The sequence below is a fragment of the Cibotium barometz genome, chromosome 60 (assembly GCF_041138505.1).
Source record: "Cibotium barometz isolate CiBa-2024 chromosome 60, ASM4113850v1, whole genome shotgun sequence".
NCBI classification, from domain to species: Eukaryota; Viridiplantae; Streptophyta; class Polypodiopsida; order Cyatheales; family Cibotiaceae; genus Cibotium; species Cibotium barometz.
Window position 1 is genome coordinate 13,549,798 of NC_141105.1, and position 72,089 is coordinate 13,621,886.

The 72,089-nt window shown below is 46.4% G+C and overlaps 1 protein-coding gene across 1 annotated transcript; it reads right to left on the reverse strand.

Annotated features, from left to right (window-relative positions):
* Positions 1 to 13,628: 13,628 nt before the first annotated feature.
* Positions 13,629 to 59,139, reverse strand: LOC147605009 (thylakoid lumenal P17.1 protein). The gene is made up of 4 exons (XM_086794143.1): positions 58,773 to 59,139; positions 58,610 to 58,646; positions 14,447 to 14,530; positions 13,629 to 14,317 (listed from the first exon to the last, which is right to left on the reverse strand). The coding sequence occupies exons 1-4, from the start codon at positions 59,061 to 59,063 to the stop codon at positions 14,265 to 14,267; spliced, it is 465 nt and encodes a 154-aa protein (XP_086650269.1). The 5' UTR covers positions 59,064 to 59,139; the 3' UTR covers positions 13,629 to 14,264.
* Positions 59,140 to 72,089: the final 12,950 nt, after the last annotated feature.

Consider the following 72,089-nt stretch of genomic DNA (forward strand, 5'->3'; position numbering starts at 1 on the left):
GTCAAGGTACAAGATCTTGTTTCTTCTTTGCGTCATCGTTCTTCTTATTGTTGTTGTTGTGATGAGGATCACGATTGTTATTATTGTTTGAAACAACACCTTTGGTATCATTTGTGTATCCATTAGACTTATGAAAAGGAACAAACTTTTTAACTTGTTAGCATGAGATCTGGAGGTGGTTTTTTTTCCCTTGGTATTCCATTCTTTCACTCATAATTGTAAGCCACTCGTTTCAAAGAGAATGTGGTTGGGTTTGCTTAAAGATTAGGCTTTAATCTGGAAATGAATTTTTATTTTTGATCCTTTGTTCTCACTCGTTCAATGGTTTGGAATTGGATGAGAACTTGCCAAAATTTATCCACACATAACCGTACAACCTCTTTGTTAAGTTGGCAAAGTGTATCCCATTGTTGACGTGCTCTTGCTTTATATTGAGGTGGCAAGAAATTCTTTTTAATGAGCGTTTGAAATTCCTTTCAAGTTTTTGTCTTTCATTTTCTTGCTTGATTGCATTCCATCATAATGATGCAGTTTTGACCAAGTGATTTGCAACACATCTTTCCTTGAAAATTCTTCCCATAAAAATAATCATCAAGTTGACTAATCCATGACAACACCCATTTTGCATCCTTTTACCATCAAAATTTTGAAATGTGAAGGCCTTACGAGACTGATTTTCTTTCCTTTTTGTTGCTCTTGCTCACAGAAAAATTCTTTGGTAGTACGTCTAATGTTAAAGTTAGATTCAACACTTTGAGATCGTTTCCTATTAGAAATTAGTTCTTCCAATTCTATCCTCTTAGCTTGTTCTTCATTTAATTGAGCTTGTAGAGATAGAAGTTTCTTGGAAATAGAAGGGCCTTGGTTACGGGTTTGACATGATGAGGAATTGAGAGAGAAAAATAAAATTGTAAAAATTTGATAGTAATTAAGTTAAGCAAATAAATAATATGTGAGGAGTAGTACTTACAGTCCTTGCTTCCAATTTGCTGAAGTCATATGTTGTAATTAAGTTAAGCAAATAAATAATATGTGAGGAGTAGTACTTACAGTCCTTGCTTCCAATTTGCTGAAGTCATATGTTGTCCTCCCAACTTCAAGTGTCACAAAGTCCTTACGTGGGGTAAGACTTTGAGGAGTAGTCACTAAAGAAGCTCGATGTATGGGAATGCTTAATGCCCAAAATTGCCTTTGATTCCCTTTGACAAAACCTTTGCAAAAGAAAACACCCTTTGAAATTCTCCTTTGCTTGATGCACTTTTGATGTATTTATTTATTTTTTCCTTTTGATATACCTTTCTTTGGGGGTTCTAGGATAGAAAGCTTTTGAAGAGGTTATGAGATAAAGGTTATAATATAAATATTTTTGTAAGCTTTTTAAAACTTTTAACGGTAAAGCTTTGAGGATTTTGAAAGGTGAAAAAGGGAAGATTTTAGCGTTTGAGGCTCTTAAGTTGTAAAAGCTTTGTAATACAAGCTTTATATTATGAGATTTATAATATAAAGTTTTAATGCAAGGATTTAAGACCTTTGAGGTAAAGGTAATTGGGTGCAAAAAGGAGAGAAAAGAAGAAAAAGCATGGGTGACAGTTTAGCGCAAATGCACAACAAAGAGAGAGAAATAGAAAGGATACTTGTCCTTTTCTCCCCACTTTATGGAGTTTGAGAGAGAGAAGAAAAAATTCAGGCGAGTGACAAAGAGAGAGAGCGGCAACTCTAGGCCGACAAGTAGCACACGAAAAAAAACAAACTTTGAAAATTTTATTGAGGAGATACTCCCCCACCACAAGATTGTATTGAGAAGCTTTTCTAGATTTTGAAATTAGGAAAATAAAGTTGAGAACCTTCTCTCCATCCATACGGTTGGAGTTTGGAGAGGGTGAAGAAATCAAAAGGTGGTTTTCTTGGAAGAAGGGTGGTTTTCTTACACAAAGGTGGTTTTTGGTATAAAAAAAAAGTGACAAAGATCTGTAGCCCTTGATCTATAGCTTCATCCAATGGTTCACAAAAATCACATAAACCATTCAATCCTTTGACCAAAGGTTTTCACACCCTTTCCTGGAGATTTTTCTGTGAGCTTCTTCCTTTCTTGCACCCTTTCACTTCTTCACAAATGAATTTCTAGATAATGTCCCAATTCTTTGGCCTTCTCGTGCAAGTATCCTTTGTTTATTTGAAGCTTTAGTATTTACCAAAAACTAAATCTTTGGCCTTCTTTGCTCCAAATAATTACGTAAACCTTGCTTTTGAATTTTTCTTAAAAAATCCTTCTCCTTGAGTGGTCCCTAAAGCTCTGATACCACTGTTAGGACCTTTATGACACTTGGAGAAGAAACTCTAATTCTCAATCACAAAAATTAGAGCATAACATATACACGCACAAATTAAAAGCATAAGCCTTAGTAAACAAAATTAAATAAACAAGAGAGCTAGAGAATAAGAAAGAGATCACTGTCGACACAAGATTGGGTTGAATCTTCCCTGGATCAGTGTCGCCCTTTTACCAGTCACCCATATTTATATGTATTAGAAAACACTTGCTTTTTAAAAATATAACTTCCAAAAAGAAAGCACGGGTACTTTTGAGTTTTTGAGCATAAAATTCTACAAAATAATAGCAAGCTACAATTAAAAAGTCTTGGGACTACTAAAAGTATAAAATACTATTTAGTGTGTACAAAGGTATGAGGCCTTAGTTTTACAAAAATATTAATGCCTAAATATGAAACCATAAAATCTATTCATGTCTTTTAAAATATCTCATAGTGGTCCAACACACGTTCCACCTGCAATCAACACATAATCTCCCCATTAATCATCGCCTACATCCAAAATAATATTAGTCAGTGCACACAGCTGATCAAACACACTAATCTTGACCATATCATACCAACGCACATAGCTAATCAAACACATTAATCTTGGTAAATGATATAAATAAAAGGCACATCTAAAATAAAATATCATGAAATAAAATAAGCGCGCCCATAGAGGTTATGAATAACACACCTACTTGAGCTTTGGGGGTGCTGTCAGAATTTTAGTTTCCACGGCATCTTAGGATTGTCATTTGATGAAGACTTTGTCTTAGAGGGTTATGAGACGGGTGTCTTAGGTTGGGGACCCGAATTTGAGAATTCCATTTGTAGTAGCCTTAGCCCACTAGAAACAGAATCCAATATTTGTGAGTATGCTTCTGGTTTTTGGACCTCTGCTTAGCGTGGGGTTCCTCGAGGGGGTTCTAGATCTTCGGTTTAGCTTTAACATGGGTTGGGTTTGATTGAAGGGGTTTTGGCTATGAGGTTTAGATTTAGCATCGTAGATACCTTAGCTAGCTACCCACTATTTCTTTGGGGTCTCCCATGGGGATTGTTGAGGTTGGGTTGGGTTTCCTTGAAGGGGTTTTGGCTATGAGGTTTAGCTTTACCATCATAGATACCTTAGATATCTACTCTCTTTCTCTCTCTCTCTCTCTCTCTCTCTCTCTCTCTCTCTCTTCTAGCCATCCATTTATATGCACCAAGTCACCATGACTTGATCTCTTCATCTCTCAACCATGTTCACCTACACTAGGTATAATTTTCCATTATATACTAAGGAGTCTCATCCCATCTTGTTAGCGTCTTACTGTGTAAAAACTCACTCTCTCTCTCTCTCTCTCTCTCTCTCTCTCTCTCCCCTATCCATTTATATGCACCAAGTCACCATGACTTAATCTCTCCATCTCTCCTTCCAATCACACTTTCTCAGGGCTAAAACAAGGTTCACCTACATTGGATATAATTTTCCATTGTATAAGTCTCATCCCATCTTGTTAGCCGCTTGGTTGTGGGACCACAATCCTACTTGAGCAAGCCATTACCTTCTTCCAATCTTATAAGGATGTCTTTGCCTAGACATATAAGGACTTGGAGGGTGTTCCACTCGACATTGGTGTTCACATCATACCACTCCAAGAAGGAACTTGACCCATACATGGGCGGGCCTACAAGCTCAACCCAAAGTATATAGAGGCAGTCAAAGTGGAGTTGGTTAATGCAGTGATTAGCTCCGTCTATATTACGCTTTGGGTTGAGATTTGTGTGATAATAAGCTGCTTCCTAATTGAGTTTTGGGCAAAGATTAGTGCAGTGAGCTACTTCAATATTGGGTTTGGAGCATTTACAATATTGGGACTATTACTCTTGCATTTACAATGCAAGAGTAATAGTCCCACAATTAGCAAATGGTGGAGTTCCACTCTATGGCAATGTTAACGTGCTCAATATCTGCATTGGAGTTGAACAATGTGGGTTTGCAAGCTCATATCACAAAAACGAGAAAAGCAGAGAGCCAAGCTCTTCATCCTCTACAACAGTGTTGTCAGCATACACAGGAGTCTAAGGAGTCCCTAGGGGGCCATAGAGACCCACTTGTCTTTACTGTTGTAGCAACATGGCTCTGGTCGCCTCTCTACTTTAAACATCTCAAAGCCCATCAACGACATGCATTTCTCTGGAGTCGATGATATCACTAGTAATCAACATAAGGTTTCCAATCCCCTTGTGGAAATCAACTCCCAAGGTTCTCTACCTGAAGGCTAGGAGAAACTCCTAGATCTCCGTGTATGCCATGCATTCTTTTTCCAATTATGTGTGTGTGTGTCTTACACACACACACACACACACACACACACACACACACACACACACACACACAACCATTTGGAAAAATGGAATTTAGATTTTATGGGTTCCATTAGCCCAAGTACTAAGGGAAGCCAAACACATTTCATCATATCCACCACATATTATTTCATGAAATGGACCAAGGCCAGAGCTATGAAGAAATTTGATGCAAGAGCTATCGCCCCACAAGTTTCTCTATAAGAATGTGATTACCCATTTTGGTCACTAGAAATAGTGAGTGATCACATCTCTAGGCTCACTTGTCGAGGTTCATGCCTCTAGACTCATGTCTGTAGGCTCACTTGTCGAGGTTCATGCCTCTAGACTCATGTCTGTAGGCTCACGTGTCCAAGTTCATATCTCTAGGATCACACCTCTAGATTCACATCTCTAGGCTCACATGTCTAGGTTCCTATCTCTAGACTCACATCTATAGGCTCACATGTCTAGGTTCATGTATCCAGCTAGGTTCACATATGTAGGTTCATCCCTTAACATATGTAGGTTCACGCTCTAGACTCAAGTGTCTAAGTTTACGTGTCCAGGTTCACGTCTGCAAGTTCACGTGTCCAAGTTCATGCCTCGAGGTTCATGTTTATAGGCTCACATCTTTTTGTATGAACTCGGCTCACGTACTTTCTTTTTATGAAATACGCCTAGATGGACACATAATCTAGAAACTAGGCCTATGACATGATTGGTGGGTAATAATTATACTTTAATTTCCCAATAATTACAAAGTAAAATCCTATTTTCCTTGGAATTTATAGTTGTTATAGATTATATGACAGGAAAACCTTCCAAGGACATGCGTAGGTATGTCCGTATATGAGTCTTTATAGCATTAATAATTGGTCCATACATTGTTGGGTATACCTGCCTCTAGACTCATGTATCTAGGCTAACGTCTATAGGCTCATGTGTCTAGACTCTCAGCTCTCATAGATTCAGGCTCACGTCTCACACGTCTAAGCTCATGGCTCACATGTCTAGGCTCATGTGTACAGGCTTGCGTGTCTAGACTTACATCTTTTTGCACGAGACTATAGGCTCACATCCCCAACCTAAGAGCTAGTTTGGCCCATTTTTATGGTTTTTAAGATTGGGATGTGATTAATAATCCTATTTAAGAATTGGTATGCAAATTAATCGAATGTTTTTTAATGATTTTGCATGCTTTTAGGTTACCAATTCAAGCAATGCATGAAAAAATATGAAAAATTGTGAATTGCTTGAACAAAATTGGTTTCCTGCTCTAATACAGCCTAATGGAGCTCAATGCTCATGTTTTTGAAAGCATTTCAATCTTAATCACAATTGCTAAGCTAATCCTTGGCTGAAAGCAATGAAATCTAAGCCTCTTGGTCTTTAATTTAATGCAATTCACCAATGCTGTAGGGTTTTGTCCTTTTAATATATGAAAATAGAATGCCCTAATGAGAAAATAACTTCAAATCAAAATTAAACACATAACTAGACATATCCAAAGGCTCCAAAATCGTTTGTTTTTCAGCACTTTATATAATCCAGAATTATCTTACAAAGGATAAGTGTTCGTTTGTGCGGGTAAGATGGAAAAGTGCCTCACGGTATGTTGACCGGGTAAAACCATGTTAACCTATGGAGTGGCTAACAAATAACTTGTGTGGCCTATCTCTTTGCTTAGAGAGGGGGCTTCACAAGTAGAGGTAGAGAAAACAATCCCTCATGTTGTAAATTCCCATGGGTGTGTGTTGAGATAGTGAGCCTTAGAATCATCCCTCATGTTCTATATTCCCATGGGTGTGTGTTGAGATAGTGAGCCTCACCTGATATGTCTTTAATTTAAAGCCTTGTAATAACCTACTTGGGAGGGATGGGGGAGGGGGGGTAACATCAAGATTAATCCTTTTGCTTTATGTTTTCATATGTATAAAACATTGATTATATTATTATACATAAATGTACTCCAAGACATCCCCTCCTAGCTTTGTCTCTCCCCTTGCCAAGCCTTAAGCTTCAAGTTACTATAAGTGTGTGTGCGTGTGTGCGTGTCAGAGAGAGAGAGAGAGAGAGAGAGAGAGAGAGAGAGAGAGAGTGTTTGTGTATGCGTGTGCATGTTCCTATGCATGTGCGTGTGCCTTTGCATGTGCATGTGCATGTGCATGTGTGTGTGTGTGTGTGTTGGGCTCCTCTGTCCCCTCGTGTCCCAATATAATCAGAGATCTCATCAATGTATAGTCCAAATAGAGTCGGAGAGAGCGGGCAGCCCTGTTTCACCCCTATAGTGGAGTGTACTGGCTGGGAGAGACCCTCTGAAGTCCGCACCTGCCCAACTACTATCTCATAAAGTGCCATAATACCCCAAATGAGCTCACATGGAACCCCCAAGTCTTGCAGCCTGCGCATCAGTCTAGCTTTGGGCACATTGTGTGTCAAAGACGTTTTTTTATATCCACAAAGCCACAGTAGATCCTCCTCCCATGTGCTCTGCCCTCCTCAATGATAGCCCTGAGGGTAAAGATATGATCCAAAGTAGAGAATCTCCTCCTGAAACCGGCCTGTCCCCCTGAGCTCGGACCCCTTGTCTCTCTGCCCATCTGCTCAACTCATGCTCAAGAGTAGAGGCATATAGCTTGGCCAGCAAGTGACCAATCATAATGGTGCGGTAGTTAGTCGGCAGGCTCGGATCTCCAGACTTGAGTACCGGCACAATCGTGGAAGTACTCCAAGTCCCAAGAAACCCCTCACACATGGCTCTATTAAACATGAGAGCTAGCAAGTGTGCAAGCATATCTCTAGCATGTATGAAATGCTCGGCTACAATGCCCTCATGATCCTGTGCCCTCCCTGTATGCAATCTGTTGATGGTCCTCCTCACCATCTCTGCTGCTGTGAAGAAGGTAGAACTGGGTGGACAAGGCTCTGGAGGGTTTGGTAGTGGTGGCTGCTGTGGTACTGTGTGTAGAGGGAGGCTACATACTCGCCCCATGTATCTGGAGAGGTAATGGTCGGAGGCGGGGGGTGCACTCTAAGCAATCTCTAGGCCTCCCCCAGAATCCTAACTCAAAAACAACTGATAGATGTTTCTCTCTAGCCGAGCTAAGAATGCTCTCTTCTTCCGCCGAATGAGGGATCGGAAGATGATGTGTGACTGTCTATATGTAGTAACACCTGTGGCCACCTCTCTCTGTAGCCGGGCTCTAAGCTCCCTACAGTCATCATGATACCAACTATTCTGGGGCATGCTCCCAGGACGTGGTCGTACTGTGGGCTACGTGTGTGGGAAGGCCGTCGCGCTGCAGCTGTATGTAAAGCCTCTGTCGTCAGGATCTATGTGAGCTCTGCTAATGGCCTCTGTGGATCCTCTGCACTCAACAAGCTGTAGATCTCTGCGGTGTATACTCCATCAGTCTCTCTACAGAAGGTATATCTCGGGTGATAGGAGGACTGCCCAACCTGGCAGGTACTGTAGTGGAAATCCACCGTAAAGGAGAGAAGTGCATGATCCACTGTAACTCCGATGGGCCTGGGGCCAATTGCAAAATCTTGGATACTCAGGATGAAGGTTGGCGAGGCTAAAACATAATCCACTGTGCTGGCCCCATGTCTGTGTGGAAAGCAAGTAAAGCCACTGGCAAGTGGATACCTCTCTAGGCCATTTAAAATGGCCAGCCCATGTGCAGTCCCCATATCCAAGAGGTATCTCCCATATTCAGTACACTCCACCTCATCCTGTGATCTCCCGGTCAAACACATCTCCTCCACATCTATCTCTCTCAACATCTCCTCCGAAGTGTCAAAGAAGGAGGTCTGGTAGTACTGAGCCGTTCGAGCATTAAAGTCCCCAAGTATGATAACATCTCCCTCCCTGGAGAACTCCCATATGTCCTCATCTAGAATCATATATGGAGATTGCCCCTTGGGCGCTGCATAATGAGATGTGTTGGGTGGAAAGTAACATATAGCAATGTATAGGGGTCTACCCTCATCTGCCCTCACTCTAACCCACATGTACCTCGCGCTCTCGTCACGGTGCATAACATGGATGGGTGGTTGAAGCTCCTCTCTAAAAAGAACTGCAACTCCTCCGGATCTGTGACCACCATGCTTTGAACGGGCCTCTTGTCTACAAGTCGTCTCCCATGTGTATCCCGCCACTCTCGGTAATGTGCTGCACCTGGGGCCTGATGTGTCTCCGAGTAGAAGATGATGTCCCTATCTCTGAAGCTGTCCTCAAAGGCCCCCACATCCTGTCTCAATGCTCCATTGTTGCAGTTCCATACTACAAGTCTCAGACTTGTCCCATAGGTCTCGCACTGTCAGGTGGTGCGTCTCTCTAGTATCACCACTCTGCTTCCTCCTTAAAATGCTAGCTTCCCTTTTTCTCTGGCTGCCCTAATCTCCGGCATGCACTCCCTCATATGTGCTAGCTGTGCCAAGGTGAGGTCATCTCCTAAAAAGATGCCCGTTTTCTTAAGGGCGGAGCGCTTGGCCAAGAATTCCTTCTTGGCCTCCAAGGTGGGAAAGCGTAAAATGAGAGATCTCTCCTTCGAGCTCTCTCCTCCATTCTTGTCTTTCTTGCCCACTCTCCAATCCCCCGTGTGTGTAGGCCTCGAAATGCCCATGCGTGTGTATAAATCTTTGGCTTCCTCCTCTACATTATTGTCACCGTCCTTAAGCCCCGTGATCCGCACATGAAGTTCCCTTGTCTTTCTTCTTTGTTCCTCCTCAATGGTTAGGTTGATAATCTTCGATGTAGATGTGCTTTCGGCCTCCTTGTTCTTACCTTTCTTGACCACTTCTATCCATTTCTCCACTTTATCTACTTGCTTTTGCGTCTTCGTGAGCACCTCCACCCACCACGAGGAGGTCTCCCGGGCTTTCTTTTCTTCTCCCTCTTGAAGTGTTCTCACTTGGGCCTTGATGGTGTTCAGCTCCTCCATCATGACGGGCTGAATTTCACCTTCCCCTCGAGCTTATGTTGAGCACGTGCTTCTTCTATCTCTATCTTGAGATTTGCGATCTCTGCATCTTGGGCTGCTATCCGCGCTTCAAGCTTCTTGACTTTGTCAAGAAGGCTCCGGTTGACCATATTAATTGCATTGTTTGTCTCTTTCTTGTGTTGTTGGATGGCTGCCTTGATCAGGTCTTCAGTGTCAATCCTCTCCATCTTGTCTTGGGCTGAAAAAGGCTGGTTTCGGGTTAAAAACTAATTAACCATTGGCCATAGGAAGAGCTCTGTGCATGTCTGCAGTGCTTCCCACAGAGAGAGAGAGGCCAGAGGGGGCTGTTACGAGAGAGAGAAAGATAGGCAGCAGGCGGGGGGGAGAGAGAGAGAGAGAGAGTTATGTTGCTGCCTTGGGGGCCTGAGCAAGGGTGGGTGGGGAAAGGGGACAGAACAGTGAGAAGATAATGAACAGGGGCGAAGGGCGGCGAACAGAGAAGATGGCGAACAGGGGAAGGCGGCGGGAAGCAGCTGGGAAGGCGAAGCGAAGGGAAGGCGGCGGGAGGCGAGAGAGAGAGAGAGAGAGAGAGAGAGAGAGCAGTGAGAAGATGGCGAACGGGGGCGAAAGCAGGCGAACAGAGAAGATGGCGAACATGGGAAGGTGGCGGGAAGCAGTCGGGAAGGAGAAGAAGCGAAGGGAAGGCAGAGAGAGAGAGAGAGAGAGAGAGAGAGAAGTAACAACTCAAAGCTAGACACATGTCACATTGTTCTTTGCGATCTAAACAAATATCTTGAGAGACAAATTCTTTTTTTCTTTAACAAAAATTTGAAGTACATGTGCAACACACACACCGACCACACTCTCACACACACCACCATATATGATGACATGATTTACAAGAATGACACTTCAAATTGGAGGTATTGGGTTCAAATCTACCTTGGCATGAAATTTTACTACAAACTCTCACAAATTTAGAAAGAAAAAGTGCCCAATTGGTTAGGGTGTTAAAAATTACACATCTCACATTGTTTGTTCAAGTGCCTCTTCTACCATTTGTCATCATCTTGAGAGATGATGACAAATGGTAGAAGAGGCACACAAGGCATGAGCGGAGAAGCCTCCACCACAAGGCAACTTCATTATGGCATCTAAGAGAATTGCCACCTTTAGACTCCTGAGCAAAGGTTAGTACTCAAGAAAAAGAGACCATGCTTTGCCAGACACTAACCCAAAGCAAACCATAAATTTGTTTAGATACAAGTGGTCCATAAAAAAGACCATGCTTTGTCAAACATAAACCCAAAGGTAAACCATAAATTTGTTCACATGAAGTGGCCCATTAACTAGACCCTAAATTGAGATTTTTAATCCATTGCACTAATAAAGAGTGGGCTTGCAACCTTAAGCTAGGCTCACACAAACATGAAACTTAAGAGGCTAGGGAAATATCCCTAACTTTCAAACCTTGATAATGCACTAGATTGTCAAGCATATGCCTTGCTAGTCAAGAATCACCAAGGAGAATTAGAAAACCAGGTTTACCAGGTCTATGAAAATAGTGATCTTGCATTTATGTAAATTAGAGTTGAGAAATCGTGTTGGAACCTTAGGTGATGGTTCAAACATAAAAAAGGGTGTGTAAAACCTTAGAGCTAAAAGTAATTGAAAAATTAGTTGGTAAAATCTAGGTGAGTGCCTGGTGGGAGTAGGAGAAGTTTTAAGTTTGTGGAATTAAAAACTTGATTGTAGGTGTAATAATTTGAGGAGAATATTTTGGACCTAGGCTATAAATATGTAAACTTTTGATTAAGAAATTATGCAAGTAAGTTTGTGGAATTAAAAACTTGATTGTAGGTGTAATAATTTGAGGAGAATATTTTGGACCTAGGCTATAAATATGTAAACTTTTGATTAAGAAATTATGCAAGTAATTTGGGTTTAGTTTGTCGTAGCTTGTCTCATTTCAATATATATATTGTGAGTTTCTTCAAATGGCTTTCAATTTGAGTCAAGGTCTCTCATAGTTTTTTATTCTCATACCTTCACTCACAATGAAATTTATTATGGTATCAAAGCTTAGGTTAGTGCTTAGGTTTTAGAAAATCATTCTCTGTATCACCTCCTAGTATAACTCACAAACATCCAGAATAAAAAATGTTATAGACTCGTATAACTCTATGAATCCACAAGTTTTGAGCTTAAAATATGGAGGATATTTTATCTCTATAAGAAGGGTGTTATTGTGCAAAAAAATCTCTAAGAAGGGTGTTATTGTGCAAAAAAATAAAAAATAAAAAAAATAACATGAAGAATCAAAAGAGCAATTCATTAAATCTGTTGGTACATTATTTAATTTCCTTGGTGGTGGTTTCAACAAGCATAATGTCTTTTGTGGTCACTTTATGAATCATTATTCTTTGTAATCTTATTATATATTAAAGTATTGAAGTTTTGAGATCTCAACACATTGGGTTCTCTGCCTTGCTTTAAGCTAAAACTGACTGTAATATTGAGAACAATGACTCCAACACTTATGATTGAAAAGTTTAATGGTATTACTAAGAACAATGATTGCAACACTTATGATTGAAAAATTTAAGTGGAGGATTTCACACTTGGCAAGTAAAAGCCAAGTATCTTCCCATGAGAGAAGTATTGTGGTAAATTATGGCCAGATGGGGGGAAAACCCAATTGAGGAAGAAGAGAGTAGTGAATGGGCAGCAAGTGATGAAAAAAACATCAAAGAATCAAAATTAACCTTAAAATCCAATCTTTGGATTAATCATATCATTTGAAGAATAACTTGCATCACACTTGAGAAAAAAATAAATTGCAACACAATTGAACAATTAACTAGCATTCGAGCTCCTTTTAATGAAGAGGATGTCTAAAGAATTTGGGCATCTAGTGACCACTTTAAAGAACCTTCCGAATTCCACTTTGGATGACTATTGAGTTTTTTCAAATGGCTTTCAATCTGACTCAAGGTCTCTCATACATTGTTTTACTCACATAACTCTCACTACTATGAAATTTATCAACATTGCAGCCTCAACCCAGCTTCAGCATGACAGTAATGACGGTAGGTAAAGAAGCAATTGTGCATTTTTAATTTATGTTTTCCTTCAAGCTTTACGAGTTCAAAACCTCCAACAGCACTAATGTATACACATGGTACTAATTCTATCTCATGGTTATCCTACAAATCTCTCTCTCTCTCTCTCTCTCTCTCTCTCTCTCTCTGCACACTTTGAGGGTTTTGCACTTTCTCTCTAGGCGCATCCCCACTGCCCACATGAGATATTAGGTTTTCAATTGTGGGGAGCTTTCCACAATCCATCCCGTTTGTGCTCCAACCCCCGCCCGGCGCATGAGAGCTTCTCACCCATACAACTTGAGATCTATTGTTCTAGCAACTTCAATTGTTCCTGGCGATAGTTCTAATCTACAACATCATCTCTCCCAACAACAACAGCCATCATTTTGGCTTTTGACAAATGCCCTCGTCTCAACACCCAACACCCAACACCAACCCCTTCCATTGACTAAATGCTCGACTGGCATGTAGCAAAGCTCTCATCCAGAGCCTGAAACCAACTACTTCTCAAGTGGTGGGCACTCTCTCCAGCATTCGATGACTCCTCCCAATCTCGTGCTATTGTAGATGTTGCATCTTCTAGTGGCACAGTGGACAAACACGGGGACATTTTTTTCGATTAGACTTAGACTTCCTTTTTTGGACCTTCGATTTGGTATGGTCTTCACACGTCTCATTTGGACCATAGATTTGGCATAAGACCTCAATGACCTTCATTTGTGTATTTGGTCTCATAGGTCATTTTGGGATTCCGAAGACATTAATAGAACTCTCTCTCTCTCTCTCTCTCTCTCTCTCTCGCGTACACGTGCATCTACAAAAACAAACACTTAACAGAACATCATGAACAAGCAAAGTTCAGAAAGGCATTGAAACCTTTAGATCTTTTTCTCATGACAAAATGACCAATACAAAACATACCCAATGTAGAATTGTAGAGAACCCCAAGCCTGTTTTGGAAACGACGTAAGTTGAAGCAGTCAGATAAATAAAAGTTACAAAAATATAGAATATAAAATGCAAACATGTTACACCCAAGTGACATGTCCTTGCAGGGGCTTTTAAGGCATGACAACTGCCCAATAAAAGGTGAGATTTCAGTGCCACTGTCCATCATGAGTGCGGATTCTCCCATGTCTGATCCCTGCCCGTCCTTTGGGCAAGGGAGATGTCTATGAAGTAATACAGCTTATGATAAACTAGAACCAAGCAGTACCAAAAACAGCTTTAAGCTGTTTCAAATAAAAAGGTGAATATAGGGCATAATACATAATTCTCCAACCCCTTGTATAGAGTTTTGAGAGAAAATAGCTCAAGCTTGCTCTCCCTTTATTCAAAGAGAAAAAAAAAACGTTACACAGATGTGTTGGCATACACACATACCACCCCCCCCCCCCCTCCTTTCTAATATACAGTCACTCTCAAAAGCAAAGACGCTCTATGTCCATCTTTCACATGAGCCCAGACTCCAGAGGGATAACATGACTTTGCATGGCTTTCCTGTCTGCCCAAATCTGGCAAACTGGTGTCCTGAACCACACACAGGACAGATAGAACTGCTGAGAACACTAAAGACGCCTGGAGTACCCCGAGCCACTGCATTTCCTACACAAAATCAAACCTGGACAAGCAAAAAAAAGAGTCAGTAATGCAACTTCTGTTGGGCATGAAGTTGGTACATGCTGACAATGACGAGCCAAGTCAACAGATCCAATATGCAATGAGAATATGAACTTGCTTGCCACCATACCTGCTCCTCTACAAACACGGCAGTCTGTCAAACCTGACTCTCCCTTCATCTTCCCGCCTGTGCAAAAAACACATTTCGTACCACCTGATTTGTACAAAGAAATCAGCATTATTAATGATATCTGGAATTAAACTAGGCGTGTATATAAATGAGTGACTGAACCTAGCAAGCCATCAACGGTTACCATGATATCTGTGGTAGATCGACTTAAGGAGAATAAAGTCACTCTATTGAATCCCTCATATAAGGCAAGGATGTGGAGAAGAGAACATTTCAAGGTCCATGCTTCCGCACCCGCATTCCCAGTAAATGCAAACTGTGGGGCATGTTAGTGAAAAGCTTAACGTGCTCTGATGATAACTAGTGTAGCCTAGGGATTCTTAAAAGCAAGTCATCCAGCATCTATTACAGCCACTCCCAATGTTCAAAAGGGTTCAGCTACAATCTAGCCAATGTCACCAGAAACTTTTCATAAAAAACTGCACAGTTCGAAATCCAAAGCTATTAAACGAAACACTTGTTAGAAACTGCATGATCGGGTCTCATGCTTAACACTAAAAATTCAGCAGCACCATCTTCCCCCTCTCAAGCCAAGTTTTCCCCTTCCATCCCAAGCACATCACCATATCCCTAGGTATCTCGGAAGACCCAAGAATCCGCCCGTTGGCTCAATCAGAAGATCTTGGTGACAAAATCTTCTGGAATTTCTGTGGAGCTAATCCTTGGATACGTGAGCCTAATTCACCAAGGTTAGGGGTCCCTGGGATTACGATGAAGCAAGCAGATACAGAGGGCTAAGGTTCACAATAGGCTACTGGCCAACTATAAATAACAGGTTAGCTATTTATAGTGGCAGTTATCACTATAAAAGTGATGCCTTGGGTTATTATTTGGGAGTCAATTGTGTGGTGCACTTCTGAATCCTGATAGGTCTAGACTGTTTCTACTCCTGCCGTGGGAATGGCAGATCACAGATAGTCTTGCCGAGGGCCCCTGGTGGTATGGGATGCTAGTGCTGAATGGCATGTATATGTGGTCTGAGGGATGTGTTTTTTAGGGTTATAACTTATGATACCCTTGACAATAAAGAAACATGTGGGCAAGGGGTGGCCTGAGTGTACAGCCAAAGGCTGTAATCAGCCTGTGCACAACAGTACAGCAAGGCTGTAGGCGCAGCTGTACAGCATGGGACTGTTTGTGCAGTAAACCAGCATGGCTGGTTGGTGCAGCAGCACAGGACCTAGTTGGCACAGCAAAACAGCCAGGCTGGTTGGTGCAGCAGAGAGAGAAGGGGACAGCAGAGTGGGTCAGTGCAAAGGCAGAGGTGGCTGTGCGTTGGCAGAGCAGACAGCCAGATGCTTCTGAGCGCTGACAGAAAGCAGGCCGCTAGGCAGCCAGAAAAGGCAGCTTGTTATTTTTGGGGGGGTTTTGCCTGAAAAAGGTTAAAACAGAAAGCATGTTGTTTTTGGTTTTAGGGAAAACGTTTTTTGGCCACTTTGAGGGGTTCTAGAAAGGGGCGCCCAGTTTTTCAATGGGAAAAAGCGTTAGGTGTTTTTTTTTAAAGCTTGGGAGGCCAGCCGCCACCTATATACTAGAGCACATAGTCCCTATAAAAATATCAAACAGCAGTACTTCCTTATGTTAAGTGTGGGACAAAACAGCCAGGAGAAAACTTCATGCCTCTCTTCTTGTACACGGAGCTCGGGAAGGCTTGGGTGAGTGGTTTTACACAATAGTCTCAGATTTTACCTACAGTTTGTACTTTCCTGAAAATTCAGAATCAACACATGTCCATCTTCATATTTTTTGCAGTGACAGAAATATGCCTCTGGCCCACACACTGTTGCTGCTGCTCTGGGTACCAAGCGCCCAGCGCGCACCAGCAAGCCTCTGTGGTGACCGCCAAAATTCAACAGCTCGCCGTCTGTGCTTTGACCGGCCTGATTTTGGGCTTCTCCAGGTAAGCCTTGCCAAGCCACACGCCCACCCAAGCTCCTCCCTCTGCCACCCAAGTTCTTGGCCCCTGGTTTAGCCACCGCCCATTCCCACCACCAAAAGTGAGCGGCACTAGTGGAGAGAGCGCCCCCACTGCCCATTCCCACCACCAAAAGTGAGCGGCACTAGTGGAGAGAGCGCCACCACTGCTCCGCCAGCGCTAGTGGGAAGAGGGCCACCACCGCCCCACGGTCGGCCGCTCAGCACATCTGCGTCCTTGCCCCGTAGGTCAGTCGCTGCTCATTCCCACCACCAAAATTGGGCGGCACTAGTGGGGAGAGGACCACCGCTGCTCCTCTCAGCAGGTGCGGCGCTAGTGGGGAGAGGACCACTGCCGCCGGCTCAGCCCATCTCCACCCACTGTTTTGACTCCAGGGACATTTGAAGCGTTCCAGCTGTGCCTGTCGCTGCCAAAACGGCTTCTGTGCTGCTGTCCAGACAGCCTCCCTACTCCAGCCTCCTTTGAAGAGTTCTCCGTGCTAGCTTCGGCACTAGAGAGGTTTCTCAGTGCTACATCAACTCCCTACACCGATTTCTGGCTCGTGCAGATACTCGCCAGTGCATTCTTTATACCCTACACTTTGTCATTTTTTCATTTACTTGTAGGTACTCGCTACAATGAGCCACTACCAGCCTCTGGGTGCATTCAGTGGGTACTATCTGCAGTGCGCGTGGCACTAGTGTGGGACAAGATTTTTTTCTGCATGATCTATGGCTCAGAATGCATCGGATGTGTTAGGGTTTTGTCCCAAGAGGACAATCTCCATGGCAGCAACTACTCCCTGTGGAGTTTCATGGTTAGAAATCTACTTGTGGATAAAGGCCTTTGGGGTTACGTAAATGGTGAAGATGTACATCCAGAAAATGTAGCTCCTTGAGCAAGGTGCCCAGGCAACTGCTCCTGCAGTTGCTGCTGCTGCTACTCAAGAGCAGAAGAGATGGGAATTGGGATGCCCGTGATGGCTAGGCTATTGCATTTATCTCCTTGTCTGTCAAGAGATTTATTACTATTATTTTATTCCGGGAAAAAGATCCTTCAATTAGTTAAAGAAAAAACAGCTACAAAGGGCTAAGTACAACCACGACGGGCTAGATACAAACTCGCCTCATATAAGGGTGGGAAACAAGTGATCAAAGGGAAGAGATGCTTCTCCTCCGTCTGGCCACTCTGTGAGGAGAAGGCTATCTCATACAGGGGGAAGGGGGGGGGGGGTGGGGGGGACAACCACACAAGTGGTCTGTAATGCCAAATGGGGTCACTGCCTCTATTTGTGAGGAAAGGGCCAGGCCTCCAAGGTCTCAAGAAGGCTTCCCGCTGCTTCCGCATGCGGTCAGAGCCTCCCTGTAGCTTCCCCCACTGACTGCGGAGGGTGTGAATGATATCAAGCCATATGCTCTTGATGGTCTCATCCGGCAGAGAGTGGGTACCCTCGATGGCCTCGCACGCCAGATGTGCCAGGCTGCTATGCTACTACAAATCTCCCATCTCTGGCATGAGCCTGGTCGCTAGTCACCTATAGGTGGGGCTGTGACTGAGACCTAAAGGGCTAGTCCTCCCCCATCCTCCTCATAAGACCTGACCACTCCAGCCTCAGTGGCCCGAGCGACAGTACCCCAAGTGATGATCCGGGTCGATGCCCTGTCCATAGCCAAGATGCGGAGAATCCACTGCCAAATCTGTTGAGCCTTCGGGCAATCCCAAAGGCAATGTCACTGAGACTCCTGGGGGTGGCCGCACCGCGGGCAAGCTGCTGACCAACCTTGAACTGCCAGCCAAGTACCGATTGCCAAACTCCTGTGTGCCATCAGCCAAAGAAAGAGAGTGATCTTCCTTGGCCGAAAGTGGTCACAAAGCCTCTTCCATAAATCTGAAAGGAAGCGTTGTGATAGACCCTGAGACTGCCAATGTGCTGCTGCTGCCAGCGTGCCATCTATCTCAGGCATCTGAATCCTGTGGCCAAGTCGCGCTGTACATGCAAAGAAGGGGGCATCCAGAGTCTCCTCCCGATCCGCGGGATCATGCCAAGTCCACTCTCCCGAGTCCCATTGCAGCCACGTGAGAGGTCGGCACTCCCAAATCCATAGCCGCCATAGTCTCTCCCTGGCCACCTTGGCCGGTGCTGGATCTATGTGCCATTCCCGTGCCCGAAAACCAATCACCCTCACCCTCTAAATGGTGCAGGCTCTGAAATCCTCCAAGGGGAGCTCTGATCTCTCTAGTCTGCCATGGGATCCAATAGAAAAAAGTGAGTAGACCACTGTCCTCATCTTCTCCATGGATTGCCATGAGGATATCGTGTCTAGTAAACACGCCTAGCCACACCGGGGGAGGGGGGGGGGTGTCCAGGTTTGAAATAGGAGTCAACCACTCTTGAGGAATAGCTGAGTCATTGTCGATGCTAAGCCTATCTCTAACCCGGATCCCTGTCACGCCTCTCTCCTGCTCCTCCTGAGGTAACTGCATGTGTGCAATCCAATCTCCGAGAGACCTAGCTGGTCCCATGCTCAAGGCACCCCCAAGATATTGTTAGAATGCACAGCGAAATGAAGACAACTGCTGTAGAGAGCAAAACACAGATGAGAGAGAGAGAGAGAGAGAGAGAGAGAGAGAGAGAGAGAGAAGCTATGTAACTCTGCTATATACACTCAATAAAATCCAGGATCTACAACTGCAGAGTGTGGGGGGGGCAAGGGGCCATTTTATATGGCCCTAGCCTGCTGGTCGGCCAGTCTAAAACAGGCTGACAGCAGCATGTGCTCGTGACCAACACCTGGGATGCTCACGACCAGCAAAAGCCCTGGTCAGCTAGGTGCTGCAGTCGGCCAGATCTGCTAAAGACCAGTCGGGTAGCAACTCTCAATCGGCCAGCAAAGGAAGACAACCGACAGCCCTCCACACCTCAAAAAAAAATGGGAAAAATACATGGAAGTGAGGAAAAATGGGGAAACACCAAAAACGGGCAAGCACACCCACAACAGAGGTCTTGGTGTAGTGTACAGACAAGAGATGACTACTAACACCCCCTCTCAGCTCCTAGATGTGGAACCAACCCCAGTGAGCTAGAGTGCCGCCGGAGCATAGCCTGAGATAGAGACTTCGTGAAGAGGTCTACCGCATTGTCCTCCGTCGAACAATAAAGAAGCAAGATGTCACCAGCCAAGATCTTCTCACGAACAAAGTGATATTGTATCTCTATGTGCTTGGTCCGGGCATGGAAGACCGGGTTCCGAGCAATAGCGATACAGCTCTGGTTATCGTACTGGATGACCGTGGGTTCCTTCTATGGAAACCCAATCTCGCCACGCAACCTCCGCAGCCACACAACCTCGCAAGCAGCACCACAAGCAGCCCGGTACTTTGCCTCTGTAGACAACAAGGCAATAGTTGGCTGCCTCTTGCTGCTCCATGAAACAACTCCTAAGCCGAGGGTAAAACTGTAGCCTGATGTAGATCTCCTCGTGTCTAGATCTCCTCCCCAATCTGAGTCACTCCAGCCTTGGAGTCGGACTCGGTCCTTCGTTTCACCTCCAGTGTCTTAGACGAGTCTGAGATCCTTCGTACCCTACAGATACCGCAAGATCCGCAATCCTGCGTCCCACCGAGACTTCAAAGGCGTCTGCATGAATGAGTTCAACAGCCCCACAGGAAAGCTCAAGTCCAATCTGGTGTTTAGCAACCAGATCAATGAACCAACCAGCTTCCGATACGGAGAGGCATCAACTCGCTCACAAGGATCATTCAATGTAAGCTTCGTGTTCGGGTCCATCGGTGACGTTGTGAGGTGAAAAAAAGAAAGAAAACCCTTGCCTCTATAGCCCTTCACCTCCCAAACTTGGAATAACAACACGAACCAACAGGGGCACCACCAGCCACCCACCCACACCAGAAGGACAGCTCAAAACCCCAATAAACTGATGATTATCCAGCAAAAAACATACAAAGCACCAACCATGTACAACTCAGCAAATACACCAAAGACCAGGACTCTGGCCAGGATTTACTGCCTAGGATTCCACCCTTGCGTCTGACAACCAAGCCTCTGTCTCCCGGTCCCTGTAATCTCCAGAGGGCGCCCCACCAGCAACCCTTCTTCACTTCCTCTGTAGCCCCACCAGCAACCCTTCTTCACAACCTCTGTAGCCCCTGTAATCTCCAGAGGGCGCCCCACCAGCAACCCTTCTTCACTTCCTCTGTAGCCCGGCTACTCTCTGTCTAGCTGCTACCTGCCAAGTGTCGTAGGCGAGCCCCACTGTCTCCAGCCCACACATCAACACCTCTACTTCAGTCAACACACACAAGACATCAAGGCTCTCTCTCTCTGGTCACCATCCACGCTCTGCCTGCAATCATCGCCCACACAAACTAGCTACTCCTCTCCAGAAGGCGCCCACTCCGGCTAACCTTCAACTTCAGTAGCTCCCACTCTCTGTGTGTCGAGACCAGCAGCTTCGCCAACCACAGAGCCTCTGCACAATCTTCAGCACCAACCCAACAGCTCAACACAGCAGCCTCCTCTTGCATCCAGCCCAAGCCACATCTTCAGTCCTTGCTAACAGCCTCACTGTCCTTGCCTGTCTCCACTTCCCTGTACACTACTCCCAGTTGCCACCACGGCTCCTTTCTCACACGGCCCACACCAGCCCGTCAGTTCACTTGCAGAACCCCCCAGTAAAACCACTAGGCGGCCATCTTTCCACGCTGTCACCTCTGGTCCCTTCACGATTCCCAGCAGCAACTCCTCAAACCAGGCGCCTTCTTCACACCTTCTCTTGTCCACAAAACCCGGGGCTTCACCTTGCGCCTGATGTCTCCGCAGCCTCCATCACCCAGCCTTGCTATACAAGGCGACTACAAGGCGACCATCTTTCCCAGCGCTTTCACCTCTGGTCCCGCCTAGTCCCACCAGCCGGCTCTGCCCATACCAGCTTCACCTCTGTTTGTAGCTGCGCCCAAGAGCCCTCAGCAGCTCTTCCACTGTCACAAGGCCGCCAACACCTTCTCCGTTGGCTCTCCACAGTTCTTACAAAGCGGCCACCTCACAACTGGTCCACGCCTTCTACTCGTTGCCCAGTCACCGTCAAGAGCAACTAGCTCGACCCCTTCTCTCTTCACCTGTCTGTAACTGCCTCTCCGCTTTGTCACCAGCCAGCGTACTCCACGCACCCCAACGTCCAGCCGTCGCCAGCCTCTGCATAATCACCATCACCCGGGCACCTTCTCTACAGCAAGGGCGTCTCAATACCACCACCTTCGACGCCAGCACGTCGGCTTCCGCCAGCTAGAACCTGCAACTCTTCGCCTCTAGCTTTGCACAGCCACGAGACCAGCCCTTCGCACCTGGACACTCAACCTTGCGCCTGCAGCTCTGCAGCGTTCCAGCCTCCGCACTCGAGAACCCTCCTCCACCTGACAGCCATAATCCTTCAAGGCGGCTATGCCTCGCTTCTTCTTCGCCACCACCTTCTCGAACATCTGCTGGCAGCTGCGTTTACAGCCATGTGGCCTTCCAATAAATTGGCCATGTTTAATATTATCATTTTTTTTTTCTAAGGCCTACATCACCCTTTCCTTCCTCAATACTTTTGTGCCATCTTTCTTCTTACAATCCACATGTAGCCACTCTCTCTCTTCCACTTCACCATATACAAGGTAACATTGGCCCTTTCAATGATTATTGCTCCCCACGCTCTCCACACACTTGAATGCAGCTTCCGAAAGCCCACTCATTTCTTGGGACGCCCACACATTCAGAGCTGCCAAACAGCTGACATCATCCCCAGCCGACCATATTTCGGACAAGCCTGTACATGCTCACAGCCAAACCATTCTCTCTGTACATCTGCCAAGGCGTTCCCGAGCGAAACTCTCACACATGCCATGCATCCTGTATGTACACAAGCCCAGAATACCTCTCAGAAAAACGCCTGACATACTTTGCCAACCACCTAGCCTGCAGGACATTTATGTCCTAGCAGTTAGTATCCATAAACTGTCAGCCTCCAGGGTCAAATGGCCACTGTTGCATGTCTCTTCCCATTATACATGCCTGCCCATCTATTTCTTCTAAGTGATATACCAATTGGGAGTTCCTTTCATTCAAAACTAATGGCATCACACCATTCTGACTATCCTGTTCATGCACACTCTTAGCATCACCAAAAACTGGGTCTGCATAACCCTCATCCACATCTTTTTTTCCTTGGGTCAATCCCAAACATACTTGGGCCTCACTTGCCCACTGCACAGCCACAGTTAAAAGCATATGCATTAACATTTTGCAACCCAAATCCTTGGATCTTTGATTACCTGGCTCATAAGCATTCACTGTTGTGGAAAAATTTCCGTCTTTTTCCAGCATAGCATTCCCAGACCTCATAACCCCAAATTCACCTGACTCTGGCTCCCACATGCCGGGTTTCTCAAGCATTAGTTCTTCTTCAACCGGTTCAATAAGAAAATTCCCAGAATCCAGCAGATAAGCATTGCTCTCACTCACCGGATCATTCGTGACCAGCATTCCACTTCCACTGTCCTCTTCGGAAGAAAGACTCATTTCCGAAGGTGCTTCAAGCATCATCTTGTCCTCCACTTCTTCATTGCCAACCACCTTTGGTTCTTCTTCAGGCTCAAGATTTTCCCTTGTCTCACCCCTCGAGTCAAATCCTGCTAGATCCTCCATTTGCAATCCATCTCCTTCAATCTCTTCGTCTACTTGCTCTTCCACTCCATCCTCTTCTTGTAGATCATCTTCTGTCTCTCCCCTCCTCCCCTTAGGTCCCTGAACAGGCTCCTTAAGCCAAGAGAAGCATCTGTTGACATCTAAATCCCTGCCTATGATTGGCAAAACCTTATTCTCTGCAAGAATTTTCTCTGCTTGAACTTTAGAAGCATAAATAACATCACTTAACACACCCTGACTAGTGGAAACATTATCAGAAATCTGGTAATTCTCATAACCATAAGCTGGCATAACATCCACCGCTATAGACTTCACAGTGCTCTCATTAAACTGCCCAAAATCCTTGGCGACTACCTCAAGATTTACGTGGTACATTCCCCTGCCAATTTGTTGGTACATAGTAGGTGTTTGTTGTACAAAATCAACCTGGACCATATTCACATCAAGACAACCATTCTTGACCACTTCGTCTTCCTTGATCATCCCATAATCCGCCATTTTCTTCAGCTTCCATTCTTTCTCTTCCGCAATCCTCACCGCCTCTTCATAAGTAGAAGGTTGCTTCAAGTCCACTTTTACCAACAAACTTTGCTTCAAACCTGCTATGAATTGCATCTTCTTCACAAACATGGGGGGAACTTCTGTTTCAAGAGCTAAACACCATCTTGTCCATAGCTTACTGAAAATTGTAACATAACTTGCCACACTCTGGCTTTCGCCTTGCTTCAGCTGCTGGAGCTCCTGCCAAACATCATTGGGATCTTCTCTTCTTTGAAACTCCTTTGTAAGGGCTTCTCTCAGGTTTTCCACCATCATCATTCCAGATGGGCTACCAATCATTCTTTTTGCTTCAAACTCTCAAAGCCATGTACCCGCTGTGCCCTTCAAAAAGATCTGGAAGAGCCTTAAAATTTGATCCGGATTATCCACATGGTTGGTAATACATGCCACCTCCATTTGCTCCAGGAAATCCTCTACATCCTCATTCTTATCACCGTGAAATTCAGGATAAGCAAACGCCATGGTTGCAACCTGTAAACTGAAGGAACCTGAAGAAAGATCCTCAGTGGGGGCACCAAAAGGATGTGAGGTGAAAAAAAGAAAGAAAACCCTTGCCTCTATAGCCCTTCACCTCCCAAACTTGGAATAACAACACGAACCAACAGGGGCACCACCAGCCACCCACCCACACCAGAAGGACAGCTCAAAACCCCAATAAACTGATGATTATCCAGCAAAAAACATACAAAGCACCAACCATGTACAACTCAGCAAATACACCAAAGACCAGGACTCTGGCCAGGATTTACTGCCTAGGATTCCACCCTTGCGTCTGACAACCAAGCCTCTGTCTCCCGGTCCCTGTAATCTCCAGAGGGCGCCCCACCAGCAACCCTTCTTCACTTCCTCTGTAGCCCCACCAGCAACCCTTCTTCACAACCTCTGTAGCCCCTGTAATCTCCAGAGGGCGCCCCACCAGCAACCCTTCTTCACTTCCTCTGTAGCCCGGCTACTCTCTGTCTAGCTGCTACCTGCCAAGTGTCGTAGGCGAGCCCCACTGTCTCCAGCCCACACATCAACACCTCTACTTCAGTCAACACACACAAGACATCAAGGCTCTCTCTCTCTGGTCACCATCCACGCTCTGCCTGCAATCATCGCCCACACAAACTAGCTACTCCTCTCCAGAAGGCGCCCACTCCGGCTAACCTTCAACTTCAGTAGCTCCCACTCTCTGTGTGTCGAGACCAGCAGCTTCGCCAACCACAGAGCCTCTGCACAATCTTCAGCACCAACCCAACAGCTCAACACAGCAGCCTCCTCTTGCATCCAGCCCAAGCCACATCTTCAGTCCTTGCTAACAGCCTCACTGTCCTTGCCTGTCTCCACTTCCCTGTACACTACTCCCAGTTGCCACCACGGCTCCTTTCTCACACGGCCCACACCAGCCCGTCAGTTCACTTGCAGAACCCCCCAGTAAAACCACTAGGCGGCCATCTTTCCACGCTGTCACCTCTGGTCCCTTCACGATTCCCAGCAGCAACTCCTCAAACCAGGCGCCTTCTTCACACCTTCTCTTGTCCACAAAACCCGGGGCTTCACCTTGCGCCTGATGTCTCCGCAGCCTCCATCACCCAGCCTTGCTATACAAGGCGACTACAAGGCGACCATCTTTCCAAGCGCTTTCACCTCTGGTCCCGCCTAGTCCCACCAGCCGGCTCTGCCCATACCAGCTTCACCTCTGTTTGTAGCTGCGCCCAAGAGCCCTCAGCAGCTCTTCCACTGTCACAAGGCCGCCAGCACCTTCTCCGTTGGCTCTCCACAGTTCTTACAAAGCGGCCACCTCACAACTGGTCCACGCCTTCTACTCGTTGCCCAGTCACCGTCAAGAGCAACTAGCTCGACCCCTTCTTTCTTCACCTGTCTGTAACTGCCTCTCCGCTTTGTCACCAGCCAGCGTACTCCACGCACCTCAATGTCCAGCCGTCGCCAGCCTCTGCATAATCACCATCACCCGGGCACCTTCTCTACAGCAAGGGCGTCTCAATACCACCACCTTTGACGCCAGCACGTCGGCTTCCGCCAGCTAGAACCTGCAACTCTTCGCCTCTAGCTTTGCACAGCCACGAGACCAGCCCTTCGCACCTGGACACTCAACCTTGCGCCTGCAGCTCTGCAGCGTTCCAGCCTCCGCACTCGAGAACCCTCCTCCACCTGACAGCCATAATCCTTCAAGGCGGCTATGCCTCGCTTCTTCTTCGCCACCACCTTCTCGAACATCTGCTGGCAGCTGCGTTTACAGCCATGTGGCCTTCCAATAAATTGGCCATGTTTAATATTATCATTTTTTTTTTTTCTAAGGCCTACATCACCCTTTCCTTCCTCAATACTTTTGTGCCATCTTTCTTCTTACAATCCACATGTAGCCACTCTCTCTCTTCCACTTCACCATATACAAGGTAACATTGGCCCTTTCAATGATTATTGCTCCCCACGCTCTCCACACACTTGAATGCAGCTTCCGAAAGCCCACTCATTTCTTGGGACGCCCACACATTCAGAGCTGCCAAACAGCTGACATCATCCCCAGCCGACCATATTTCGGACAAGCCTGTACATGCTCACAGCCAAACCATTCTCTCTGTACATCTGCCAAGGCGTTCCCGAGCGAAACTCTCACACATGCCATGCATCCTGTATGTACACAAGCCCAGAATACCTCTCAAAAAAACGCCTGACATACTTTGCCAACCACCTAGCCTGCAGGACATTTATGTCCTAGCAGTTAGTATCCATAAACTGTCAGTCTCCAGGGTCAAATGGCCACTGTTGCATGTCTCTTCCCATTATACATGCCTGCCCATCTATTTCTTCTAAGTGATATACCAATTGGGAGTTCCTTTCATTCAAAACTAATGGCATCACACCATTCTGACTATCCTGTTCATGCACACTCTTAGCATCACCAAAAACTGGGTCTGCATAACCCTCATCCACATCTTTTTTTCCTTGGGTCAATCCCAAACATACTTGGGCCTCACTTGCCCACTGCACAGCCACAGTTAAAAGCATATGCATTAACATTTTGCAACCCAAATCCTTGGATCTTTGATTACCTGGCTCATAAGCATTTACTGTTGTGGAAAAATTTCCGTCTTTTTCCAGCATAGCATTCCCAGACCTCATAACCCCAAATTCACCTGACTCTGGCTCCCACATGCCGGGTTTCTCAAGCATTAGTTCTTCTTCAACCGGTTCAATAAGAAAATTCCCAGAATCCAGCAGATAAGCATTGCTCTCACTCACCGGATCATTCGTGACCAGCATTCCACTTCCACTGTCCTCTTCGGAAGAAAGACTCATTTCCGAAGGTGCTTCAAGCATCATCTTGTCCTCCACTTCTTCATTGCCAACCACCTTTGGTTCTTCTTCAGGCTCAAGATTTTCCCTTGTCTCACCCCTCGAGTCAAATCCTGCTAGATCCTCCATTTGCAATCCATCTCCTTCAATCTCTTCGTCTACTTGCTCTTCCACTCCATCCTCTTCTTGTAGATCATCTTCTGTCTCTCCCCTCCTCCCCTTAGGTCCCTGAACAGGCTCCTTAAGCCAAGAGAAGCATCTGTTGACATCTAAATCCCTGCCTATGATTGGCAAAACCTTATTCTCTGCAAGAATTTTCTCTGCTTGAACTTTAGAAGCATAAATAACATCACTTAACACACCCTGACTAGTGGAAACATTATCAGAAATCTGGTAATTCTCATAACCATAAGCTGGCATAACATCCACCGCTATAGACTTCACAGTGCTCTCATTAAACTGCCCAAAATCCTTGGCGACTACCTCAAGATTTACGTGGTACATTCCCCTGCCAATTTGTTGGTACATAGTAGGTGTTTGTTGTACAAAATCAACCTGGACCATATTCACATCAAGACAACCATTCTTGACCACTTCGTCTTCCTTGATCATCCCATAATCCGCCATTTTCTTCAGCTTCCATTCTTTCTCTTCCGCAATCCTCACCGCCTCTTCATAAGTAGAAGGTTGCTTCAAGTCCACTTTTACCAACAAACTTTGCTTCAAACCTGCTATGAATTGCATCTTCTTCACAAACATGGGGGGAACTTCTGTTTCAAGAGCTAAACACCATCTTGTCCATAGCTTACTGAAAATTGTAACATAACTTGCCACACTCTGGCTTTCGCCTTGCTTCAGCTGCTGGAGCTCCTGCCAAACATCATTGGGATCTTCTCTTCTTTGAAACTCCTTTGTAAGGGCTTCTCTCAGGTTTTCCACCATCATCATTCCAGATGGGCTACCAATCATTCTTTTTGCTTCAAACTCTCAAAGCCATGTACCCGCTGTGCCCTTCAAAAAGATCTGGAAGAGCCTTAAAATTTGATCCGGATTATCCACATGGTTGGTAATACATGCCACCTCCATTTGCTCCAGGAAATCCTCTACATCCTCATTCTTATCACCGTGAAATTCAGGATAAGCAAACGCCATGGTTGCAACCTGTAAACTGAAGGAACCTGAAGAAAGATCCTCAGTGGGGGCACCAAAAGGATGTGAGGTGAAAAAAAGAAAGAAAACCCTTGCCTCTATAGCCCTTCACCTCCCAAACTTGGAATAACAACACGAACCAACAGGGGCACCACCAGCCACCCACCCACACCAGAAGGACAGCTCAAAACCCCAATAAACTGATGATTATCCAGCAAAAAACATACAAAGCACCAACCATGTACAACTCAGCAAATACACCAAAGACCAGGACTCTGGCCAGGATTTACTGCCTAGGATTCCACCCTTGCGTCTGACAACCAAGCCTCTGTCTCCCGGTCCCTGTAATCTCCAGAGGGCGCCCCACCAGCAACCCTTCTTCACTTCCTCTGTAGCCCCACCAGCAACCCTTCTTCACAACCTCTGTAGCCCCTGTAATCTCCAGAGGGCGCCCCACCAGCAACCCTTCTTCACTTCCTCTGTAGCCCGGCTACTCTCTGTCTAGCTGCTACCTGCCAAGTGTCGTAGGCGAGCCCCACTGTCTCCAGCCCACACATCAACACCTCTACTTCAGTCAACACACACAAGACATCAAGGCTCTCTCTCTCTGGTCACCATCCACGCTCTGCCTGCAATCATCGCCCACACAAACTAGCTACTCCTCTCCAGAAGGCGCCCACTCCGGCTAACCTTCAACTTCAGTAGCTCCCACTCTCTGTGTGTCGAGACCAGCAGCTTCGCCAACCACAGAGCCTCTGCACAATCTTCAGCACCAACCCAACAGCTCAACACAGCAGCCTCCTCTTGCATCCAGCCCAAGCCACATCTTCAGTCCTTGCTAACAGCCTCACTGTCCTTGCCTGTCTCCACTTCCCTGTACACTACTCCCAGTTGCCACCACGGCTCCTTTCTCACACGGCCCACACCAGCCCGTCAGTTCACTTGCAGAACCCCCCAGTAAAACCACTAGGCGGCCATCTTTCCACGCTGTCACCTCTGGTCCCTTCACGATTCCCAGCAGCAACTCCTCAAACCAGGCGCCTTCTTCACACCTTCTCTTGTCCACAAAACCCGGGGCTTCACCTTGCGCCTGATGTCTCCGCAGCCTCCATCACCCAGCCTTGCTATACAAGGCGACTACAAGGCGACCATCTTTCCAAGCGCTTTCACCTCTGGTCCCGCCTAGTCCCACCAGCCGGCTCTGCCCATACCAGCTTCACCTCTGTTTGTAGCTGCGCCCAAGAGCCCTCAGCAGCTCTTCCACTGTCACAAGGCCGCCAGCACCTTCTCCGTTGGCTCTCCACAGTTCTTACAAAGCGGCCACCTCACAACTGGTCCACGCCTTCTACTCGTTGCCCAGTCACCGTCAAGAGCAACTAGCTCGACCCCTTCTTTCTTCACCTGTCTGTAACTGCCTCTCCGCTTTGTCACCAGCCAGCGTACTCCACGCACCTCAATGTCCAGCCGTCGCCAGCCTCTGCATAATCACCATCACCCGGGCACCTTCTCTACAGCAAGGGCGTCTCAATACCACCACCTTTGACGCCAGCACGTCGGCTTCCGCCAGCTAGAACCTGCAACTCTTCGCCTCTAGCTTTGCACAGCCACGAGACCAGCCCTTCGCACCTGGACACTCAACCTTGCGCCTGCAGCTCTGCAGCGTTCCAGCCTCCGCACTCGAGAACCCTCCTCCACCTGACAGCCATAATCCTTCAAGGCGGCTATGCCTCGCTTCTTCTTCGCCACCACCTTCTCGAACATCTGCTGGCAGCTGCGTTTACAGCCATGTGGCCTTCCAATAAATTGGCCATGTTTAATATTATCATTTTTTTTTTTCTAAGGCCTACATCACCCTTTCCTTCCTCAATACTTTTGTGCCATCTTTCTTCTTACAATCCACATGTAGCCACTCTCTCTCTTCCACTTCACCATATACAAGGTAACATTGGCCCTTTCAATGATTATTGCTCCCCACGCTCTCCACACACTTGAATGCAGCTTCCGAAAGCCCACTCATTTCTTGGGACGCCCACACATTCAGAGCTGCCAAACAGCTGACATCATCCCCAGCCGACCATATTTCGGACAAGCCTGTACATGCTCACAGCCAAACCATTCTCTCTGTACATCTGCCAAGGCGTTCCCGAGCGAAACTCTCACACATGCCATGCATCCTGTATGTACACAAGCCCAGAATACCTCTCAAAAAAACGCCTGACATACTTTGCCAACCACCTAGCCTGCAGGACATTTATGTCCTAGCAGTTAGTATCCATAAACTGTCAGTCTCCAGGGTCAAATGGCCACTGTTGCATGTCTCTTCCCATTATACATGCCTGCCCATCTATTTCTTCTAAGTGATATACCAATTGGGAGTTCCTTTCATTCAAAACTAATGGCATCACACCATTCTGACTATCCTGTTCATGCACACTCTTAGCATCACCAAAAACTGGGTCTGCATAACCCTCATCCACATCTTTTTTTCCTTGGGTCAATCCCAAACATACTTGGGCCTCACTTGCCCACTGCACAGCCACAGTTAAAAGCATATGCATTAACATTTTGCAACCCAAATCCTTGGATCTTTGATTACCTGGCTCATAAGCATTTACTGTTGTGGAAAAATTTCCGTCTTTTTCCAGCATAGCATTCCCAGACCTCATAACCCCAAATTCACCTGACTCTGGCTCCCACATGCCGGGTTTCTCAAGCATTAGTTCTTCTTCAACCGGTTCAATAAGAAAATTCCCAGAATCCAGCAGATAAGCATTGCTCTCACTCACCGGATCATTCGTGACCAGCATTCCACTTCCACTGTCCTCTTCGGAAGAAAGACTCATTTCCGAAGGTGCTTCAAGCATCATCTTGTCCTCCACTTCTTCATTGCCAACCACCTTTGGTTCTTCTTCAGGCTCAAGATTTTCCCTTGTCTCACCCCTCGAGTCAAATCCTGCTAGATCCTCCATTTGCAATCCATCTCCTTCAATCTCTTCGTCTACTTGCTCTTCCACTCCATCCTCTTCTTGTAGATCATCTTCTGTCTCTCCCCTCCTCCCCTTAGGTCCCTGAACAGGCTCCTTAAGCCAAGAGAAGCATCTGTTGACATCTAAATCCCTGCCTATGATTGGCAAAACCTTATTCTCTGCAAGAATTTTCTCTGCTTGAACTTTAGAAGCATAAATAACATCACTTAACACACCCTGACTAGTGGAAACATTATCAGAAATCTGGTAATTCTCATAACCATAAGCTGGCATAACATCCACCGCTATAGACTTCACAGTGCTCTCATTAAACTGCCCAAAATCCTTGGCGACTACCTCAAGATTTACGTGGTACATTCCCCTGCCAATTTGTTGGTACATAGTAGGTGTTTGTTGTACAAAATCAACCTGGACCATATTCACATCAAGACAACCATTCTTGACCACTTCGTCTTCCTTGATCATCCCATAATCCGCCATTTTCTTCAGCTTCCATTCTTTCTCTTCCGCAATCCTCACCGCCTCTTCATAAGTAGAAGGTTGCTTCAAGTCCACTTTTACCAACAAACTTTGCTTCAAACCTGCTATGAATTGCATCTTCTTCACAAACATGGGGGGAACTTCTGTTTCAAGAGCTAAACACCATCTTGTCCATAGCTTACTGAAAATTGTAACATAACTTGCCACACTCTGGCTTTCGCCTTGCTTCAGCTGCTGGAGCTCCTGCCAAACATCATTGGGATCTTCTCTTCTTTGAAACTCCTTTGTAAGGGCTTCTCTCAGGTTTTCCACCATCATCATTCCAGATGGGCTACCAATCATTCTTTTTGCTTCAAACTCTCAAAGCCATGTACCCGCTGTGCCCTTCAAAAAGATCTGGAAGAGCCTTAAAATTTGATCCGGATTATCCACATGGTTGGTAATACATGCCACCTCCATTTGCTCCAGGAAATCCTCTACATCCTCATTCTTATCACCGTGAAATTCAGGATAAGCAAACGCCATGGTTGCAACCTGTAAACTGAAGGAACCTGAAGAAAGATCCTCAGTGGGGGCACCAAAAGGATGTGAGGTGAAAAAAAGAAAGAAAACCCTTGCCTCTATAGCCCTTCACCTCCCAAACTTGGAATAACAACACGAACCAACAGGGGCACCACCAGCCACCCACCCACACCAGAAGGACAGCTCAAAACCCCAATAAACTGATGATTATCCAGCAAAAAACATACAAAGCACCAACCATGTACAACTCAGCAAATACACCAAAGACCAGGACTCTGGCCAGGATTTACTGCCTAGGATTCCACCCTTGCGTCTGACAACCAAGCCTCTGTCTCCCGGTCCCTGTAATCTCCAGAGGGCGCCCCACCAGCAACCCTTCTTCACTTCCTCTGTAGCCCCACCAGCAACCCTTCTTCACAACCTCTGTAGCCCCTGTAATCTCCAGAGGGCGCCCCACCAGCAACCCTTCTTCACTTCCTCTGTAGCCCGGCTACTCTCTGTCTAGCTGCTACCTGCCAAGTGTCGTAGGCGAGCCCCACTGTCTCCAGCCCACACATCAACACCTCTACTTCAGTCAACACACACAAGACATCAAGGCTCTCTCTCTCTGGTCACCATCCACGCTCTGCCTGCAATCATCGCCCACACAAACTAGCTACTCCTCTCCAGAAGGCGCCCACTCCGGCTAACCTTCAACTTCAGTAGCTCCCACTCTCTGTGTGTCGAGACCAGCAGCTTCGCCAACCACAGAGCCTCTGCACAATCTTCAGCACCAACCCAACAGCTCAACACAGCAGCCTCCTCTTGCATCCAGCCCAAGCCACATCTTCAGTCCTTGCTAACAGCCTCACTGTCCTTGCCTGTCTCCACTTCCCTGTACACTACTCCCAGTTGCCACCACGGCTCCTTTCTCACACGGCCCACACCAGCCCGTCAGTTCACTTGCAGAACCCCCCAGTAAAACCACTAGGCGGCCATCTTTCCACGCTGTCACCTCTGGTCCCTTCACGATTCCCAGCAGCAACTCCTCAAACCAGGCGCCTTCTTCACACCTTCTCTTGTCCACAAAACCCGGGGCTTCACCTTGCGCCTGATGTCTCCGCAGCCTCCATCACCCAGCCTTGCTATACAAGGCGACTACAAGGCTACCATCTTTCCCAGCGCTTTCACCTCTGGTCCCGCCTAGTCCCACCAGCCGGCTCTGCCCATACCAGCTTCACCTCTGTTTGTAGCTGCGCCCAAGAGCCCTCAGCAGCTCTTCCACTGTCACAAGGCCGCCAGCACCTTCTCCGTTGGCTCTCCACAGTTCTTACAAAGCGGCCACCTCACAACTGGTCCACGCCTTCTACTCGTTGCCCAGTCACCGTCAAGAGCAACTAGCTCGACCCCTTCTTTCTTCACCTGTCTGTAACTGCCTCTCCGCTTTGTCACCAGCCAGCGTACTCCACGCACCTCAATGTCCAGCCGTCGCCAGCCTCTGCATAATCACCATCACCCGGGCACCTTCTCTACAGCAAGGGCGTCTCAATACCACCACCTTTGACGCCAGCACGTCGGCTTCCGCCAGCTAGAACCTGCAACTCTTCGCCTCTAGCTTTGCACAGCCACGAGACCAGCCCTTCGCACCTGGACACTCAACCTTGCGCCTGCAGCTCTGCAGCGTTCCAGCCTCCGCACTCGAGAACCCTCCTCCACCTGACAGCCATAATCCTTCAAGGCGGCTATGCCTCGCTTCTTCTTCGCCACCACCTTCTCGAACATCTGCTGGCAGCTGCGTTTATAGCCATGTGGCCTTCCAATAAATTGGCCACGTTTAATATTATCATTTTTTTATTTTTATTTTCTAAGGCCTACATCACCCTTTCCTTCCTCAATACTTTTGTGCCATCTTTCTTCTTACTATCCACATGTAGCCACTCTCTCTCTTCCACTTCACCATATACAAGGTAACATTGGCCCTTTCAATGATTATTGCTCCCCACGCTCTCCACACACTTGAATGCAGCTTCCGAAAGCCCACTCATTTCTTGGGACGCCCACACATTCAGAGCTGCCAAACAGCTGACATCATCCCCAGCGACCATATTCCGAACAAGCCTGTACATGCTCACAGCCAAACCATTCTCTCTGTACATCTGCCAAGGCGTTCCCGAGCGAAACTCTCACACATGCCATGCATCCTGTATGTACACAAGCCCAGAATACCTCTCAGAAAAACGCCTGACAACGTGATAGGCTTGCAATTCTCCATCCCAAAGGCCTCAAGCAACTCATGGACAGACCGCTACTGAGAGACAAAGAACCCTCTCTGGGTCTGCCAGATCTCCAATCCCATGAAGAAGTGGAGTAAGCCTAAATCGGCCATCTCAAACTCCTTTGACAAGGCAGCCTTCGTCACTGCAATGTGCTCCACATGACCGCTAGTGAGAATGAGGTCATCCACATAAAGGATGATCAACGTGACCATGCCGCGTTCCCGAAAGAGATACAAGTTAGGATCTACAACTCATCTCTAAAATCCAATCCGTAGAAAGAAGGAATCAATCTTTTGATTCCAAGCCCTGGGAGCCTGCTTAAGAGCATACAAGGCCTTCCACAACCTGTAAACCATCCCCTTTGATCTTGGAACCTCAAAGCTTAGACGTTGCTCAACATACACCTCCTCTTGCACGTCACCATTAAGGAACGCGGATTTCACATCCATCCAATATACGGGCCACCTTTGTGAGAAAGGGTAAGAATGGTCCGCATCGTGGTCATCCTTGCATGGCTCATCAATAGTGGAACCTGGAACATGCTCATCCAAAACCACATCTCTGTTGACGACAACCTCGTTCCACTCCGGGTCATACAACCTGTATCCTTTGGAAAGAGAGTTATATCCCACAAAGACAAGCTTCTGGGACTTCAAGTCAAGCTTCCCTCTTTGCTTCTTTGGAATGTGAACACACGCATCACTCCCAAACACACAGAAATGGGAGACATCTGGTTTCCTGTCAAAATAAACCTCAAAGGGAGTCATGTTTGGTACTAAAGTTGTCGGAGATCGGTTGAGGATATGGACAGCTGTAGCCACAGCCTGTACCCAAAGTGGACGAGGAAGATCATGATGCTCCAATATCGTCCTCGCCATCTCCACCACAGTCCGGTTCTTACGCTCAACCACTCCATTCTCTAAAGGCGAACCTGTATTGGCCAGCTCCCGCTTGATGCCATGTTCCGCACAAAACCGCACAAATGCATTGGAAGAAAACTCTCCTCCTTTGTTAGCCCGAAGAGTCTTTATCTGCAAGCCAGACTCTTTCTCCACCATCACATGCCACTCCTTGAACCGAGCAAAAGCTTGGTCCTCCTAGGAAAGGAAATAAACCCATGTGAATCTGCTACAATCAGAAAGGCAGGTAACGGCAACCTCGATCAGGGGAGAGGCAGTGGTTGCCATGGAGTCCTCCTGGGAGCGAAGGGCCGAAACTTGCCGAAAATAGAGAAACAGCCCACAAGCTGACGGTGCTGCCGATGACAATGGAAGAAGGGGAGGTGACAAGACAAGAGGCACGAGGAGAGGGGGGGGGGGGGGTTGCTGACGAGAGCAAAGAAGAGGGGATGAAGGGAAGAAAAAGGGAGGGGCGCAAGAAGGCGGGAGGGGGCATAGGCAGGATCAGGGGGGGAGAAGGGGAGGGGGAGCAGGTGGCACTGGCGGGCAGGATAGAGAGGGGGGAGGCAGTGCTAGCGGGCAGGAGCAAGGGGGGCACAGGCGTGAGCAGGGGGGGGCGAAGGTGGGGACAAGGAGAGGAGGCACAGGCGGGCAAGGGCGCAAGCAGGACAAGGAGGGGGCGAAGGCGGGAGCGAAGGGAGGCGCAAGTGGGCAAGACAAAGGGGAGGAGGAAGACGCGAGGCAAGGGAGGGGGTGCAGGCGCGAGTAGGGCAGCGAAAACACGGGGGGGGTGTGGCGGCAACGACGAGCAGGTGGGGGGAGCGCAGCTTCGCACCAACCAATGGTCTTTCAAGAGATCTATTATTCTGCATATCAAGTCTTGCAAGACTTTGAAGAGAGCTCGGGATGTACTTGAGACATGGTCTTTCAAGAGATCTATTATTCTGCATATCAAGTCTTGCAAGACTTCGAAGAGAGCTCAGGATGTACTTGAGACTATGTATGAGGTAAAGAATGAGGCCAGAGTTGCATATCTCAAGACAGAGCTTGAGAACCTGGACATCAGTGATGGTGACAGTATGGCCGATCATCTTACGAAGATCTAGGATGTTCGGGAGCAGCTGCTCAATATTGATGAGGTCATTCCTCAGAAAAGGAACTCGTATGCACGACTTTGCAGTTATTGCCACAATGTTATTTGACTTTCCAAACTTCTCTTATGTTGTCTATAAGTACTAATCTAGAGCCTTTAAAGTTTGAGGAGTTGGTGAGTTTGCTTCTACAGGAAGAGCAAGCTAGGAAGAATAAGTCTTCCATGGTTCGTGGCACTGATCAGGCCTTTACAAATCATGACATGGAAGAAGCAATTCATGAAGAGCAGACAGCTTTGGAAGAGGCTAGAATAGTGCCTTGTTGGGTGGTCTGTACATTGCAAGCAAGTAAACTCTCAGCTCCTTTGCAGAGTAGAACAAGGGCAGGTTCTAGAAATGCTCAAGAACATGCACATGTGGCTTGCATGAGTAGTCTTTATGTAACTATTTGGCCCTCCTAGCTCTATTTCACATAATGGAACTCTTGCCTGGACACCAAACATGTAGAAGAAGGCATGGGGACAAGGACCATAAGGTTTGCTCAAGAAAAAAGAACCAATATTCGTCAACAAGCAGAAAAAAGCAAAAAGTCAAACAGGGTTGACCACGATACAAGGATATCATTGGCAAGAAGAGAATGAGCTAGACAAAAATGCTAAAAGCCGCTTTTCCAAAAAGCAACTCCAGGGCCAAAAAGCAAGGCCGTGAAGTTAGAAAAGCAAAGTTTGGCCAGCCTCCGCCACCTGCAGCACCTGGTTGTTCCACCGCTTGGCTGCCTTTCAAATGCCACCTACATCTGGAGCAGCCATCGTTGTCTAATCTAGTCCCATGCACTGCCTGCATCTACGACCATACGTGAGCAACTGGCTGCTATCACCTGTGCACCACTTGTTGCCGGCGTTACCCCTTGCTTGGCTGTGTCATCTGATCTGTTGGAAAGCTTCATTTTTAGGCCGTTGCCTATTGGTCACCACTTACTCAAGAATGTTACTACTCCGGATTGAGCACAGAACTTACTATTGAACATCAAACGCTTCATCTACACTCATCTCCTGTGTACCTCATGTACGAGCTTGGAGATTATCTGGACTTGGATAAGTACTTAGATTTGGACTTGGACTTGGGATTTGGACTTGGACTTGGAACTTGGACTTGGGATTTGGACTTGGAACTTGGACTTGGGACTTGGACTTGGACTTGGACTTGGGATTTGGACTTGGATTTGAATCTAGACTTGGATTTGGATTTTGGATCTGGTACTAGCCCGGTGAGAGAGACTTCTAGGTCATCCCCATGGTGTGCTCAACATTAGAGATCTCGTGCCTTGACATCGACATCAACTTGGATATACTACATCGGCATATTTGTTTGCTTTTGTATTCATTGATGTATTGATCCTGGCCAGCGTTCCCATGGATTGTTCCTGAATAAATTCCTGAAAGGGAGCAAGGCATGTTCCTCGCTCAGTGTGGTGTACTGTGCAAGATCCCTATTCCCTTCTCTCTCTCTCTCTCCCCCCTCTCTATATCTTTATCCCTTGGACACGTGGTTGAATTCACAGCACGCCCCGCTCGGCTTACACTTTATGATACACATGAGCCAGATTATTATGAAGAGGCTCAAGAGGATGAGCAATGGTGATGTTCCTGTCAACACCCGCCAGCACCGAGCACCGAGCACCTCTTTCAGCCACCGCCACCTGCTTGAACTTGGCCAGCCTCCGCCACCTGCAGCACCTGGTTGTTCCACCGCTTGGCTGCCTATCAAATGCCACCTACATCTGGAGCAGCCATCGTTGTCTAATCTAGTGCAACCACCCATGCGCTGCCTGCATCTACGACCATACGTGAGCAACTGGCTGCTATCACCTGTGCACCACTTGTTGCCCGTGTTACCCCTTGCTTGGCTGTGTCATCTGATCTGTTGGAAAGCTTCATTTTTAGGCCGTTGCCTATTGGTCACCACTTACTCAAGACTGCTACTACTCCGGATTGGACACAGAACTTCCTATTGAACATCAAACGCTTCATGTACACTCATCTCCTGTGTACCTCGTGTACGAGCTTGGAGATTATCTGGACTTGGATCAGTACTTAGATTTGGACTTGGACTTGGGATTTGGACTTGGACTTGGAACCTGAACTTGGGATTTGGACTTGGAACTTGGAACTTGGACTTGGGATTTGGAACTTGGACTTGGACTTGGACTTGGACTTGGACTTGGACTTGGACTTGGGATTTGGACTTGGATTTGGATCTAGACTTGGATTTGGATTTTGGATCTGGTACTAGCCCGGTGAGAGAGACTTCTAGGTCATCCCCATGGTGTGCTCAACATCAGAGACCTCGTGCCTTGACATCGACAGCAACTTGGATATACTACATCGGCATATTTGTTTGCTTTTGTATTCATTGATGTATTGATCCTGGCCAGCGTGCCTGTGGATTGTTTCTGAATAAATTCCTGAAAGGGAGCGAGGCATGTTCCTCGCTCAGTGTGGTGTACTGTGCAAGATCCCTATTCCCTTCTCTCTCTCTCTCCCCCCTCTCTATATCTTTATCCCTTGGACACGTGGTTGAATTCACGGCACGCACCACTTGGATTACACTTCATGATACACATGAGCCAGATTATTATGAAGAGGCTCAAGAGGATGAGCACTGGCAAGAAGCCGTGCAACAAGAGATCCATGCTATTCAAAAGAGTAACACTTGGGATTTAGTGGATTTGCCTCTTGGCAAGAAGGCAATTGGTACAAAATGAGACAATAAAGTCAAGAGGAAGCCTACTGGTACAATTGATAGGTACAAAGGCTAGACTTGTTGCCAAAGGCTATGCCCAGCAAAGGGCATAGATTATGATGAGACTTTTGCACCTACTTCTCACATGTCCACTATTAGATGTGTTGTTGCTTTGGCTGTCCATCATGGATGGAAAGAACACCAATTGGATATCAAGGCAACCTTTCCCAATGGGAACTTGCAAGAAGAGGTTTATGTGAGTCAACCCATTGGTTTTGAGATGGTTTTGAGATGCCTAGCCAAGAAAAAAAAGTGTGTAAGCTTCACAAAGCACTTTATGGTCTCAAACAAGCTCCCAGAGCTTGGTATGAGAAGATTCATTCCTATTTGGTCAGTCACGGCTTAAAGAAAAGTACAACTTGAGACCACGCTCTATGTTCAAGAGGATCATGGGGATTCATTGTGCTCATACTCTATGTTGATGACATTTTGTTGACCCGGAATAATGAGGATGCAATTTCAGCTTTCAAAGCTTTATTGAGAACATCATTTGAAATGTTAGATTTGGGTCTGTTGCAATATTATTTGGGCATCCAATTTGTGCAGACAAATGAGGACATCTTTATGCTTGAATCCAAGTACATTGAGAAATTGTTGCATAAATTTGGGTTTCAGGATTGCAAGCCTAATTCTACTCCAATAGAACCAAGAGTTAGGCTAAGCATGTATAAAGTTGGTAAGCCCTTCGACATGAGTTTGAATAGTCAGGCTGTTGGGTGTCTTATCTACCTGTGCAACACAAGACTAGACGTTCAGTTTGGTGTATCCCAGGTCAACAAATCTATGCAAAGTCCACGTAGTAAGCATTGGCTAGCAATGAAGCGTATCTTTCGTTATCTTCAGGGCACCCTAGATTTTGGATTGTTTTATGCCAGGGGGGCAGCTTGCAGTTATATGCTTACAATGATTCAGACTAGGCTGGAGATTACAATACTCGGCAATCTACCAGTAGGAATTGAATTTTTCCTTGGCAACTTATGCATATCTTGGTTAAGTAAGAAACAACTCACTGTTGCCACTTCTACCTATGAAGTTGGGCAACTTTCACTACTACAGTAGATTGTGTATGGCTTAGGAGGTTATATATACCGTCATAAGGCCAAATGAATTTGAACTTACAAATAATTTTAAAAGAAAGAAGAGAATCACCAAAAACAAACAAAAAAATAAATTAAAAAATTTAATAGAGGCACTCAAGAAAATAATAATAATAATAGAAATAATAACTTGCAAAAATAGAGAAATACATAACTAAATCACACACTCCCACATACACACAAACAAATTCTTTATTGAACCACAACAAAAGAATTTCTAACAAACAAGCTAAATAAATTCTTAATAACTAATTAGCAAAAACCAACTTTAAATGACTAATTCACAAAAACAAACAAGTAAAGACAAGAATACAAAAAGTGCGAACTTTACCTCAAAGATTGTCTAATCATGAAGTATAATATCATCAACTTCATCATGCATAGCATGGACTAGGTGCTACATCCCTACTCATGTCATCAACGCCCCAGAGTAGGTGCAGGTTTACATATAAAAAAAATTTGACCCAACCAAGAGGACACAATTTTGATACAAAGACCAACGAGCTGAGTTTCTATCACTTCTCTGGAGGTGAGTGTTAGTAGACACCCCCACCACGATACTCATTGACAGTCTAAGTGTTATGACCATGGCACAGAATCCAAACTTCCATGCTTGTACAAAGCACAAAGAGATACACTATCACTTTGTTAGAGAGAGGCTTCATGCAGGGGAGATCACTTTTGCCTACTACTCTACACACGATAACATCGCAGATTTGTTCACAAAGGCTTTACCTCAAGAGAAGTTTGAAGCTCTCCGCAAAGCTTTAGGCTTGCTCTCCTACAAACAGTGATCCGCATCCTTGTACAAATTCACATTACCACTACAGGAGGGATTTGAAAGCATTTTATGCTGTGTAGTGCTAAATGTGAACAGGGGCTTACCAGGGGCACTTTTTATCCCTTACAGGTTTTTCCCCTCGACATCCACTGTGAAAGGACACCCACTTATGGTTTAGGGATTGTTGTACTTTCATTTTAAGATTATGATGTGATTGCGTGCATACCATTACTGTTAGCAGTCATCTCATGCCTGTACACACTGTCAGGGCCTCTGTTGTGGGTGTGCCCGCCCAGTTTTTGTGTGTCCCCATTTTTTCCTCACTTCCATGTACTTTTCCCACTTCTTTCTGGGTGTGGGAGGGCTGTCGACTACCTCCATTTGCTGGCCGACTGATGGACTCTGACACGACTTGATGTTCTGCCCTGGCCGACTTGGCTGGACCAGGTCGTGGTCTGCTGTCGGCTATGTTAGTGCTCACCGATCAGCAACCTGGGGCCATATAAAATGGCCCCTTGCCCCCCCACACTATTCATTGTACATTCCGGGATTTTATTAGTGTATATAGCAGAGTTACACTAGCTTCCCTCTCTCTTGCATCTGTGTATTGCTCTCTACAGCAGTTGTCTTCATTTCCGCTGTGCATTCTGACATGGTATCAGAGCCCCAGCTTGAAGCTTGGAGACAATGGGACATCGAGGGTTTGCTGATTTAGGTATTTATTGGAGACTGTTTTGGGCTGTACGAGACTTGGAGATCAGGTAGAAGGGGGCCATCATCATTGGACTTGGAGATCGGGTAGAAGGCGGCCATCATCATTGGATAGCCACCTTGCATTCTATTTGCAGCCTCTTCTTCCTTTTTCCGACCCACCCTCCCTTCACAAGACCTTGTGAGCCCTTGAGATGGCTAAGAAGCACGTGAAGATCCCGACACTCCCCACGTTCCCGGTGGACCACCAGTTGGACGGGAACAACTACGGCATGTGGAAGGTAATGATGGAATCTGTTTTGGAGTCCTATGACTTGGCTAATTTCATTGTTGTTGGGGTTCCACGGCCAGAGTTAAAGGGGAGTTACCCTCTATTCGGAAGGAACGGGAGGCACAAGCACAGGCACAGTTATGGGATCGTGTCAATGCCAGAGTCCGTTCTTTCATCTTCCTCAATTGCACACCACAGGTGATCAATCACATAAAGCATATGACGCTGGCCAGAGGTATTTGGCAGCATTTGGCTTCTCTCTACAACAGGGTATCACCATGAAGAGAATCTCCTGGGAAGTTCAGATGTGGGTGATGAATCCTGCAAAGTCGTCGACGATGCGGGAGCACATCAATAAGCCGCAGGCTCTTCAGCAGGAAGTTCTCCAGGCAGGGAAAGAGATATCATCAGAGAATATGGCCATAACGTTGCTGTCACATTTGCCCTCTCAGTACTCAGCCTTTTACTCTTCGTTGATTACCAATGGCAGGCTCAACACCATCACATGGGAGGAGCTTGTGCCCATGGTCTTGGACCAGGAAGAGCGATTCACGAACCCTCCACAGGGCGGAGGTTATGAGGCCTTAACTGGCCAACGGTCAAAAGGCTGTAATAACAACAACAAGGGAAAAGGGAAGGCTTCATCTGAGAAGTCTTCTGAGAAGAAGCCCGACTCAGACCGAGAGAAACTGAAGGCCGAGAGGACCTGTAATGATTATGGCGAGAAAGGCCACTATTGGAGGAAGTGTCCCAAGCGGACTGGGAAGAGTGTTGATTCTTCAGCTTCAGCTGCAAAGACTCTAGCCTTTGTGCACTTGGAGATGTTGGACACGGATGCTTCATCTTCTTCGAGCGAGGAGGCAGTTGGCTTCACTGCAAAGGATACTCGGGAATGGATTCTTGATAGTGGTGCTTCCAGGCACATGACTCCTTCCCATGACTTCTTTCAGGATCTAAAACGGCAATCAAGTCCCATTTTCATTGGCGATAATTCCACCATACCGATACACAGTGAGGGCCGGATGGAGATCATTCCGATGGCTGAGGGGGGAAGCATTCCTCTCGTGTTCTTTACGTCCCAGCACTTGGTTTTCATCTGTTGTCAGTGCATGAGGTGTGCAAGACTGGCTTCCGGGTGGAGCTTGAGGAGCATTCTGTTGCTCTACGGGACCGCGAGACTGGCCAGGTTGTTTGGGAAGGCGGCGTGGAGAATGGTATATACAAACTCTCTGCACTCTCCTCTTTGACAGGTTCTCAGATTGGTCATTTGTGGCACTTTCGGTTTGGCCACTTGAATGTGGATGCGTTGCGGTGAGCTTTCCAGGACCAAATGGTGGTTGGATTGCCGGATGCCTATAAACTCTATGTAGCAGAAATGCTTATCGAACACCAGGTTATCTATGCCTGCGAGTGATTGTTTTATCTTGTTACTTGAGCCCACCTCTCATCCAAGGTGTGTGGTCAGAGTACCAAAACGGAGTGCAAGTGGTAAAGTGGACATGACGCCTGGTTGGCATGGGACTTATGTTTGTGCCAAGGGTCATGTGGACCGATGCCTTGTTGGCAGGAGACTTATTTTGTCTCGCCCATTTACTTGGGACATGGATTATGATATCTGGACTTATGGGACTGATCTGTCTCACCCATTTACTTGGGACATGATTATGGTATCTCGACTAATGGGACTGTTTTGTCTCGCCCATTTATTTGGGACATGGATTTATTTATCTTTATGCCATATTAGAATCACTATCTCCCCGTACAGAGGCCAAGAGGTTCATTGTTCATCTCACCATGCATGTGGATTCATGTTGGGATTGTGAGAGGGCAATTTAATGAACACTCCACCATACACATGGATTCGTGTTGCGATTGTGGAGTGAGTGTTTCACTGTTTCCACACCATGCTTGTTGATCAAAAATGGGATTGTAAGGGAGAACATGGGAACTGTTGGGATTGGGAGAAAGGATTGCGAGAACTATGGAGAACCAACTTCTCTGTCACCATGGTTTGTGCTCTTGAATGGCACCAGTTTGTGTGCATAGCACATGTTTCTGTGCGAGGCACTAGTTTCTTGTGCATGGCACTTATTTAAGTGTCTTAGCACCTAGTTGGTGATTTTCATTGGCATATGATTATCTCATTGATATTGGTGATTGAGACACAATTGGCTCTTGTGCTTGTGTCTAGCATATCTTCCACGGAATTTTGCCCATTTATTTTGGGACATGATTTTGATATTGGTATTATGGAGACTTATTTAGTCTCACCCATTTCTTTGGGACATGGATTCTTCAGTTATATTGGATTTTTTAGACTGTCTCGTCTCGCCCACTTGATGGGACATGATTATATCTTGAATATATGGCTTGAAGCTTAAAGTTGCGGACAACTTTTAAGAAGCTGGGGAGGATGTCACCAGCCTCGACATTTCCTAATATGAAAGGGGTCTGGTGGACTCCAGGATGTCTAAATATTTGGAAAGTACAAGCTTTGGGAATGGGGAATTATCCTAGAATACAAAGGACCACATTCCTAAAATTTAGGAGAATTGCTATTGTTGGCCGACTCCGATGGAAATTCTGTTCACGTCATTACATTTGGAATTGAGCAGATACCAAGAGTTGGCAAAGTGCCTATGACAGAATGTCTACTAGTTGGGATATTTTTAGAGGTAAAGATTATGGGAGAACCCATCTCTTAGATTGGGACATGTGGCAAGAAAGTGGATCAAAGTGAGACAAGTGGCCTCACACTTGTCACTCCAGCTATTGTGTGGCTCTCCACTTGTCATTGTAGCCTTCTCCTGCCATTTTAGCTCATGGGAGGCCCAAATCTATAAATTGGAGCCCTCTCTCTTCCTTAAAAAAGGCTCTCTTGCTGCACACTAGCCTCTACCACCGTTACATGCTGCCCTTATGATGGCTACTCTCTTTCTCTCTCTCTTGCAGGCTGCCCATGAAGAATACCGGCTGTTGGGGACTGTTTTGGAGGCTTCCATCGCGAAGAAATACTGAAGGCAAGGGTATTTAATCATTTATTATGATTTCTAGCCATTGTACTTGTTGTACCAGCCCTTGTACCTGTTGTACCAGCCACTATACTGGTCGTATCAATCCTTGTACTTGTTGTACCTACTGTACCAACCATTGTACTGGCTGTACCAGCTTTTGTACTTGCTGTACCAACCACTGTACCTGCTGTAGCAGTCACTGTACTTGCTGTACCAGCCAATGTACCTACTATACCAGCCACTGTACCTGCTATACGGCTGAATGGAGAGTTGTACTTGCTATACCAACTCTATTGCATGAAGACCCGTGGTTTTTGGGGAAGAATCAGTACCCACATGGAGGTATATGGATTATATTGTTGGTTCAACATTTCTACAGCCTGTGTTCCGGCTCGGTTGCCTCGTGTTGGGCTGTGTTATGGCATTTGTATATGGATAATCCGGCATCTTCTATGGGGAGAGTAAGGCCCTCAAAGCTTGTACATGATATTATTCTCCTTGGGTAATAAAATACTCCAAGGGGGACTTCGAAGATCGCTCGTTGAAGCTCCCGTCGCCCCTGCCCGTCGTTCTGCATTGCGCTTGCCGCCCCCGCCTACCTGCTCGCCCTCCCGCCTGCCCATCGTTCCTTCCCCCCCTCCGCCTTCATTGCCCGCCGCGGGGTTCTCTCTAGCCCCCCTCGCCTGCTTCCGCAGTTGCCCCCCCCCCCCCCCCCCCCCCCCCCCCCGTTTTTTTTCTGATCCGCTTCGCTTCATCTCCTCGCGCCTCCCCCTTGCCTTCGCGCCCCCACTCTGCTGCGCCTCATCCTCCCCCATCCGCTCGCTTCCTCCATTTCCCAGTTGCGCGCAGCACCCGCCTTCCCCCTTTTTGGGGTTTTTTTTTCTTTTTTATCATTCGCCTTCTCCTTCTAGCTTCCGCCCCCCCCCCCCCCCCCCTTGGGGTTTTGTTTCTCTTTTTTCGCTCCGTATCCCGCCTCTCTGTGTGCAGTTCGTTTCCAGCAGGTTTCCGCCTTCGCCTCGCCTTCGCCACAGCTTCAGACTCTGATGGAGGCTCCTCCCGCCCCGCCTCAGAGGGACTCTTCCGCAGCCCCCTCGCCCGCCCCCGAGGTCACCCCCATCAGGCTTTCTCTTTCGCCGGAAGAGGAAGCGAGCCTCACCACAGAGGTGGAACGCCTCCAGGCTCATTCCACCATCTGCCGTATAGTCGGCACTCGCCCCAGCAGAGGGGAGATCAAGGATCTTCTTCAGGCCCGCCTTCTTGCAGATGTGGGCAAGATCCTGGATGTACAGCTTCTGGGCCGAGGACATTATCAGATCGAGTTCGAGGCCGCCCAGAGCGTTGCCAAGGTCCTTGCCATGAGTCCCCTTGACATCAGGGGTGCTCGGGCTTTCTTCAGACCTTGGCAGCATGGATTTGACCCAGCAGCGGCGGAGCAGGGAGAGCGCCTCTTCCATGTTACAGTTTGTTTCCCTGGTCTCCGTCGGGAGTATCTTCCGCTCCTCTCCAGGCTCGGAGCATTGGTGGGCTCGGTACTAGAGACGGGCCCCTCAGCTGCTTCAGTGGTGGCCAGAGCAGCGGGGCTACCTTCGGTCAGAGTGTTGGTGTCTGACATCTCCTCCCTTCCTAAGGTCATTCAGCTACCTAGGATAGGGGGGGGTGGATAGATCAGAGAGTGGAGTTCTCGGGGCTCCCGAACCAGTGCTTCATTTGCAGGCAGGTCGGTCATCTGGCCAAGGCCTGCCCTCGCAGGAGACCTCGACCCGCACCACAGCAGCAGGCCACTGATGGCCCGCCCACAGATTCGGCTCGGCAGGCTACCTTCGGGACACCTGCTCAGGCCACAGAGACCTTGGAGTGGCAGCCTGGACAGGGGCGCCGCCGAGGGAGACAGCCACAGCAGCACGCCCAGAGACCGCTGCAGCAGCAGCCACAGTCTCAGCCTCACTGGGTTCCAGTGAGGAATAGCTTTGCTCCCCTACAGGAGGAGACCCCTGCAGCGACTGAGGACCAGGAGATGCCAGCTCCCCCTCCTTCACCCCCCCCCACCCCCGTCCCCTCCCTCCGCCTCGCTTCCACCATCGCCTCCTCCCGCCTCCGCTCCGGCTTCGGCAGCGGCTCCCTCTCCACCTCCCTCGCCTCCCCCTCCTCCCCCTCCGCCCGCCTCACCTTCCCGGGAGGCCCTGGCAGTTCCCTGGCGCTCACCTGCAGTCCGGAGAGCGCTGAGCACTGACCTCGCTCGAGCATCACAGAGGAGACCTATGCCGATTAGGGCCTCACGGATTTCATCTATCCGCAGTCGGCTGAGTCGCCTTGGCATTAGACAGCGCTCGGAGGCTTTTGATTATACTTTCACACGCCTTTGTGGAGCAGAGGGCCCCCATGAGCCAGCACCCATTCGCGTTCATGTAGTGATACCTCCGGCCCGCGGGGAGGAGGCACTAGACTCAGCGGTGGCCTTCTCGTTCCCTCTTTGTGGACCTTGTGACCGGGAGTGGACTCTAGAGCTCGCTCTCAGCACTTTGAAGACTTAGGCAGTTGAGTTTTCGCACCACATGAGCGATCTGGAGGTGACAGATGTGATAGGCCGACTTTGGGAGTTGGCTCATTTTTTCTTGGATCCCGGGAGTGTGGATACCTCAGGGATTCGTCATTTGGTCGTGCGCATAGTGGCAGACTTGGCACGCGACCCTGGATATGTTAGTATACACGAGGTTGCTCTGTCAGAGCAGGAGGCAGTCGCCATGGGCCACAGCCACTGGCGCCTGATCCGGGATTCTTGCAGTACACCGGGTGGGCAGATTCGCAACCGTTCGGATGGGGACTACTCTCCATCCAAGCCGCTTGCGAAGGCCCGCCGTACGGCTGAGACAGCATCCACCTCAGCAGGGCATCCATGAGGATCATCTCATGGAATGTACAGGGCCTTGGCGGAGCACACTTTATACGCTATCGAGGCTGCTTGAGGCAGGAGCTTCAGAGATGTCTGGTTGGTGGCAGCATTGATATTCTGATGATGCAGGAGCACCACTTGGGTGAGAGCAGGATCCGGAGATATGGTTCGGTGATGCCTGGTAGATGGGATGCCTGGTAGATGGGACACTTTTTGGTCTGCAGGGTTTGGTCCTTTGGGTGGACAGGGAGGAGTATGCATGGTTATTGCAGATGTATGGCGGCAGGCCATTGTGGATCGAGGGATCATTGTGCCTGGTCGAGCACAGTATGTCATTCTGAGGATGCATGATGAGCTATTGGGTGTGCTCAACATCTATGCGCCCAATCATGCTAGTGCCAGAGCAGAGTTCTGGACTCAGGTTACAGATGCATTGCCAGAGGCCGCACATTGGTGTGTTGGGGGAGACTTCAACATGCTTGAGGACACGGCAGATAGGGTGGGGCAGTCATGTTACAGTGCACGGCACGGAGCTTGCAGCTTGGGACCGGTTTTGCATGTCACTGAGGATCACTGATGCATGGCAGCATGGGGCTTTCTCCCGGTCTCAGGACAACCTTAGTTTCTCTCGGTCGGATCGCCGGCAGGGAGGGACTAATCTATCACGGATTGATCGCTTTTATGTGGGCGACTGGTTAGGGGAGCGAGGGGGCTCCATCGGCATTCTCGCTGGCACCTCATTTTCAGATCATGCGCCAGTTATATTGGCATTGGAGGAGGGGACCCGGGAGCCCAGCTTGCAGTTGAGGATCCCAGAGAGGGTACTTACAGATCCCAGTCTCGCTGAGGACATTGAGAGGATTTGGCATGATAGTCAGTGCTCTGACCAGGATGCAGCGGGCCAGTGTGCCCAGGGACTCATTGATCTTAGCTCTTTTCTACACGCTGCAGCTTTGACACGACTGGGAGAGATTCGCGCGCGGGAGCAATGGCTGAGGCGCAGCCTTGCTTCGCTACAGCGCCTTCAGGAGCAGCAGCCTGCATGTGAGTGGGTGGCGTCCCAGCTAAGCCAGGCACGCCAGGAGGTTAGAGAGGTAGAGGAGCAGAGACATGAGTTTTACTATCGCCGTCAGGCCTCTCAGTGGACGCAGCTTGGTGATAGAGTGACTGGAGAGTTTTTTGAGATCACTGGACCCCGACATGCGCGAGCAGGAGTCCGCCAGCTGGGTAGACCGGACGGATCGGTAGCTACTGAGCTCGGGGAGATCAGAGCCATTGCTACTGCATTTTATAGTGACCTGCTTTCAGCGGAGCCAGCCACTGAGGATCGAGATGTTTGCAGACAGACTGTGTGGGCCCATGTGCAGAGGAGGGTCACAGACCATATGCGTACAGTTTTAGGTGCGCCTCTGTCAGAGATTGAGCTTGCCGAGGCCTTGAGGGTCCTGCCGCCCAGGGGAGGACGGACTGACGCCGGCCTTTTTTATGTGCTATTGGGACCTTTTGGGGCCAGGCCTCCGCAGGGGCTTTCAGCATGTTTTGGACACTGGGGTGATGCCGCAGAGCTTTTCAGAGGGCTTGATCTATCTTATCCCCAAGGGGGAGGGAGTATCAGATGACATTCGGCATTGGAGGCCTATTACGATCCTCAACACTGTCTACAAGGTCTTGGCAAAGGCCTTGAGTTTGAGGATCCAGCCCTTCTTGGGGGAGTTGATTCATGCTACTCAGACAGGATTTGTCAAGGAGCGCAGTATCCTTGACAACATCTTTACTTTCTGGGAGGCGACGGCCCGAGCTAGATTTCTTGGCGAGGACTTGGTCGTGATGCTTCTCGATTTTGAGAAGGCATACGATAGAGTTGATTGGGGGTTCTTAGAGGGCACTATGCTTCGCCTGGGCTTTGAGCCAGGATGGATCAGAGGGGTGGCAGCTCTGTATTCCACAGCTCGCAGCCAGGTGCTGATTGCAGGAGGACGGGGGCCGAGTTTTGAGCTGACCAGATCAGTCCGTCAGGGGTGTCCTCTCGCCCCTTTCCTTTTTCTCTTCTTTGCGGAGGCTATGAGTATGTATTTGACGGCAGAAGAGGTTGGTTTGAGAGGACTGCAGCTCCCAGTCCGGGGGGAGGACCTACTTGATGCTGAGTTTGCAGACGACACGGGCTTATTTTTGCATGGCCATGAGGCCAATCTTATTCGGGCTGAGCAGTCGCTCCAGGTTTTTAGTGCAACTTCGGGAGCACTGATCAATTGGCGCAAGACAGTGGCCTTTTGGATCAGTAGTGCTCCCACTCCGGCATGGAGCCCGGACCCCGGTTTTAGATGGATTCCTCCAGGCACAGCAGTGCGGTATTTGGGATGCCAGATTGGCCTTGATTTGTCACCTGAGCAACAGATTGCCCCGCTTCTTCTGAGCATTCGGAAGAAGCTATTGTATTGGAGTACAGCTCGGCTATCCTTGGCTGGGAGGGTGGTGGTGGCAAATCAGGTGCTATTAGCGACCATGTGGTACATTACGTCTTGCTGGATTTTCTCGAGCTCTTGCATCAGCCAGGTACAGAGGCTGATCAGGAACTTTCTGTGGTCCGGGAGGGACGGTCAGCCAGCTCGGGCAAAGGTTGCATGGGCAGTTATTACACTTCCGTTGGCTCAGGGCGGTTTAGGCATTATAGATCCAGTCGATCAGAGCAGAGCCTTATTGGGGAAGCTTATTGTTCGGGGGTTGCTTCCAGGCGCTGAGCCTTGGAAAGAGCTTCTCTTGCAGCGACTACAGGCTCGGGCGCCCCCAGCAGGGGGTACTTGGGCACCAGAGATTCGCTGGATCTTCATAGAGATGAGGAGGACAGGCCTCAATAGAGGATGGGAGGACAGATTTGCTTTGAGCATCCTGAGAGCTTGGGAGCTGCTGAGACCGGGGCTCTCTCAGCGGCCTCCTTCTTGTGTTGAGGAGCGGGCCCGACAGCCGCTCATCTGGAGCCCAGCGGTTCGCACGGAGCAGGGTCATATGCTGGGTTCTCGGCCTCGTCTAGCCTGGGGACCTTTAGCGGCAGGCCCAGCTCGTAGTTTTGGAGACTGGCAGGCTTTCTGCAGTCTTCCAGAGGAGATCCAGGTGGAGAGGCTGAGTCACTTCAGAGGGGGTTTGATTATGAGGGATGATATACAGGAGGCACTCACAGAGGAGTGGTTCACGCCTCTCGAGCCAGTGGCCCCACGGTGGATGGGAGCCTTTACACAGTTGGAGATTCTGATTGCTGTCAGAGCTAGCACTGAGGATGGCAGATGCCTCTACTATGAGATCCAGGACGAGGGCAGACTCCAGAGAGTGGAGGTGGAGTCGCCTTTGGTTGCAGAGTGCACCTTTCAGAGGATTCGGGTAGTGGCCGCCGCTTCTCGGAAGTGGCATATTGACCCCGACCCTGCTGATGTGCTCCCGGATTGGCGCATATGGGCATATGCAGCGCGCCCCTTGGCCCGGCTACAGTGGGACCCCGGGGAGTACGAGTGGCATGATCCTTATGCATCCCTTGAGGCCACAGAGATCACCTTTTTCCAGTATACTGTTCGGCTGGGGCGGCATATTTTGACGGCGAGGAGGACGGTTTCTCCCGCGGCAGCGGGGCATTGGCATCTACAGGGACTCTCACAGGAGTTCCTTGAGGATTTCTGGGCTCGGCTCTGGGCTAGTCGGCAGGCCCGCAGGATCTCGGCTTTTCAGTGGCTGGTCGCCCACAGGGGCTCAGCAGTTGGCACTTGGCTTGTTTACAGCGGTCTTCCGGCGGCTTGCGTCCGATGCGGCCACCCTATGGAGACACAGAGACATTGCCTTTGGGACTGCCCTCAGGCACAGCAGATTTGGCTGCGGATGCTGCGTATTCTGGCTCCCCTCTCTCCAGAGGGTATGTTTACGTGGGGTGCCGCTGCTTGGTCGACTTCGTCAGGGCATGCTATGGGCTATGAGATGGAGCAGGGCAGTCAGGCCATCAGATTTATTAGGGGCCAGCCTCGCCTGGTTCCGGCACCGGATTTCTCGTCCGCCAGTTGGACTCAGGAGAGGGATTTACGATGGGAGCTCCTCAGCAGCCTCACCATCTGGTTCACCTGGAGGGCCCGGTGCTTTACGGCCTTTGAGGGGAGATTGGAGCCACCAGCAGAGACTGTACGGGGGATTTGGCAGGAGTTGATTCACACCCTGCGAGGACAGTACGACCGCATCCGGGGAGACTCGGATGAGGCGATTTTACGGCGCCAGGCCTTTCACACCACTTGGCACTGTGGCCCTTTCTACACCTTACACACGGGATCCCCCCGCTGGCACTACAGGCCACCTGTGTGGCTTTTCCCCCCCCCTAATGTATGATTTAGCCGCTCAGTTCTTTGTACTGATGTTTGTATTCTGCAGCACCTAGGGAGAGTCTCCCAGGCTGCCATGATGTATTCGCTGCTCTATCTCTCTTAGGAGCAGGAGAGATCTTTTGTAGCCCTACGGGCGTTTTTATATAACTAATGAAAGGATCTTTTCTCGGAAAAAAAAAATACTCCAAGGGGGGGGTCGGCCCATTCCGGCCTCTATGCGGTGTCACACGTGCAAGCTCCACTTTCAGCATTTGTGGATGTATTGTCCAGCTTTTATGTTTCATGCAAAAAGATGATGGATATATGTTAAGGCTGTGGCCATGTTTTAATGTTTTAATATGCATTGATGGTATCAACAAGTGTGTCAAAGGCCCTAGTCCCCCGGGCACACGCCGCGACTTACACTTGCGGTGCTGTTTGCAAGGTTGTGTGGCTGCAGAGGTTGCTTGGCGAGATTGGGTTTCCACAAAAGGAGCCCACGGTCATCCAGTGCGATAATCAAAGCTGTATCGCTATTGCTCGGAACCCGGTCTTCCATGCCCAGACCAAGCACATAGAGATACAATATCACTTTGTTCGAGAAGATCTTGGTTGGTGACATCTTGCTTCTTTATTGTTCAACAGAGGACAATGCGGCGGACCTCTTCACGAAGTCTCTACCTCAAGCTATGCTCCGACGACACTCCAACTCACTGGGGTTGGTTCCACATCCAGGAGCTGAGAGGGGGTGTTAGCAGTCATCTCCTATCTGTACACTATGTTAGGGCCTCTGTTGTGGGTGTGCCCGCCCAGTTTTGGTATGTCCCCATTTTTTCCTCACTTCCATGTATTTTTCCCATTCCTTTCTGGGTGTGGCAGGGCTGTCGGCTACCTCCATTTGCTGGCCGACTGATGGTCTCTGACCCGCGACTTGATGTTCTGCCCTAGCCGAGTGCAGATATGCTGGCCGACTGGGCTGGACCAGGTCGTGGACTGTTGTCGGCTGTGTTAGTGATGGTGGCCGACCAGCAGCCTGGGGCCATATAAAATGGTCCCTTGCCCCCCCACACTATTCATTGTACATTCCAGGATTTTATTGTTGTATATAGCAGAGTTACACTAGCTTCTCTCTCTCTTGCATCTGTATTGCTCTCTCTCTCTTGCATCTGTATTGCTCTCTACAGCAATTGTCTTCATTTCTGCTGGGCATTCTGACAATTACTCCATGCCTTGTTGCTCCATTGCTACCTCTCTATGTACTCCTTGTGTGAGTGAGGTTGCTGCTTGCACGTTTCCATTGACCTCTTTTCCAACAACCATCATGGTGGAAGAGGAGGAGATAGTTGTGGTAGAGAAAGCTTGTTTTGACAGTGAGATGCAGAAACTCCAACCAAAGGTCTCTAACCTAATGAACTAGGGTAGTGAGATGGCTAATCTCCAAAAGTAGATTACTGTATTGCATTTGCAGATCACTATTCTGCAAAAGGCGGTGGCTAGTACTCGGGGCGTATTTCGGTGGCTCCGTTCTTCACCCCATAGGCTTTTTCGAGAGAGAACCTAGGAAGTGGTTGATGCATGGCTGAATCGGTGGAATGTTCATTTTGAATTCCATCCTCTCCAAGCTGCTCGGAAGATTCAAGAATCAGATGGTGCACGGACTCCTGAAAGAGAAAGCCTTGTCGTGGTGGAGAGAGCTTCGGAACAAGCCTACTGCTTGGGCTAGTCTTGCGCAGATGTTCAAGGATGAGTTCCTCCGGGCGGAGGATGAGTATGACGTGGTATCCCGGTTTTCAGAGCTAGATATGAAGACTTTGTCTTTTGACACCTATTTGCACAAATTTAGAGAGCTACACGCGAAGGCAACGCACATGGACACAGTCACCTTGCTTGGTTTTTTTATGCGGGGATTGTTCGCCGATCATAAGCTTCCGGTGAGGAAAAATAATTGCAAACACTTGAGGATGCTATCCATTTTGCAAGGATTTATAAAGAAAAAGTTGCCGGAAAGAGTAAGAAGAGTGTTTCTTGGAAGTAGAAGAGCTCATGAAACTCCAAACCAGATTCCAAATGTAAACATAAGTTTAGGTTTGTGAAGGCTTCCACAACTTAGGATCACACCCAGACTTTGGGTCAACCCAATTCCAAGGAGACTCACAGGACTGAGCAGAGACTCCAGAACATTCAAGAGGGCCAATGCTTTACTTGTGGCCAGATAGGCCATTGGAAAGGAAGCTGTCCTCAAGCGCACTTGACCGAGATTACAAGTAACCCTAAGATTACTTCCGTTCATTCCATAGTTCTTGATCATAGTTCTTGCATGGATTGTAACTTTAGTATGGCAGTTTTTGGGCCCAATGATCTCATACATATGTATGGATCAGTGTTGGGAAAAACTGTACACATCCTATTTGATCCTAGTAGCACTCACAATTTTATTAATGCCAAATTAGTGCAGAAATTGGGAGTGCAGACCTGGCCAAGTGATTGATGTTTTTCCCTTAGAGTTACCTCATGGTTTACCACACAGTTGGCCGATTGGCCATAGGATTGAGTTGATTCCAGGGTCTCAACCTGTGTTGCACCTTACAGGATGAGCCAACCGGAAGAGGATGAGATTGCCCGTTTGTCGAAATATCTTAAGATGGGACAGATTCGCAAGAGTAAATCCCCTTGGAGAGCTCCAGTGCTTTTGAAGCATAAAAAAGATGAAACTTGGAGGATGTGTGTCAACTAAAAAAAGTTGAACAAAGCTACAGTCAAGAATAGATACCCCCTTCCTAGAGGGCACGATCTGATAAATAGTGTAAGCCCAGCGGGGTGTGCTGTGAAAGACTCAACACATATCCAAGGGATAAAGATATAGACAGAGGGGGGGAGAGAGAAGGGATTAGGGAACTTTGCATAGTACACCACACTGAGCGGGGAACAAGCCCCGTCCCCTTTAAGGTATTTATTCAAGAACAATCCATGGGCATGCTGGCCAGGATCAATACATCAATGAATACAAAAGCAAACAAATATGTCGATGTAGTAAATCCAAGTCGATGTCGATGTCAAGGCACGAGATCTCTGATGCCGAGCACACCACGAGGATGACCCACAAGAATCTCTCACCGAGCTAGTACTAGATCCAAAACCCAAATCCAAGTCTAGATCCAAATCCAAGTCCAAATCCAAATCCAAGTTCAAATCCAAGTCCAAATCCAAGTCTAGATCCAAATCCAAGTTCAAATCAAAGTCCAAAGGCGGCAAGATCAGTACAGCTGCACATCAGGCGGCGCAAGTTGTAGCAGCGCACAGGTGATAGTTGGTGGCAACCAAGCAAGTGCAAGCAAGTGGCATTGGCAGGTATAGAAAGCAGTAGCCAAGCACACAAAAGGCAACAGGTGATGGCCAGGTGGCTGGCGACAGATGGCGCAACCGGTGAGTGCTTGATAGGCAGCAATATTTTTTATTAATAAAATATTACTCAACTTTAGTCAAAAGTTCTTGTTTTGCTTTTCCAGCTTCAGGGCCTTGCTTTTTGGCCCTAGAGCTGCTTTTTGGAAAAGCGGCTTTTAGCTTTTTGGTCCGGCTCAATCTCCTCTTGCCAATGATATCCCTCGCTCGTAGTCAACTCAATTTGACTTTTTGCTTTTTCTTGCTTTTTGACCGAGGCCGGTGCTTTTTCTTGAGCAAACCTTATGGTCCTTGTCCCCATGCCTTCTCCCACCTGTCTGGTGTCCAGGCAAGGGTTCCATCATGTGAAATAGAGCTAGGAGGGCCAAATAGTTACAGATAGGCTCTAGGAAGCCAGGTATTTTACGAAGATTGATCTTCCTACGAGTTATCATCAGAGCCAGATAGCCGAGGAGGATGTCTTTAAGACGGGTTTTCGGACCAGATATGGTCATTACTAGTTTCTCGTATTACCTTTTGGGCTCGCGAATGCCCCTGCTACTTTCCAGCACATGATGAAGGATCACTTTCGAGATTGTTTGGGGAGCTTTGTTGTGGTATTCTTAGATGATATTTTAATATATAGCCAACCCTTGGAGGAGCATGTAGAGCACCTCAAGCACATCTTGGGGATTCTAAGGAGTAAACGACTATACGCAAAAGTTTGTAAGAGTGAATTCTTTTGCAAAGAATTCACATACCTAAGTCATCCGATTTCTAGAGATGGGATAAGCATAGATCTTGAGCAGCCCCAAAATGTTTTGGATTGGCCAGTACCTCGAACTATTAGATAGGTTCATTCATTTTTAGGATTCATTATCTTACTTGAGTAGTTCGTGAGGGAGTATTCAGGCACAACCATTCCGCTTTCTAGCCTCCTCAAGGGACATGGACGAAAGTCTAACGCTCCTATTACCTAGAATGAGAGGCTTGATCATGCTTTTAAAAGGATTTTAAGCTAATGGTGAGAGATGCACCAATTCTAGCCATACTGGATCCTGGCAAAACATTTGCGGCTCAAACTAATGCCAGTGATTTTGCAATAGGGGCTGCCTTATTACCATCGGATTAGGCTCTGATACCAATGTTAAGCCCACAAACCTAGAAACCCTATCAAGGTTAGAAAAGCTTGCATCAAATCTGATATCGACGACCGTGATAGAATTTGGGTAACAACTCTCCTCCTAGCCATAGGTCCCGTTCTAGAACAGCCCCTGAGCATGAGGACTAGATTGCCATGGGTCAGCTAGGCCCCGACAGCATACCCTCACATCTGCAGCTACTCTTTACCCTAAGGTCTAGATTGCCATGGGTCAGCTAGGCCCTGACAGCACACCCTTTCATCTACAGCTACCCTTGACCTTGAGGTCTCTCACCTTAGTAGACACTTCCACCGTGAGGATTCTTAATAATAATCATAAGTAAGCACAAACTTACTTATATAGTAATAACCAGGCTAATATTGGCCCACAGCTTTTAGCCATTAAAAACCTTAGTTAGCTTTTTATTGACTCTAAGCCAGTCCATACCTCATCCTTGCTAGCCCTTAGCCTCTTGGCAGGTCCTATCAAGCCTTATGCCCAACTAAGCCCTAACCCTAGCCCTAAGTTAGCACATCCCTTTAACTCCAGGTTATCATAACCCCCAGTTATTAGAGGTCCTAGACCAGTTAGGAATTTAACACAAGACTTCACACAAGCCGCACCTAATTGTCCCCACCAGAACTACCTACGAAACTCTAGTTCTACAAAGACCACTTTCTGTGAGTTTCTGAGGATGGACTCATTGTGAGCCCTGATACCCTCATAGGCACATGTCACACACCATGCCGATCGCCCTTGGACAACACGGAGTATCATCCCGCTGTCTGCGGATTGAGTTTGTCAGAGCAAAGAGCATTCCTTTGGAGGCGTGGTTCTGCAAGAAGGTATGCGCGACCAAGAAAATGGAGACAGAACAACACTACATGCTCAAATGCCCACCCTATTATGAGATTCATAGGAAATTGCACTGTCGTTTTTGAGATGGATTTGGCCCTCTCTCACAAGTTATGCAATACAAGACTCAAAATGCTTGGGTCTATAGCTGCTAGAGCTTCATCGGCATCGAAAAGTCATGCAAAGACAACACCTAGGGAGTCAAAGCCAACAAGATGCTTCTCAGACCACCATTACATATTTCTTTTCAAGTTACACCCGCCTACAACAGACGATGTCACCCAAAACCACAACTGGGACACAAGGATCGCATAGGCCCGCCGACTACATACCAAACCACGGGACACTTTGGCACCACGCACCCGTGGAGTCACTAGGGAGAGAGCATGATCCCTTCTGAGAGCTAGATGGCTTTGACCCCAAAGATCCCAACTTTTAACTCATAAACCGAGGAGAGTTCTCACCATAGGCGGGAGACTTCACCATTGCCTTACACGCGGTTCTGGAGAGGAGAGTGGTATCAGTCTTGCACTGCCTTCCCCCATTGTACACACTTTGCACCTTGTATCGGGCATAGAGCTATGTCTACTCACCCCTCATTGACATATGTTTTCAGCATAGGTAGCTAGTCTCCTTTTTCAGTTTTTGGTACATACTTAGCATTTTTCATGGAGGTATTGCGCTACGTTGTTGCCACCCTCTGGGTCTCTTGAAGATGTTAATCTCTCCCTCTCTCCCGCATACTTAATTTATGCAGCTGCCTCCTAACCAAGAGATCCTGTATTCAAGTCCCATTACCTACACTTTAATGCCATCATATGGATCATATATTTTCCACTGGCTTGGCTATGACATACGTAACATCTTGACCATGTTTGTGTGGGCGCACACAATTTCTTCACAAATCTACGCATACATGCACCTGAAAAGAGAGAGAGAGAGAGAGAGAGAGAGAGAGAGAGAGAGAGATACCATTTCCACCACATCTTTCACATGGAACGGGATCACCCTGTAAACAGTAAAAGCCAAGAAAAACATATGATGAACAAAATGCGTCACAGCGATTGCAAAAGCAGTGACGCGAGGACATGAGGAGAAGGAAGAGCACAGTGGGAGGGTGAAATCTTTACTATACCTTGAGGCCAAAGTAGAGAGATGCAGAGGTAGCAGCAATGACGCTTGCGCCAAGGATTAGGGTCTGGACGTCTGGGCCGGCCATGCCAGAGCTACTGCTGACGAATCCGCCATCGCAACGGATGCTGCGCAGAAGCCGCCCTCTCTTGCAACCTGGAAGCTTGGAAACTACCAAGGCAGGCTCGAGAGAGAGCTGAAGAGAGGTCGTAGGCCACCACCTCCTGCTATCTTCGGAAAATTCAGAGGTGATGAGAGGGAACGAACCAGGGCGGCGAGCGCACGTCTCCAACATTCTGCAGGTAATTCAGGGGGCTCTCTCTCTCTTACACACACTCCGTCCATGCAAAAAAAGGGGTGGAACGATAGCAGGGTGGATAAGGTGGCACCTTTTTTCGTCTCCTAAGGTGTGAAAAAACATATCTTCTCTTAATCTAATTTTGATTTTAAAAAAAATGTTTTTGCTTATTTCACTAATCAATTTTCATGAGTCCTAATTTAAAATTAGCTTGTAAATTTGAAGGATATATGTATTTAAAACAACAATCTAACAAAGCGATCATAAACTTGGGTATCGTAAATAATGTCCCCAAAAAAAATATCCCATTACACACCTCTGTGTGAGGAAGGTATGTCTTATTTTCTTTCTTTACACAAGGATTATTACTTGCATCTTTAGAGACATACTTAAATTCCAATGAGTCAAGATATATATACACAATGATTCATAAATAGAATCCCTTTCACATTCCATTATATGAATACAAACTATCTTGTTTATGAACTTTCCCATGTTGTAACAACTCAAATTTTTGGGAGCTATACTACCAATGCTTCAATCACTTGATTATAAGGGTTAAAGATATTCAAAGCTGAAGTATGAGACCTTAAAGTATTAGACCTAACTTAATTGTAATATCATATGAACTCTATGTTGATGACCTCAACTTAATAAAGGATCATTAAAAAATCACCAAAAAAAGATCTCATAAACATAACAAATGCTAAGTGTTAAGCTTGATATGATTGATCTTGGGATCATGCATTTATGCATTATTCTTTAGAGATTCAGGCATGATAAAAAACCAATATAGCATGTTCATCGCATGGAGGGGAGCTACTTAACTCATTTGGCATGGCCAAGAGATAGTTCTTAATCAACAAATGGTGGAGCTTGCCCGAGCCCTCCACTTGTTCACACAAGTAAAATGGATAGATATATATCTTTCATAAAGCTAGGTTGAGCCATCAAAGGTAGCTGTTTGCAATAATAGCCTCTCCACATGTTCACACACGTAAAATGGATAGATATATATCTTTGGCAAAGCTGGATCGAGTCATCAACAAAGCTATCCATTGCAATAATGGCCCCTCCTACAACATGTTCAAGAGAAGCAATGACATGGTGAACTTGTCAGACTATGAGAACATATGACTCCACTTCTTGGCTCCTTCATGAACTTTTTAAATCTAGAGTTTGAAGATCTAGGTAACTTCAACATAAACCTCCTCCAAAACACCCAAGAGCCACTATAGTTGAGCAATAAGAACAAGAGATCTAGAGGGTGGGGATGTTCTCTCAATAACATTTATTAATTCAAGGTGTGTATGAGGCACAATAAGATAGAATTGCAAAACCTAACAAAGTCCACCTCTTGCATGAACTAGTCTAAGACAAGTTCATTAAGCTATGTAAGCCTTATGAGCTCTATGAATATGTAACCAACCACAAGGTTCTTGAGAGACAATACAGGTTGGATAGAACAACCATGGATGGAGGCTAACATTATCCACAAGCATCTTATAGAAAATTATTATAATAGTACAAGAATTTTGGTATTATGTTACTATATACAAGGGCGTATCAACATTTATAGGTGCATCATGAAGTACGTCTTTGAAGATAAGCATGTGTAAGAACCCTCCTCAAGAGGATATTGATTTTACAATGTAAGGAACCCACCAAATGGTGATACTATAAAAGGCCAAGAAGGCAAAGGTGACCAAGGAGGTGAAGGATACATATGTAGATTAAGTTTTTATTACATATCTTTCAATAGATTGATGATAGCAAATTGATGAAAACCCTCCAAAAGATGATACGATAAAAGACTAGAGAAAGACAAAGGTGGGAGAGATGAGGCGCTAAAGGATACATATGCTAACTTTGAGATATAAGGGAAGCCCTTCTCTTTCAATAACCCTCCTTATTATAGTATTCATATGGTAGTGATGTGTGGACATAGGCTAATAATGGGTTGAGGCACTTTTTCCCTCTTTAGGACGTTTTTTTCCCTCGAGCTTCTATACGCACTCTTATGAGTGCGTAAGTAATCTTCTCAGGTCACTTCGCTTGTAATTCACTCATTCTTGTCAATTTACTTTGAGCGTTGTGCTTCTATCTATCTCTCCTTGCTTGCTACATCTATGTGTGTGTTTCTACATTGATCTCCACTCCAACAATTGGTGTTAGAGCAAGTTCTCCTGGCTCTCACCCCCTTGTCATCTTCTCTTAGAGTTGCTCTTTTGATTATCTCAGATTGAGCTAACCTCTATGGTGGAGAAGGTATACCATATAGTGTGATGTTAACTGCATCAAGTTTTCGCGTATTGCAGACACATTTCGCGGCTCGTTCACATGTTGTAAGGTTTTCATAGGCATCTTGATGAGGGGGTGTCAATTCAAACTGTTTTTGTTTAATTTCGGGTTTTCTACACAAAAACAGCATCATTTGGTGTGCAAACATGTCATGACAACGGAATTATCAGGAGCCTAGAGAGCTCGACCGTCCGAGCAAGGCACGGATGGGGTTTAAGGGAGCCAAAACGACCAAGTATGGACTCAGGAGTACTAAGAGTGGCCGAGCATATGTGAAGAGCTGACTAGCTAATAAAAAAGGGGAGTGGAGGTATAGAGGGTCTAGAGTTTATTTTGGCTATAGTTGGTAGAGCTCTGAGCACCCTTGTCTTAATGAAGAAGTAGTGCATGCTGAGGCTGCCCTTACACTGGTATCAGAGCCGCATAAATCAGTTGGAATCGCTTACCATCATTGCTATAACCGCTATAAATAGCATCGCAGGAGCAGCCGCCAAAGCTCTTGTTAGCGAGCAGGCAACAATAGCCAGTCTATACCGCCGCCAACGCTATTGGCCAGCACAAGTGTTAGTGCAGCCAAAGCTATTGGCGTCAGCGCCAGCAACACTCCTGCAATAGCCCACGCTTTGGGTAGACATACGCCATCGCCTGTTGAAACAGCTGACAACCGCCAGCCGGCTTTGGGAAGAAAAAAGAAAAGAAACAAAGAAACGTCTCGCCTAACGTTACACAGAAGCTTCTTTGAAATTCACAAATTTCTTTTTCTTTTTTTTTCTTTTAAGAAAAGAGAAATTTCAAAGGTTTTTAACCTTTGAAGTTTGGAGGCCGTTCCTACGGTGAATCTAAAGGAATTTCGAGCCTTTTTACGACGATCGAGAGGTATTTCAACATGACAACTCTCAGCTTTTCATACCGCACCGGTGATTTCACTTCGAGGTAACAATTCGATTGGTTTCCAAGAGCTTGGACTTGAGGTTGGTGCTTGTGTTTATTCTCTTGCATCACATTTAGAGGGTCCATATGGAGTCTAATAACCCTAATGAGTCCGTGAGAGTGGAGATCCTAGTCGTTTGTCGGACGACACGGAAAAGACAGTGGCTGATCCTGATGTCGCGATGACCAAAGATGGTCTTCTTGATGATGATAATTTGGTCAGCACAAAACAGTTTAAGACTCTAGAGTCTCATACTTTGGACATTGAGGCCAAGTACGATAAGATACTCCTCTTTCTTCAGGTGTTAAAGGATAATATGCAAGCTTCTACCACTGTAAGTGCTTCAGTGGGAAGGGATGCCAGCGGCTCAACCCAAGGGGGGCAACGTGAATATCGGTACATCTCACTCCAGAGATGCTGCTACTATTCTAAAAGATCTAAAACCTCTGACTTTTAATGGGGAGGAGAAGGAACGCAATAAGGATGCGGTCAACACTTTTTTACACAGGATTTGCATCGACGATTGCATCACACTCCAGAGGAGATACGCACACTTGAAGCAAGCTTAACTCTTAGAGGTAAAGCATACAAGTGGTGGATGAGCTTGGAGTTCGGAAATCAGCCTACTATATGGGCTGAATTTGAAAGTGAATTCATGAAATAATTTATTCCCGAGAATGAGATGGATTGTAATTGGAAAGCATGGGATAATTGTGAGATGAGAAATCTTACATTAACTCAGTATAGAATCATTACACACAATCTTGTCTACTCCAGTACAAGCTCTTGTGTTGCAAAAAAAGTGCTTTACAAGGACCACAAACTACTAGTAAACGAAGGAACTTTAGGTCCTTCAAATAATCAGTAAAGTCATATGTGCAGGAAACCATTGATCTTTATGGTCATAATCGTATTTAGGAAGAAGATATTAAGCTAGTCTCACTTCCTATCCACTTCCATATAAAAGTTGATGATGAGAAAGAATGGGAAGCTGAGGGTCTCTATTGACTACCGAAATCTGAATGCTTCCACTATATTGGACCCGTTCCCATTGCCATTCATTGATTCCTTGCTGGATGCAGTGTTGTGGGGGCATGAAACATACTCTTTTTTGGATGGGTTTAGTGCGTACAACTAGGTACAATGGCCCCGGAAGATAAAGAAAAGACAGCTTTTGTGACAGAGGGGGGGAATCGCCTCCAATGTCATGACCTTCGGGCTGAAAAATGTTCGTGGCACATTCTAAAGGATGGTCCAATAAATATTCTATGAATATTTGACCTTATTCATGAGGGTGTTTGTGGATGACTTTAGTGTCTTTGGGAAGAAGGAAGACCACATCACACACCTCACAATGTACTTGAACAAGTGCAGAAAGGCAAGACTGAGCCTGAATCCATCAAAGTGCACCTTTGCCGTGACAAGTTTGCCGTGACAAGTGGATCCCTCCTAGGACACATTGTATTTACAGAAGGATTAGCAATGGATCAGACCAAGGTCGCAATCATTATGAAGCTCCAACCGCCCAAGAATGCAAAATAATTGGCAATATTCCTTGGCCTAATCAAGTGGCACAACAAGTTCATGAGGTTCCTGGTTAATGTGGCCATACCCCTGTACAACCTCACTAGGAAGAATGCAGAATATGCATGGTTAGAATTCTGTCAGGAGGCATTCTGGAATCTCAAATATGGTTTGCAGTGCCCATCCTCTAGCAGGCCGAATTTCAACTTAGTGTTCCATGTATTTGTTAATGCCTTAGATTTTGCAATTGGCAGTGCCTTAATGCGGGAATTACTAAAGGGCTGGTTCAGAACAGTTTACAATGCAAGCAGAAGGCTATCTAGACCAGAAAGGAACTACTCCACTACAGAAAAGAGAGTCACTAGGAATGATCTACTACATGAAGAAGTTCATGCACTGTCTATTTGGAAAGGTGTTTAAGGTCCATGTAGATCACAAAGCACTATTGTACCTAGTGAATAAGCCAAACTTGGCAAGAAAACTAGACAGAAGGATGCCTCTGCTACAAGAATTCAAGTTCACCATTAGGCACACCCTTGGAAACAAAACGCAGTGAATTTTCTGTCAAGACTGGAGACATGTGAAGATCCAAAGAAGGTGGTGGATGATGACTTCCTAGACGTGCAATTCTTCCTGATAGATGGAGAAAATTGAGCTGGTATAATGAAATGCTACAATTCCCGTTTGTAGCATTATATGGTAGTGATGTGTGTGAACACTCTTAGGCGTATGCCAAAATGGCTTGTGCAGATATTGAGGGATAGTAAGTTGGCAGCTCCTTTACCTAGCAGAACTCGTGCAAGTTCTCATCATCATGCAGATTATTCTCATGTGGATCATGTTCTGATTTCTACTTTATGTAATGAGGAGGAACATGTTTCCTTTGAGGAATCACATGATGATGATCACTGGATGCATGCTATGCAGGATGAGTATAACTCTATACTCAAGAATGACACCTCTGGTATTTGATAAATCTACCTCATGGTAAGAAAGCCATTGGATGCATGCTATGCAGGATGAGTATAACTCTATACTCAAGAATGACACCTCTGGTATTTGATAAATCTACCTCATGGTAAGAAAGCTATTGGTACTAAGTGGGTTTACAAGTTAAAATACAAAGCAAATGGTACATTTGATTGCTACAAGGCCAGACTTGTTACAAAAGGGGTATGCCTAGCAAAAGGGAATTGATTATGATGAGACATTTGCACCCACATCTTGTATGACTACCATTAGGTGTATCATTGCTTTGGCAGCACATCATGGGTGGAATGTACATCAGTTGGACATTAAGACTGCATTCTTGAATGGTGAGTTACATGAGGAGGTGTATGTATCGCAACCTCCTGGTTTTGATGTGAAAGGGGAAGAGTCTAAAGTATGCAGGTTGAAAAAGGCTCTTTATGGCCTTAAGCAGGCTCCTAGAGCATGGTATGAGAAGATTCATGCATACTTGGTTGCAAATGATTTTTTCAACAGTCCAACAGAGAGTACCCTCTATGTGAAGAGGAGCAAGGACACATTTTTGGTCATCGTTCTATACGTTGATTACATGCTTCTCACAGGACCCAATATAGATCAGATAGAGTACCCTCTATGTGAAGAGGAGCAAGGACACATTTTTGGTCATCGTTCTATACGTTGATTACATGCTCCTCACAGGACCCAATATAGATCAGATTTCAGCCTTTAAGGCTGACAGTCATTGTTTGAGATGTCAGATTTGGGACCCTTGCATTATTATTTGGGGATTCAGTTTATGCAGCACAATGATGACATTGTAATGATGCAGTGTCTAAATATATACAGAAGCTATTGAAGCTAAATATATACAGAAGCTATTGAAGAGGTTTAATCTTGAAGACTGTAAACCTGTGGTGGCTACACCTATGGAGACAAGTACTCAACTTAGTCTTCAAGATGCAGGAGACTTTTTTAATGCTAGTTTGTATCAGCAGGCTGTTGGATCCCTTCTTTATACAGTATGCGGTCTCACAGTTGAGCAGGTTGAGCAGATTTATGCGGTCTCACAGTTGAGCAGGTTGAGCGATTTATGCGGTCTCACAGTTGAGCAGATTTATGCATAGCCCAGGTACAAAGCATTGGCAGGTTGTCAAGCGGGTTTTTTGCTATTTGCAGGGCACTCGGTATTTTGGATTGTTTTATCCAAAGGGGGGTGAATCACAACTGCATGCTTTTAGTGATTCAGATTGAGCTAGATGTTATGACACACGAGTGTCCACTAGTGGGTTTTGCTTTCACCTTGGTGATTCGTGTATATCATGGCTCAGCAAAAAGCAGCCTACATTGGCCACTTCCAGCTATGAAGCTGAGTACAGGGCAGCTTTTACAGCTACAATTGAGTGTGTGTGGCTCAAACGTCTTATGGTTGATTTGGGTGTGGTGTTCTAGCACTACCATTTTCACTGACAGTCAGAGTGCATTAGCAGTTGCGAGGAACCTAGTGTTTCTTGCTCGCACTAAGCACATTGAAGTGCATTACCACTATGTCAGGGAAAGACTCTCTACAACAGAGATCAGCTTGATATATGTGCCTACACATAACAACATGGCAGTTTTATATACGAAGGCTCTTTCTCTTGAAAAGTTCGAAGCTTTTCGTAAAGCTTTGGGCTTATTGCCTTTTTAGGATTGATCGGCCATACCTGTACATGTTCACATCATCACTACAAGGGGGATTCGTAGCATTATATGGTAGTGATGTTTGTGAACACACTTAGGACCTTCGGGGCATTTTTTTCCTCACTAGGAGGTTTTTTCCCCCGTGCATATGTAAACCCTCTTATCTCCTCATTTTGGGGTGTGTACTTATCTTTTGTATCTCATACACATTTGTTGATTCTATTCTAGTGAGTTTATGTGCTCTTAAGCTTCTCTATCTTGTGTGTATTGCATTGTTGAAACCCTAACCCTAATTCCAACACCTTTAAACTCGTCCTTTCCGGAGTACATGTCTAAAGATCAAAGAAAGAAGCTGACTCTCTAGAGAAAGTCATTCATGGTAGTAGCAGGGTAGCTCTACAAGATGGGCATCAATCAAATTCTGAGAAGGTGTGTCCCCGAACATGAACAACAGGCTATTTTCACAAAAGCACACCAAGGAATAAGTGGAGGGGATTTTTCGAGAGAGGTCACTGGTAGAAAGGTGTTCCAAGTAAGACTGTGGGTGGGCCAACTGCATTAAAATATGCACAAGTTCGCAAAGGAGTCCAACACGTGCCAAAGGCTCAGGTAACCGAATGATGCAAACAGAATGCCTCATAAACCAATCTTGCCACTTGAGCCATTTCATAAGTGGGTTCTGGACTTCGTTGGCCCATTCAGACTAGTTGATCAAAGGACAGGAAACAAATACATTTTAGCCACGGATTACTATACAAAATGGGTGGTGGCCAAGGCCCCTAAGATTGCAAGGCATCATTTGTAGTGAAGTTTCTTTATGAAACTATAATGACAAGATTCAGATACCCAATAGAGATAGTCAGTGACCAAGGGAGCCACTTCATCAATGAAGTGATCAAGAAGCTGACAGAACAGCACATGATAATACACAAGAAGTCGATAGTCTACTACCCACAAGCCAATGGGCAAGCAGATTCCCACCAATAAGATCTTGAAGGGAATCTATTATGTGCACATTATATGAGCATATACTAGGAGGCTAACCCGCCCTAGGCATGTGAGCATGGGAGCATGGGAACATGCTCTAGTGGGGCAAGGGTTAGACCTAACCTTGGGTTGAGGTAGGGTCAAGCAACCAAGGGTCACACATGGAGATGGAGAGTCAAGAGTCACTTGAGAGCTCTCCTATATAATAGGGTCATGGGGCACTTGAGAGTCAAGAGTCACTTGAGAGTCACTTGAGAGCTCTCCTATATAATAGGGTCATGGGACACTCTCAAAGGATGTTCTCTTGTGTAGAGCATAGTATCTACTCTCTTGCCAAAGTAGTTCCAACACATGCGAACACCTATCTCACAGAGACAAGTACCTATAAATGTAGCAAGTTCATAGCATGGTGTTAAAACAATGAAGTCTGTGATTCATTACTGTAGAAAGCAACTAAATTGTTAAAGAGACATGGTATGTAGAGCCTATTACGAAATTTCAGAGGTCATTTGGAGGGCCTTTTAGAGGAGAGAGAAAATAGAGCGCAACCAATGAGGAAGAAGCAAACGTAACGTTAAAAAATAGCTTAATTCATTGAAAATTTTCAAAAAATAGTCACGTTCACATTCAATGAGGGTATCTTTTTAAAAAACGATTGAGTACACATTCAATGCGGGTATCTTTTTCAAATGAGGTAGAGTTACTTTATTAAATACGGGGCTTACGTCATCATTGGATAAGAAAAAGCTCTTCAAAGGTAAACTTTGTAGACACTTGAGTCTATACATTTCTTCTGATGGTATTTTGATGTAGAATTTGGTGCTTTTGACATCACCATTGCATCCAAAGCAGCAAAAACCCCCCCAAAAGGACTTTTGAATCACTTAAATCGGACACCTGTGGAGAGGCAGAAACGACCAAAAGAAGGGGAGAAGAGGCTTGTGCAATTTGGCGTGCATAGAGGCCTCCATTCCAACAATTTGGCGTGCATAGAGGCCTCCATTTGGAATGGAGGCCTCTATGCACGCCAAATTGCACAAGCCTCTTCTCCCCTTCTTTTGGTCGTTTCTGCCTCTCCACAGGTGTCCGATTTAAGTGATTCAAAAGTCCTTTTGGGGGGTTTTTGGCCACTCTGGATGCAATGATGATGTCAAAAGCACCAAATTCTACACCAAACCGCTAGTAAGTGTAGACTGTTTAGGAGAGTAGCATCAAATTTTTTAAAAAGGTGCCATATGATGACGTAACTGCCTTTTGCAAACCCAAAAAGTTGAGAGCGACTTGTAGCTAGTGCACATATGATGATGTAAGTGCCTTTTGCAAACCCAAAAAGTTGAGAGCGACTTGTAGCTAGTGCACATATGATGATGTAAGTGCCTTTTGCAAACCCAAAAAGTTGAGAGCGACTTGAGCTAGTGCACATATTTCAATACCTTATCAGATCCATTTTTTTATAACTTGAGACAGTTTCTTGTCAAGTACACATTTAATAAGGGTATCTTTTTTTTAAAAAAATTCTAGAGAGAGAAAATACGAGTTTGTGAATTTCTTACAAGGCCCTAGAAATGACCTCCAGAATTTCCTAATCAGTGTTACCTGCCTATGAAGTAGAAAGGCCGAGCCTCTTTGAATTGGGACGTTGCGCCATCTGACCAAACCCAATGACATCTAAAGGAGAAGCCTTTTTCAATCAATCACTTATGATGTAGTAGGAGACAATGCTACACAAATAAAGTGTCATGCTGCTTGTCAGCGGAGATATAGAAGATGATGGATTGCTTCTTTATTTCACCATTTTCCTTCCAATACCATATATGTATAAGCATGGTGCACTGATCACTATGCCAATGCATTGATTGAATTTCATTTTGAATCTTGAAGGTGTAATTCTCAACAAAATTAATGACACAAACCACTACATCATCAAGGAAGTGGTGGATGCATTCTTTAAATTGTGCATGCTATCCAATGATTGTGAAAATTATGGGAAATGAAGATCTTAAAATGGTCTTTGAACTGCTTGATGATGATGGAACAGTCTCCTTGTACACCAGCTTGATTCTCTTCTTGGTGTCACCTCGCTTATTTTGTTATGTGACGTACTCATATGCCTTCCACCTAATCAAATCAACAACATGCAAAATGGAGGCTCAAGGCAATGTCCACATTTACCCATCAAGCACTATAGATTGTGCCATTCCGATGATGACTCCTTTGGACACACTGCAAATCTCCAAAGTTGTGTGACTGACTAGTAAGTGGTGGTGTTTGCTAAGTAGCCATTGGCTTTGCTAGCACCACCTCCCAATGGTGTAGATGCAACGTACCCAAGCAAGAACCTTATAGAGACATGGAGATTCCACCTCGAGTGTTACCTCCTCAAACCATCCATGTGTTGAGGCTAAGCTAATTATCGATGAACCTCCTAAGACACTTGATTTCTATGTTAAGTACCCATGTTCAATGAGACGATTAGAAGTCCACTAAGGGGTGAACATCAAACAACCCAACCTCTTCATTTGATGACACACACTAGATGACCACCTTAATGCAAATAACATCTAGAGCTTATAGACTGAGAAATACCAACTCACCAAGGCAAGCTCCCCTAGCCTACTTAGGCCCTCACAAAGTGGTCGATTACCTAATAAGAGCTAACCCAAAATCAGCTATTACTAGCCCACCACCATTGGATAGATGGTGTACAAATTGTGGCATTAATCATTTGATCAGTTTGCTATTAAGCTAACAAAATCTAAATCCCTTGATAAGTCCATCATCTCCCACCCCATAGGGTTGGGAACATTTAGTGTGTCACGTTTGATGTTGGATGACAAAAAAGATGTACCATTAAAGATTATGAGACAAGGGCCTAAGCCAAGTAATTACTAGATCAGGCATCCGTGTCCCTGCATTAGAAACCCCCAAAAGCAAAATAAGGAAAAGAAAAAGTAGGGGCCGTAACAAAGGGAAGGCATATGTAGTGCCAAATGAGCCTACAACATAGAGCCACTTAAGCCAAGAATTTCCCTAAGTGGCTTTGTTGTAGGAAGTTCTTGGCTCAAGTGGTAAAGTAAACAAATCACTTGGCCTTTTTTTTGTGTGATCATAAGCAAATGGTTTTAAAAAATTGGCCAAGCCATTTGCTTTAGTAATTAAAGCTTGGCCATTTTTACCATTTGCCCTAGTAATTAAAGCTAGCCATTTTTACCATTTGCCATAGTAATTAAAGCTAGCCATTTGCCATAGTAATTAAAGCTAGCCATTTGCCTTAGTAATCAAAGCTTGGCCATTTTTACCATTTGCCTTAGCAATTAAAGCTTGGCGTTTTTTAAAACCATTTGCCTATCATCACAAAAAAACCATTTTTTTAAAACCATTTGCCTATCATCACAAAAAAAAAAGGGCTGGCGCGGCCTCCCTTGGCCATATTTTTTTGGTGATGATAGGCAAATGCTAATAAAAAAATGGCCAGGATTTGATCACATCCACCACTTAGTCACCCTTCCTTTGGGATTTTATTACTCAAATACTCTCACATATTTTCAAGATTTAGGTGGAAAAATGACAAGTTAGTAGTCAATGATAATTAGAAAGACATAATCAACTAACTATTGATGTCTATGGTGCCTCATGTAATTAAAGCTTGGCCATTTTTTGTTAGCATTTTCCTATCATCATAAAAAGAATATGGCCAAGGGAGGCCGTGCCCATGCGGCATCCCTTTACCATAATAATTTTTGAGCAAATGGCTATTGGAAAAAATATCATTGTGTCTACCTGGCTAATCTCGCTTATGTGTTGATTATCCCATATACGCAGAGTTGATGGCTTTTATATATATATATATATATATATATATATATATATATATATATATAAAAGGCCTCCCCTATCCCTCTACCACCCTTTTTGCATGAAGTGGGCACTGGTATTGGAGTTGACAAGGGGCCTTCTCCGTTGCATCCGAGACGGTCATGCTATGGTCTTTGGCATCTAAAGAGGGAGAAGGAGTGTAACCGCTTTGATACCACAAGGAGTGGAACCGCTTTGATACCACATCTAAAGAGGGAGAAGGAGTGTAACCGCTTTGATACCACATCTAAAGAGGGAGAAGGAGTGTAACCGCTTTGATACCACTTTGATACCACAAGGAGGCCGCACGTGCATTTGCTTTTAAAAAATGGCCAAGGGAGGCTACATCGCACGGCCTCCCTTGGCCATATTATTTTTTAGCAAATGGCATGGAGGCATTGGCATCCGCCTACACTATTTAAAGCTTGGCCATGTTTTTGTTAGCATTTGCATATCATCTATATATAAAAAAGGGCAAGGGAGGCCGCACTGCCGTGACCTCCCTTGGCCATATTTTTTTAAGCGAATGGCTGTTGGAACAAATGTCATCATGTCTACATGGCTGATCCCACTACACCGGTGAGATTCAGTTGAGCGGCAAACCCTTCATTCATTCTTTCACGGATGAAGTTCTTCTCTTTATTCATGTCGCCAACCCGCAAGCGGTCCAACTCCGTTGCGCGTTAGTATTATGAACGCTATGCGTTCCTTTTTGTGAACCCTTGGGCGTTGTCCCCAGATAAGAGAGGTTTTGGAGGAACACGAAGATATGGACA

Bases quoted from the DNA above. Each gene is read 5' to 3' on its own strand.
- LOC147605009 (XM_086794143.1), bottom strand. From the start codon at position 59,063: ATGTTGGAGACGTGCGCTCGCCGCCCTGGTTCGTTCCCTCTCATCACC. The intron at 14,531-58,609 runs GTATCTCTCTCT...TGTACAAATCAG, and splicing joins TGAAAGATGTGGTGGAAATG to GTGGTACGAAATGTGTTTTT. The intron at 14,318-14,446 runs GTATGGTGGCAA...TTGCTTGTCCAG, and splicing joins CCGTGTTTGTAGAGGAGCAG to GTTTGATTTTGTGTAGGAAA.